This window comes from Tubulanus polymorphus, chromosome 7 (genome assembly GCF_964204645.1).
Source record: "Tubulanus polymorphus chromosome 7, tnTubPoly1.2, whole genome shotgun sequence".
Taxonomy (NCBI): domain Eukaryota; kingdom Metazoa; phylum Nemertea; class Palaeonemertea; order Tubulaniformes; family Tubulanidae; genus Tubulanus; species Tubulanus polymorphus.
This window is the reverse complement of record NC_134031.1, coordinates 6,520,614-6,592,702: the sequence shown is the minus strand read 5'-3', so window position 1 is coordinate 6,592,702 and position 72,089 is coordinate 6,520,614. Positions and strand designations below refer to the sequence as shown.

Here is a 72,089-nt window from a genome sequence, read left to right as displayed (position 1 = left end):
CCGCCTAAATAATACTGATGAATTTGTTATGATTGGAGAGTGAGAGGTTGTCCTTTAAGAGGGCCACCACACCGCCCGAGCCTCGAGGGGTAGTCTACAATGCCTTCAAATATACGCTTTATTGTCCATTCGCACGAAGTTAGTTCGTTCGAACGCAACGTCATTCGCAAATCTCTCAAAAGCATACTAAAACACATGTAGATGTCTATTGCGAAGCAGAGGCGTCGGGTTTGCTTTGGATGTTGATAGATAATGAGACTACATGTACTCTATAGGTTAACTATTTATTTGACGAACGAGCTTTTCGCTACTAATGTATAGAAGCGAAAGCTCGTGCGTACAATAAATATAGTTAACCTTTAGTACTATTTGTCTCGTTATTCATTCTATACCCGGCTAACACGGCTACTCTACGAATCTTTGGATTTTAAGAGGTTTTTGTGGATCGCCCGATTGTTGTGTAAGCATTCGATTTGTATAGAAGACAAATGCATCTCTATCTATTTTTTTTGGAAATATGTTCATTGATTAGACGATTAGATAAAAGACAACATGCGTGTTCGGTGGAAAATCAGAGAACTAGTACGCCGAAGAAGGTCAATATCTAGATTCGATAAAATGAATAATTAATCAAGAAATCAAGTAGACTTTCTCGGGAACTGGTGGAATTTGATTATGTAAATACGTACGTGTATATAACACGAAAGTCAATTTGTAACGCGTACACAGTGCAATGCACTTGTCGCGTTACTCAATGATAAATTACACCACCCCGAGCTATCCTTACATCGACGTGATATTTTACGACGATATTCGCACTGGTTCACCTACTATTTCTATACGGGCATTAACCGATAAAACAGTATATTATATGTCTCATTGATTCGGACTCGAACTGTTCGTCTCCTGTCTCCACTTCGTACTCTATTACGTCCTGTATTACGCTCGCAATTATCGTAATGGAATGCGGTTCGCTACTCATACACGTGACGTACGACAAAGTCTCGTATCAATGAACTCGCGAGCACAGATTTACGCATACGATTTGACAGAATGTTGTTATTTCGTTATAATTATGTTGATTCGAATCAATCGTTTACGATGATCTAGATTAGATCTGTTCAACTGGATCGACTTACATTCATAACTTCAGATGCTCATCTGACTGCAAGTTTTCATATTTTACGCCCTTAAAAAACCGTCATAGTGATGTTCATATGCATTGATATCCATCCTCCCCCGGCAGGGATTCGAACCCCGGATTCGAATCTGATGGCATGGTACGAAAGAAACCCTGCCACACTAGATCGCGTGCGCAGTTAGATGATGTCATTATGAGCCAATCAGATATCCCGTTTTATTTCAGCCCGGGTTTTCCCATTCGCAGTTCTTCTGTGAAATTTGCCTCAGCGATTATACAACAAGCAATCTGATTGTTGCCGCAAGTTTTCGCGCGGCAAAGCTGCGCATTTTCGTGCGCAACCGGTCTACTGTGGCAGGGGTTCGTGCCGTGACTGAGTGTAGCGATGAAATCAGGTTCGAATCCCTGCCGAGTGAGGATGATTGATACCTAGCGTGCGTAATATATCTAAGGTGTTCTTTATGAGTCGATGTGCACTACGTCATCAATATCGGCGTTTCAAAATGTCGGTTGTGAATTTTGGCGTTCATTTTGTAATATTTCATATTGTAGGCATATTTTCTATTCAATAAGTTTTTATATGTCATTTCAATAATGTGTTTTGAGTGGATGTGCCATACGTCATCAATTTTGGGGTTAGACTGGTTGCCGGTCAATCCAATTCAACTGTCGATGTATCCAAATTCCAACGAATTTTATTGCTCCTTAATATTGAGTTATACCATTCAGTGTCGATAATGCCAGGCAATGCATGTGTTACTTTTCTATAAACTTCCAAGTTTAGTTTCCTTGTCAGTCTAAAACATTACCCATTCTTTATTTCTAATGTGCATTTCGATATGCATTTCGATTACTGGCAAGTAATGCGAAGATTTTTGCTACATCAAAGAGTTCCCAACATGTTACATATTGCAATATGGTAAAAAGCGGTAAAAAGCGAACAATGCGTGCCTACTGACGATATTCGCGGATACATAAATAGGATGCATAAATACGAATAAGCTTATTAATCTTGATTGTGTCAAAGATATTTGCGGATGACTCTATCTGGCAGGTCATTCATAACCCCGTGTGTTTCAGAAGAGTGTAGTTTTATAGCAGAAGAAATGAGCGTTATAGAAATGCATACGACGGACAGTATTAGGCTGCTTTTCTACACGGACGCACGGCTTCGTATCGATCGAAAATGAAATAAATTCGGTTCGAATCAAGATCAGCGTTATATATAGTTCTACAAATAGTCAAGAATCACTCCCTATTGATAATGATTCCCGTAGCATTTATCTTTGAATTTGAAAACCAACTTGGGGGTTTACTGATGCCTTGAAAATAACACTGCATATATTGCTTCATTTTGTCGACAATAAATGATATGATACAAATTATATGATATCTAGGATCGATTAAGTTTTTTTTTGGATTTGAATATATCGATTTAATAGAATTGACCGGCAACCAGTCTAGCTCCGATATATTGATGACGCAGTGCACATCCTCAAAAATCGTCTCTCACATCGACTCTCACACGGAACCCTTTAGACAACCCATACTAAGTATCAACGTATATAGAAATTAGCGTAACGGTTTTTATGGCGTCAAAATGAATCCTTGCACGATACAATGGTCTATTAAAGCAACGCTCCAATGTAAACTGTTCGATGGTCTGGTAAAATGAATAATCAAAATTCACACTTACTTTTTAATTATAGAGGAGTATCCCCTACTAAAGTTGAGTTGGTTGCCGCTCGTAATTGCGGTGGCCGATACAACAGTGGGAGTATGTTTCAACTCACGGATATTTCACCCCCGCGCTCTCGCTCGATCCGTACATATATCGCGCGATAAGCTCATAAATAAAATGTTTATCACGCAGTAAATCTGCGAGTGAATGCGGCAGCAAACATTCATCGATGTATGTTCTGAAACCGAACACGAGTAACTTGCGTTACGGAGCAAAACGGGCATTTTTCACGCGGCGTTTTACACCTGTAACGGGAGAGCACCTGAAGCGTTTGAATATCGATATGATATGTACTCTAAGAGCCGTTCTGTCAATCTGTAATTCCAGGTTGTTTAATAGACTCAATTCCAACTTCAAGCAGAAACTAAAGCGGCGATTTACATCAAACAGTTGGCTCGGATCAGGCCCGAGTCAAATTTGGCCCGTGCTTGAGAGCGCGTTCGCTCGTTAACGACCTACGCGATACTAAACAATGCTTAAACGAAGCGAAGAGTCCCTTTCGGAACCATTACCATCAGGAAATATTAATCTATTCGCCTCTGTATATATGCCCTCAGTTTTTCGTCATAATCTCACACCTGACGATGATCTCTAGGTTGAGATCGAAACGTCGTGTATTCTACATTTTAGAATGTTGCTTGTTCTCGATTTTAATAAATAAATTCTCGATTTCAAAATTCGATTTTTAATTTGTACATAGTGGGTTTTTTTAAATCTTATCTTACTTCCGGAACCAGTTGCATTTTCGTACGCAAAAATTTGACCCGTGCTAAAATCTGGCTAGGACCGGTCTGACGTTTTGGTCGGGCCAAGGGCTCGTTTGGAGTCGGAGTCATCATATATTTGACGAATGCCCATTAAATCCTGAACAAGAATTTATCTTACTCCATACTTTTTCTACGCGAATAGAGATCGAAATTAATTTCAAATCAATTGCAGTTTTTATTTTGTATTTCCAGTATAGGCATGCAAAAAACGCTGCTGCCGGGAAGGATCTAACAGCGACCAAATAACTGCTTCGAATGTCTGTTAATTTCCTCTGATTTCCGTCCGTGTAACATCGAATTCTTCTTCCACCGTAATTAACACTGCGTCTCGAAAACTAATCAAAAATCCGACAAAGCGAAGGAAAAATTCCAGCTGTTAGAAAAAAACGCTAACACTTGCTATCTAACTATGTGAGAACGTCAACAGAAAAAGCAAATGGGAATGATATATTTACTTAAGTGCGTAGTCTCGAAGACGCATGGAAAAAATAGTTTGGACAATAAAATCGATTAATTTAAGCTATTTTACTGTGTCTTTGCTCCTGCTGTTTTATCATATGCTTTTTAAGTTCTTGATTTTATGTAAATGTATTAACCCTTTGTACAGCGGCTTTGATTATTATCTTAGTTACGCGCTATATAAGAAATAAATTATTATAATAATTATTATTATTATAATAATTATTATTATTATTATTATTATCAATAATTAATTACTTTAATTACTTTAAACGGAAAATTGAATTGTCCGTGGAAACCCCTTTCGATTATGCAAGATCACGTTCACTCATTATTTAAAGCCTATAGTGCACAAAAGCCCAGAAACATAGATTTGCGTTTATGCGTTTCGATGTTAAGTTAGCACGCTATAGTTCACAGCGAAACATAGAAACCAAAAAGCCCACAATACCGCTAGCAATGAGAAAAGACGTATATCACATGTCATTGAAATGGCGGTGATTTTCATCAGTTACTTACGCGCAGCTGGTGTTTCTTGCTTAACTTCTTTGACCACGGACAGCGAAACTAGTGTTTAGTGTTTTACGAAACCAACAACGCTTCGATAAACCGTGTTTCTTGTTTCGGCAAAACGCACACAGCCATAGAAAAGCCAGACAAAGCTCTTCTGTTCCGTGTTTCGGATCATGTCTTGCTGCGTGCTCTATAGGTGTGTTAAGTAACTTAATCGGAACATAATAATGATGTTCATTGCTGTCGTATTATGTATACTTGAGCATGCCATTTTCTTGTATTGTTTTTTTTTCCTTATCGTATTTATCCGCTCTTAGCAAATGTCGATTGTTGAGCAATAAACTTTCAGTTTGAATTGAATTGTAAGAGATGCGCCTGAAAAAAAAATACTTATAGAAAATCACTTTTTAGTTTTACTCGAAAAAGAATTCAATCTTTCAGATAAATCTGCAAGAAAGAGCTCGCCGAATATCTAATACTCGGATAATCTCGGATATGAAAGTCGTTTTCTTTATGTCAGATTCTCTAATAACGACTGGCACAAAAAAAAACTTTAATCGAGAAGTGTGACCTTTACCCAACATCCACAAAAATAGAGACATGCTGTAACCTTCTGTGCGGTCCTTCACATATACAGATATTGAGGTAAATTATTTTTTGCTTTTTGGTTGGCTCTTCGAACGTACATATGGTTTTGATCTCGACTTTTTTGCGTGAGGTTTCATTTTCACCACCCCATTGTCATCAATATTAATGTCACTTTATATGCGCTGCGACGGAAAACCGTTGATGTTTTCAAACACTTGAAAAAGCGTTGTCGTTTTTGAATCTGATTTCAAGTTACCGCGAATCGAAGGCGTTTTATATTACGCAGCGTGTCAATAACACAGCGCGCCAGTGTGATGCCGCACCTCAGTATTCGATATGAAAGAAATATGTTAGTTCGCGTTGTTGGCAAATATGATATGTCTGAGTTTAATATTACCTACACAACCTGTACCGTCGAGATCGTACTGCGCGACACGCAACATATGTACTAAAAAGCATGAACATAAATTTAACACAGACTATTCAAATTCAAGTTCCTTTCATCGGGACAGCTAAATACTTCTCATGATATTCAGGATAAGGTCAACCGTTTGTTAAATCTTAGGAAAGTTTTGTCACTGATCAATTGATAAATTAGTAATTTGATTAGGTTCACTAAATCGTTCTGTCATTCCCGCAACTATTCTGAAAGCTTTGAATACTCAAATGATGATGATCCACGGCTTTTCATTGGTCACTGTTTATCGATGCATATATCGTAGTCAAGTGATCGTATGTTGTTTATTTGGTGGCGCGTTATTTGGGAACCCGGGTCCTCCCTCGTATTTCAAGGCAAAGAGTCCTCTTTGTTGCACTCGAAAAATCTATCAAAATACCGAGCTTGATTAACATGCTTATATGCTTATATAGGTGTTGTTGTGGGAACATAGCGAAAGAGCACTCAACGTTCTATCGAGCTTTTTCCGTACGAGATCATGCAGTTGGCAATGATCAAAGATCAATGCGCGATCATTTGTATGAATGATTACCGCTGTAGGATAAAAATTGATATCAATCCGTTGTTCAGCCGTAAAATGAAAAACATCCCCCCGGTCGTCGAGAATGTATCGAAGTCAAATAGTTTCGATCGATATATACATTCGTTTAGATTAACGAGAGACCGCTTTCAGACTAATTAATTAATATCCGTTGAATAAAACCGGCGGTATAAAATGAATCAATTTTGACAGACATCAAAACTCGTCGATGGTTCTGGTAGTTTTTCACGCCCTTGCATGCGAGAAAAACATGTTCATGAATTCGGACGCGCCCAAGGCACTGTGAGGTTCAATTCGTAGGACGCACGCATGGATGGTCAAATTTTTCACACCCAGTTTTGATGCACCCCTTTATGTATAGGCCCTATTGTTATTTTCGGATGATTAGATAATAATTTGCGCGCGAATTCTTCGGAAATTCCGGGTAAGAGTACGGTATAATTTGAGAACGGCTCGGTGTAATTAGATATACGCGAATGCAGCTTGCGGTGATGCCGGGCGACTGGTTTACCGAATCTTTTGAAGACAAACTCAAATACCTCCACTCCCATACACTCGACGACTTACACTAACGTAAGCGACATCCTTTTGAATTGCAAATTGCTCATTTGATTTTTGCGCATACAGAAACGGCGACCGATCGAAGATCTTGTCGAATCAATGCTTTTAAGACAAATTGAGAGGATTTCATGATGTAAAGTTTTAACGTTGATTTCCAAGTGGATTGTGTAATGCAATTTGACTGAATCCGTCGTCGTCCCGTGCGTGCGTAAGGTCTATACCACTGACTTCTTAAATCATAAAAAATTATTGTTCATACGAAATGCGTATCAATATATCTCTTGCGACGAACACAGCTTTTTGACGCCGTACAATAATGTTTATATACATTGATACCTAGTATGCGTTATTTGAGGAGCTCTGTGTGAGCTGATGTGCACTACGTCATCAATATAGGCGTTTCGAAATAACAATTACAATTGTAACTTTAGGCGTTTACTTATGGTGGCTGAATCGGCCATGTAAGAGAAAATCACAGACGTTACAAATTCTTTTCGCAAACGCTTTAAAAGTCGTTTTATTGCGCAATAAGAACGAACTTTCATTTTGGCGCCCCCGTCAAAACGAACTTTCAACCACGTAAAATAATTCTATATATGCAAATTTATGCAAATTACACACAGGATCAACGCGCCAAATTGAAAAATAATTTTACTGTGGTTGAATGCGGAAATAACTGCGCCAAAATAATCTAAAATATTCTTTATTTTGGCGCGCCAAAACGAACTTTCAGAGAAAATTGGACGTTTTTCGTTGTTTTGGCGGGGGCACCAAAACGAAATATTCTTTGTTTTGGCGCGCCAAAACGAACGTTCAGAAAAATTGGACGTTTTTTTTCGTTTTGGCGTTCTGGCGTTCTGGCCCCCTCATTTACATACCAGGAATTTTACGCTATGGCCCTTATCAGCCACCATAGCCACCATATTTACTGAATCAAATACATCTTATATCTCTTGTCTTACGTGAATTTTGATAATAATTTTTGAGGGGATTACTGACATTTTATATCTCTCATTTTACTTTTAATAACTTTTGATAATTATTTTTGAGGGAATGTGACCTACGTCATCAATAAATTGGTTCTAGACTGGTTGCCGGTCGATTTAATTATTGATATATTCGTGACCAGTCTGGTTACCGGTCAATTCAATTCGATTATCGATATATTCAAACCGAAAATAACTTTTTTGATCCTTCATATTAAATGATATTTATATCATATCATTTATAGTCGACAGTATCAAGTAATATGGGTTATTTTCCAAGGCGTCGGTTAACTTTCAAGTTAGTTTTCTTATTTCAACAAGTCCATATACGTACACTAACATATGAATTATATGTAAATACTTTGTTTGTTGAAATAGAATGTATTCCATGCACAGGATGTATACAATTTTATCTACACTATTCATTTCAATCATTTGGGAATAAGGTATCAGTCAATTTTACCGTACACCCCGCGAATGATATGGCGAATGACATTTTACATTCCCACTTTCGACTAAAATCTGGTCGAATTCGAAGATATTCGAAGAGGGTTTCTTTTCAAGCGAATCGCCCGTGGGAATAGCGGTGAAATGTTTTTGACCGAATCGATGGCCCGGGTGCGTTTGATCAGTGTTATCTCCAAACGAACACTCGCACAAAAATATATTTTAAAAATGAAATCACCGCCGGTATCTATAACAGTACAGAGCGCGTTCGTATCTATAAACATCGAATCATTATTCATCTCAACCAACAGCGCAACCGACTACAAACCACGTTCGACTCGCCCCTAACGTGCAATCAATTTCCCGACTGCGTCTGATGTTGAAAAATCTTTGCAAAAGCCGTGGCGCATATGTGAGGTACATTCAACAGTTCATTTACGGAAACCGTCACTCGGGAATCCCAATAGAAAAAGAACAGAACTCGAAATAAGTTTAATTTCAACATTGTGCCGTGAACAGGTCGTAATTAATTTTCTAACGCTATTCGTGCAAATAGAAACATGATATACGCGGTGATAGTTTCAAGCCAAATGCTATAGGCCTACGTATATCATATGTACGTACATATTGTACATATATTGAACTATTTTACAATGATATGGAACTCTCATATGAACTTCCAATGACCCACCCAGGGGCGGATTTAGGGGATGGTCGCGGGGTTCGGGACCCCTGCCTTTCTTCTGAGGTTACCCCTTTTCACCAAGACCGAGGTCTAGCCAGAACCTGCAAATTTAAAACTCATCTTTTTGGAAATTGTATATTTTCGGATCTATTTCTTCAGAAAAATATTCTAACGCCGATGGTGGAACAACCTATAACACGGGTACTCTATTCGAAAATCTTTTTTTCTTGGCCTTGCCCTTCAAATATTCCTGGATCGGCCCCTGCCACCACTGTGCCATCAATGTTAAAATCGGACTTGCGTGATTACCGGACTTGGGTTTACAGCGAATTTCGAAAATAACAATATTCATATTGTATTTTTTTGCATTTTACACTCGAATATATATATGTCCAAAAGTTGGTTTATGTGCGAATACACGAAATACAATCTATCACAATCTTTGTCTTGGCGGTAGAAATGTCCTACACGAAAAGTTCAGAAGTTGGGGCTGTCGGATAACAGATACGATCGCAAAATAAAGATAGATGGGAGGTATTGCTAACGTTATGTGTAAGTAATTCTGGACAAATGCGAGCTGACAATGAGACTCCATTAAGGGATAGTTACTATAATTTCATTACTCGAATTACATGAGTGTAGCGTCGATCGACGAAGAGCCGAACTACAGATCAGCGCCGTCGCTGCTGGGCACAAACAGTACTGCCTACACTGTAGCTGGAAGATTCGCACCGTTCAAATCTTTAGAATCTTAAGAATAGTAGAATAGACGTACCTAAACGTGGGGAATAGATATACGATAAGATTGATATTCGGGACCCAGTTCCGCAGTTGTGAGTTAGAGTTAACTCTGAGTTGATATTTAGTTCATATTCAATGATGAGTTAACGCAGAGTCGAATATCAACTCACAACACTGTGGAACAGGGTCCGGAAGATTGAACGTTTCGGACTCTTTCTAGAGACTATCATCTGAACTTATGATTTTCAATTTGATAAATGAATATCGTTTCTAATTTTTTTAAATTTGAATACAATGAGTTTTTAACTTTGTTCCTAGGTATCATTAGTCAAACGAATAGACTCAAGAAATATCAAAATGCCGTTACATTAAGATATACGGTTTTAGAATCTAAGTAGCTCTCTTCTTCTAGAATTCGAATTTCGTTGACACATCGTCGATGTGGGAAGACCTTGGCAAGAAAAGCGATATTCGTCAAACGACGAATTCTGAACTGAATTGAAGAAAGATGCAGCGATCCATCTGTAATATGATGCATTTTGAAACTTAGTTAAAAATCGAACAAAACCAGTCGTCAAAACATATATTAGGCTATAGAAATGAGGCATTTTATAATGTTTCTCCTAATCGGCCGGATCATTTTTGTAAACCACAATGATATTTGTAATCAGTTCATCTCTGTATCTGCCTGGTCTGTTGTTGTTAACTTGATCATGATATAAAGAAAATTAATGTACAGGGTAGGTAGGCGGCCGGCCGGTCAACTTTTGAGCTCAGCAGAAATAAGAAACAAGGTATCGGTTCTTGAAATAGAATTTAACAACCGAAAATTAAGATTAACCCAAAGGACCAATATTTCCATAAACCAAAATGGACCAGAATAGATTACTCGCTACCTTATAAGTAACGAGACGGGTAGTACTGTATAGGTTAACTATTTATTTGACGCACGAGCTTTCACTTCTAATGAATAGAAGCTTCATCAGGTGAATCAGAAGCTTCATAGATTCATCTGATGAAGCTTCTGTTCATTAGAAACGAAAGCGCTTGCGTCAAATAAATAGTTAACCTATACAGTACTACTCGTCTCGTTACTTATTTTAAACCTGGTTAACACGGCTACTCTACGAATATTCGCTACCTTAAGATATCTGTTATTAGGAGATATTCGATTTGCGATTTTAAGGGCTGGAATCGAAAGATTGATTCGACAGCCATACCACGCGAGAGAGATATTCTGACGCGATTTCCCCTCTGGAATTCGTTCTGACAGAATACATACGATTGAAATGCAAATTCAATTAATCCAGGTTTTACACGACGACTTTCGATACCATAAACACCGTCTCGTAACAGACATATTCATAGCGTATATAGCTGTATATTTTTTTCTGCGAAATAAGAACTTGCAGAAATACAAGAAATTATCATCAGGAAATTTTAAAATCGGAATGAGCTTCAGAGCGCGCTGAGGCCATTTTTGAAATTACTTAAAGTACAGATTTTTTTCAAGAAAAAAGTGGAAGGACGAAGGGAAAGAATGAATATAAGTTATATATTATTATTTGACTACTATCCACATAAAACCTCGGAAGAACAGTAGGATATGGGGTGAGAAAATTGTGATGAATTTTATTCAAATGAAGGGAAAAAATGAAAAATAAAACTATTTTTTCTGCATATCATAAGATTGATAACTTTTACAAGATACTAGATTGAAAATCAAGACGGACAACTTTTTCCCGTTTTGCAGTTTGACTGGGCCGTAGACCCACGACGTACTGGGTATTCAACATATAACGTATAACGTATTTGCAATCTTCCATACTTCAGTCAGGTGACTATGCTGGGTATCGAGGTTATGCAGCCGATAACGCAACTTTATGGAATTATCGAATCTAAATTTGAGCTAGAACCATATATTTATTTTCTTTTTAAAGGCCACTCGTCGAAATCTGGAATACCGAAAATGTGAACGTCTTGTCATAACCAGATAGTTGAATAGGAAGGAGACTTGGCATCGCTCAACGGTGTCTGTCCTCGCCGCAAAGTTATTGGCGACGAAATTGATTTTATTCTAAACAGTTGTAAGAACGCAACTATCAAAATCTTTATCATGATTATATGATGTTATTTACACGTTTCACGTTTCAACCGATCACGACTCTATTCTTCGGGTCATTTTCAAGAAATGAATCGATACAGACTTATACATAGTATAAATACGTTCGTATCTATTCATTCCTTGAAAGGAGTCGAAATAGATCGAAACGTGAAACGTGTAAATAATCATCTAATCACAATGAAGATTTCGATATAGGTTCTTATTGTTATCACTTAACTTTCTGGGTACACTGCCGAAACTATATCATTTTCATTGTAAACTCCACGATAGCCCACGAATTAGAAATGACATTGTAGATTTAAACTTGAAATACTTTTCACTAGGCATTCACTATAAATCCTAATCGACCGACTTTTCTGAAGATCGTGAAATTTAGGACTTGTCTCACTTGAGAGTACACGTATTTCTAACTTTATAAAGAATACTATATTGTTTCTTTTTCCTCTTTTTGTGTCATTTTTTTTTTGTTGACCATCTATTTTCATTTACAATTATGTACATATGATTTATTATGAGTGACGCCCAATGGCGTGTTGTGATGTCGTGGGCATGTATCCCTGGACAGGTTTTCAAATAGAGTTTATTAAGTTAAGTTAAGTTTATTTACTCCACAATTATACAATTGCACAGAGCACAAAATTAATTTACAATAGACATTGCAACATTTAACATTAGAAATGTATTAAACATTTGCGTATATACAACGCCAATTTTTTAAGAGTTTGGCAATTTGAGTTAAACAAATCATACAACTTTACGTTATTGGGGAATCTCCAATAACGCTCCGGGATATATCTAGCTCTGGATTCCTGGAAGTACGGGCAGACGAGTAAAAAGTGATATTCATCCCCCACCGCCACTAAATCACACTTTTGGCACAGCCTATTGGCACGGGCAATTCCACGCCACCGCCCAACTTCCACCGGTAGCCTGTGAGCTGAGCATCTAAATCTACATAAAGTTAACCGGTCCCTAGGGGTTAATTCAGTTAGATACTTTTCCATTTCGAAACGGCATTTGATTGTTAAATACGTAACAGCCATAGTGGAATCAGTAAGTTTTGCATGCCAGACTTGCATAAACTGATCCTGCAATCTCTGTTTAAGAATCAGACTCAAGTAATTCACGTTTGGAATATTTTGATTTTCCCAAATATATCCGAGCCCATTTCGGAGCAAAATGTTCTTCACAGAATCCATCCAAGAGTTAGCTTGACCATCAATATAGCTATTATAAACACAACTGTAAACCTTTGACGATAATTTATCATCAGTTATTAATTTTGCCCAAAAATTTACAATTCTAAGCTGTACGTAAACTTCGAGAGGAAAATGACCCAGTTCTCCATAGACAAATGAGCTATTAGTAGATTTCTTTAACTTGAGTAAATATTTAAAAAATTTCAGCTGCACGCACTCAAGAACTCGGAGATTTTCGTAACCCCAAATTTCACAACCAAATAATAGAATTGGTAATACCATGCTATCATATAACTTTAAACTAACATCAACGTCGAGTGAATATTCGCTAACCTTTTTTAAAACAGAGAACATAGCCCGCTGTGCTTGGTTTGCTAACGCTTTTCGGCACTGAGCAAAAGACCCGGTATGGGAGAATAGTATACCCAAATACTTATAGTTATATACTAACTCCAACACTCGACCGTTTATATTAAACTCCGGAGGGTTTCGGAGTCTTCGTTTCGAGAATATCATTACTTTTGTTTTTTCGCAATTTATTTGTAACTTCCAATCTTTGCAATAAACATGCAGGTTGTCAATCAATTTCTGAAGACCCTGTGGACTCTCGCTCATAAGTACTGTATCGTCTGCGTACATAAGGATCATCAATTTGACCCATGCATCATTACGCATGCGCAGATTTAGGGAGGGACAATTTTGAGCATCTAAATAGCCTTCCAGATCATTTAAAAATATTGAAAAGAGCACAGGGGACAAATTTTCTCCCTGTCTGACACCCATAAAACTTTCAAAGGCATCTGTTTTACTATCATTAGAAAATACACATGACTTGATGCCCTGGTACATGCTACATATTACATTTAGAACTTTGCCCGTAACACCACTATTGATCATCTTATGCCACAGAGCCTTTCTCCATATGCTATCAAAGGCACGTTTGTAATCTACAAAAATGCAGTAAAGCTTGCGATTACTATTCAAAAACATATCCACAAGTGACTTAAGGGAGTATATATGGTCCAGAATGCCGTGTTTTTGTCTGAAACCTGCTTGATTTTCCAGTAGTATATTGTTCGTCTCTAGGTAATTAGTTAGCCGGTTGTTGATGACACTAGTAAAAAGTTTGCCTACATTGCTCAACAAAGTCACGCCCCTATAGTTACTTGGGTCATCAGCACTACCCTTTTGTTTGAAAATAGGTATAATCATTCCGTTTAACCATGATTCGGGGATATTACCTGTATCAAGGACATTGTTAAAAAGACACATAAGTGTTGGTAGTAAACTCTCCTCGGCCGATTTTAAGAACTCGTTAGGGATTTTGTCCGTACCACATGCCTTAAAGTTTTTTAATTTATTTATACTCTTTAATATTTCATCCCCGTTAATAGGTTGATTTAAAGGGGTTTGGTCATAGTTATTGCCGTTAAAGTCTTCGACGTTATGAAGCCGTGGTTCACTTCCATCAAGCACAGGACGCTCGTTCATAGATTTAAAGTGATTTAGAAAATCAGCGCTTGAGACATTACACGTGTTATTGTGGTTCTTCTTGAAATAGTTCCAGAAGTTGTGAGGGTCAGATTTTGACAGTGAACGTATTTTCTCGTTGAAAACCGTCTTCCTATCACTATTCCATTTGTGAATGGCGTTTTTGTATTTACGGAACGCACGGTTCATTATGTAGTGATTATTACGTGAGGGTAAAGATGAGTATGTTCTTTTTGCACGACGATAATCCAACCTGGTGTTTCTAACGACTTCGTTTTGGGTAGCCTTGGCCGGTGGCCGAGGTTTCGATTTACGTTTGACAATTCATTGTCATGCTTACGTTCTATTGTATCGAAAACCGAGGACTTAAGAACCTTAGGACGAGCGCGCACAGCAAGACATGAACCCTAAACACGAAACAGAAGAGCTTTTTGGCTTGTTTCGACGTGGCTGAATGTGCGTCTAACTACGAAACGCGGAACACGGTTCATCGAAAAACCAAAGAAATATCAGTCCTGGAAATTCACTTAAAAGCCCATCTACTCGGAGTAAACTCGCTGTTTGGAAAATAATCAAATCCACAGCCTTGACCGACTACCCGTTTCACAGGGAGTAAACGAATACACATATAGACTCTAACAAAAACCCATATGAATTTTACGTAGTACATTCTATACAGGATTTTATCCTCAATTAAACATCCAAGTCTAATGACTGAACGTTAATTCTGGCGTTATAACGTTATAGGCCGTAATTGCTCGGGACGCGCGAAACTGAATTCAAGCGTGAACTTAACGGCAATAATTCTGGAATTACTGATAATGCGCATGTGAGGCCATTAGGTTGTAATGATACGGATGGCTAGCGGAGACCGGTGGCCATCGCAAAATCATGCGCCGCATAAAATCAGCCAAATTACGAAAAATGTCTCCGGCTCCTGACCGACATTACCGAATCAATACTGATACAGGAAATGGTATTAGATATGGTTAGGTCTCATCGGACTGAAACTAATGGTCGCCAGGACTATCTTTCATAATTACAGCAGATAAGCTTTTTCTCGCGGCACAGAAATCGACGAGTTGTTTTCGAAACGTTTGAAGGCTCGATAGAAACTAGAAGATCGGTTCCAGCTAATTTCGTGAATTCGGGATCCGTCGTTCAAATAGATTAAATCTGATTTGCTGTGGTCCCGAACAGGTTGAACTTTACTTTGGACCGAGTTCCGAAATAATGCGCGGTCGTTTGTGATCAACTGTATTAAAGTTGAAAGCATGCAATATCTACACTAGCTGAAAACCTAATCTTATGTGTATATAATACAAATGAGTCTTGAATGCATTTAAAAAGTGTAACGCTTTTTTCATCCATATGTACGTGTATCTTATATATGATAAATAGGCTAATTGCCGGAGATCTTACAATCATCAAGAGAGGCGAATTAATAGGCTTTTATATACTGCTATATGTACCACTAGGGATTTGTCCGGTACATGTAGGCGTTGTTGTACAAAGCATAGGTCCATACTCGGTACTCTAGACTCGCCATGCTGTTTATCAATTTGGCCCACTAACGAATATCATGAATTCTAGATATTCAAGTCGTTTTCGACTTAGTTATCGGCTCTGGAACTGGATAACACTGACTTTTTATCTCGAAATAGTGACTGCCTTCAAATATGTGCAAATGGCACATGTAATGATTTTCCCCCAAGTACCTAGTGCGTTGATGAATAAACAAATTTCATAATTAATTGTTGATTATTGACGACCATTTTAGTTCTTGGTATGACATCAGGGTTGAAACATTGTAAAAAACTCATTTTAACTCGGAACAGTTCCGAGTTCCACATTTTCTGTGGAACTAGCTCCAGATAACCTTTCCTGCCACATTCATGCACAGTCATGTCTTAGATTTAAGACCAATCTAAGACCATCTTAGTTCTACAGTTGGTGATTAATGACTATCCTTTATACCTTGGCTACATTTCGCCAGGGTTGAAACATTGGAAATAAACACATTTTAAATCGGAACTGTTGAACTTGCTCTAGAGTTCCTTTCCTGCCACCAGTTGCACAGTCATGTCTTAGATTTAAGATCAATCTAAGACCATCTTAGTTCCATAGCATATCTAACAACTTAAGACCAGTCTTATGATTAAAAACCACTTTTGGGTTTACCATGACTGTGCAACTCAGGACCACATTTTGAACAATATAATCATGTTGGGACCTTTGGATTAGTATGACGTCATTGTACCAATCTTACTGTGCTTCTGTACTTACTTGTAAAATCAATTCATATCATCGTTTCAATACATTCGGTAGTTTATTAGCAAAAATAGATTACATCTCGACCAGTAGGCTATGTACGAATGAAATGGAAATGGTTGTCGATATCAATTTAAATAATTTTGGATTTTGTGTGAGCATCACGGGCAGTAAATAATCATTACTCAGTATCAACAACGATAGACACACGTAGGTCAATTTAATCAGACATGGTCGACAGATATGAAATATCAGTAATCGATATTCGGTACGATTCTGATGCACAATACTGGCGGGTCATCGCGCGAGCTGAATCCATTTAAACAGTATCGAATCCAGCCTTCGACTACCGGTACACGCGGGCTGGTTTTATAGAGGGTATCTTTAAAACTTAACCATCGGGTATTCATGATGGCAATGGCAGAATACCGTCGGATTCGAGATTTCCCCCGGGGTTGGCTATGTAGCACCGTATGTAAAATAGAATCCTGGATTTCTGCACAACGAGTGGCCAGATGACAATTCGAGTGGATATGTTCGTTGACTATCACGTCGGTCCGGTATCGGTCAACCTCCTCTACCATAGTTTGAAGGTCGTTAATTCTTACCAGAGTTGAAATCAAGAGTATAGTTCGTGATCAAAGTCATAAGAATCATACTCTTGCGGTGCGGTGATCCAGAAATCGAGATTGTCAATCCGGTATCACTAAGCAAAAATGATCCAGCTCTATACAGTAAGTCATATATGACAAAATCAGTTTATCTTGATTAAACCGACAGTCAAATCATCAAACCCACATTATTGGAACCGATTCCTGAATCTTCATGATCTAGTTCAATACCGCAGACGATGAAATTGATTTACGTTTTGTAAATAAATTTCTTAAGATACGTGTCGATTTGCGTGCGGGCAATATATCGAATAATCGAAGACGTGTATATACGTATGAAAATTTAATCAAATTAAAGCCTTATGAACGATGCATTACAATCGATACTTGCGAAACTTCAAAGAAATTAATAACGCCTCGATTTATCAATACAGTTTCTCGAATTCATCGCTGCTTATAGAACTCACGTGACGCAAGAAATGGATTTCGCTTGTCTACCGAACTTCGTTTGCTTTCGAATCCTCAGATTGCAATCAATCGTCGGCAAACATGATTTCAAAGCGTCACCATTCCGCAGATAAAAACCAGCCATCTTTTGGAATGGATGAGCTTAGAATATACAATAACCATGCGAAATTACCAAAGTTTTGTATCTATATCTGTGTGTTATCCATTTGCAGTCACTTTTACATACCTGATAAGGGGAAATCTTCCCGAAAACGTTCGTTTTGAATACATTTATTTTTTCATTTGAAAATGATGTTTATTGTGTTAACGCTTTTACGTTTGTTCGTAACCCCGATAAGTCCAAGTTAGAACTGATTCGTGGTCACTAGAAGCTAGAATTATGTGCTGGTGCGACTATAGTTCAAAACAGAATCTTGCCCATTCTAATAAACCAAAATAAATTTAACATAACTGAAAACTAGAGATTCACACCTGCTTTAAATGATACTGAAATTGTCAAAATCTATCTATGGATCGATGGAATACGATAAAACATGCGTCGCAAATAGTTTTTAAAAAGGAGAAAAAATGACCCAACAATATAGGACAAAAGTATCCTAACGAAATGGCGACTATACAACTGTAAAATGGTTTAATAAACTATTTTCCGCCGACTGTGTTTGTAGAAACCTATGCGCAGTCAACGAAAGTGATGCTTAGTCTCCGATAAGATGGTTGATACGTACTCGATACTAACCGACCTCCCGCGTCGACCATCTTCAGATAGATGACACACATCGACGTTTTAACATTTAACGCTGTTGCGTCCTGTAAATTATTACGTCTTAAGTTTTCCCATCAAAATGCCATTATTAGTCAGTATAAAACAAAAGGAATATTTTTTTGACATGTTGGTTCATTTCATTTGGCAAAATATTTCAAACTACTACTCGTCGGGTATATCGGTCAATTCAAAAACATATTACCTACCATATATGTAATCTGATTAATCCGCGTTCGCGGTAAAACTGACTTAATTCTATAATCCACGAGTTTGGTGATTGTAGCGCGGAGATGTCACTTGTACTACGTGTAGAAGAGAGAGTGTAGGAGTAAGTAGCTTGTGTGTGTGTTCAGAGTGTGTTCCTAACCGTAGCGCGACGCGAGCTCTGTGCCTTGAAGGCGAAACTGCAAATCACCAAATCGTGATTTCATCTATTCTTCATCCTGACATCTCACAATATCATATTGATATATACACAGCGGAATTCACGTGCTATACCGAAATTGATCGGATTTTGCTCAGGCTAAGTGACCAGCGACCGCCGTCAGAAAACGTTTTCGGCAATTCCTACGTATATTTGATCGCCTTCTCGAAAACTCGCCAACAAAAAACCATGCCATTACCACCGACAGAAAAAAGTAAATGTCTTCGATTTACTTTCTCGGTTAACCAAGTTAGCCTCTCACGCTTTCGTGGTCTTGGAAAATTAGACCGCCCTATCAATCATTGTCGAAGATAGTATGATTTCACCTAGACGGTACGATATCGGACAGGGGGGATAATGTCTACTCGCTGAGTTGTGAGGGAATACTGCGCGGAATTAAGGCTGACGCGTTGATGAACTATTTGATGTTCTCAGCGGGCATAAAACTCTCGTTTACACCAAGCTGCGTTTAGATGGGTAAATCACCTTTCTAGGTAATTAACTAACAGCTCTTGATTCCGGTTTATCCAACGGATCAGGCGTACATATACATTTCGTCTGCTTGGACGGACGAAGCCCGGTGCGCGGAAGTTGATATATTCGTGCACGCGTTCGTCGCACGAATCAGTAATTTCGGGGTCGAATTTGAGTCCAAAAGTTGATTTCAAGTTTTTAGACATTATTCTGACTTCATAACTGCGAGAACATGCCCCCATTCTTGACACCAGTGTATCATCTCCAGACTACTGATTTATTCGTTTTGCGGGATTACGATAAGAGTGATTAGAATATCTGGTTAATTAACGATATTCCCGTTAATGTCATTCGGCAGTTTCCCTCTTTATCACAAATCGATTTGATTAGAAAAATTAAATAGCTCTCTTTATTAATATTTCGGTCGATGTAGTGACTGACTACACTGAAAACCGAGCAAGATTAAGAACATAAATCATATACGTAACACAGCCTACATAAACATTGCATGATTCAGCTGCAAAAAAGCTTTTTCGTCTGCTGAGAGATTACTCAACGCTTATCGTTTGGTACGAGAAACAGAATATTGTGTACGTAAGTTCTCAGTTCTAATGGGTTCTTCTACGAAGCGGTTCACCCGAAAGCAATATATCTGTCCTGGCCATTCGTCCGTGCCACGGCTTTGAGGGATCAGAAGCGGTTGACCGATAACCTGCAGTCACTCACTAGTCACTCACTTCAACCACAGATGCGAGGGAAAATCCGCTGTGCATGTTCTCGTCACCCGCTCCAAATCGGATGGGAGGGGTCACCAAAACCCGTGGCAACTAGCCAGAAAGCTTTCAAGACCCAGTTCCACCGGGTTATGAGTTAAAATTCAACTCAGAGTTAACTCACAAATGGAACTGGACCAAGGGGACATGATACAACAGATACAACAATGCCTCGAGTAACCTTAGTAACAGTGTTGCTCTAGTCTCTGGCCAAGAAAAGTTTCCCTAGTAATAAAACAATGGTAAACGTTAACTAACTACCGAAGGATTGCGATATCAACACTTTCCTGAATGAACTAATATCATCGCAATAATCTTACGTAAAGAGAAAGGTAATCTTTATCAGTGTTTGTATGAAACCACATGTAAGCAAATTAATGTTGTCGTTGTTATAAGTGGATATTTTACGGGATCTGGATCTATTAGATAAATACCGTCTTCTTTTCTGTATTAGATCACCCTGAGCCCAACATGAATGGGCCTGTGCCGGCGCAGCAAGACGTCCCTGGACCTCCAGAATACATTCCTCCGCTACCTGTTATTCCGCCGCAAAGTGGTGGATCTCCTCATTACGCTGGAGGAATGGTGCAACAGCAAGTTTACCCCCAGCTACAGACCTCTCCTCAACCGCAACAACAAGTACGACCAGGCTTCGCGGTGACACCTCACCTTCAGGGAAACATTGCGCAAGGAAATGTTATCATGCAACCAGGAACTCCGGGGAATATGCAGCAAGGCTACACGACGACGGATCAGATGCAAGGTCCTCCTGCTATAATGACAGGTCAGATGCAAGGTCCCATGGTTGTTCAGGTGCATCATCAAGATCCGCAAGCCGTCATTGCCACTAACCAGCAGCCAATAAGACATCGTCTTCGAGCCAATGCTCTCCGTTCAGTGTCTATTTTCCTACTCATTGCGGGTATCATTGCTATAGTACTAGGAATCGTAGCATTGGTTTTGAGCCACGGTTGGGTTAGTCTAGATTATACTGGGTTCTGGGTCGGTATACCACAGATCGCATTTGCGTTGATAGCCAACAACGCAGCTAAAACTAAAACCGAACAGCACGTGAAAGGAACGCTCCTGATCAGTATTGGAGTGTGTATCAGTAGTTTCACCGGGTTCTCTTTGGCCGCTCGTACGGCCGGTTGGCTATCACTATTTCTGAAATGGATGCATTACATACCGTTAGGGTGGATGTCTTATATAATATCAACTATTCAATGTCTTCTATATCTGTCTATAGCTATCGGGGATATCGTCGCTTCGTGTTACTGCTGTGAATGTTGCCAGCAGAAAACACCGGTCGTTCAAAATAACCCGATTCCTCTACAACCAACCAATAGTCCCTTGGCTTATCCGTAACACTAGACGTGTTTTTAGTCTCAGTAATTCCAACTTCTTGTTCCTAATGATTTTATTTTCGGAAGGATACGGGATCGAAATATAATTTTCGTTACGTAATATTTTTTGAATAAATTGTTGAATTGTTGTTACGAAATAATTTGATTGGAAACTTCTATACTGAAATGGTTTACTTCCTTGCATCTGTCGTTGCAAAGGCTTCTTAGGATTACGATCGAATCTTGCTTATAGCCACGATCACGCGAGCATTTCTGGCTCAGGCCAAGTTTTACCTGTGACAAATTTGTCCAGGAAAAACTGTTCACACGGGTGTCTGTTTGCCAAAAACCGCCAAATTTTAGCAAAGGGGGAAATCATTGCATACTGGTTCCGGAAATGACTCACTTCGCTTTGTCTGAGTATTTCTAGTAGGCCCTATCGAGTGAGTGGTTGCGTGCGAGCGCGCTCTCTCATTTGGCATTGCCCTAATTTGACTCAGGCCTGATAGGGAAAAATTTGCCCCGGGACAAATCGTCCTCGTGTGATCGTGGGTTATAGCTTCACCCGCTCCTGGAAGTGATGGTTGTATCCACAGTGATCTCCGTCGCTCTATACGATCCTAGCGTACCCATTCCGTGGTAACATCAGACACTGAGGTTCTTGGCAAAGCCTATAGCGTAATCGGACTCACCGAACACGTATAGCCTCGCTTATCGTGTGGATAGCGTCCACTCCCGGTAACTGAGCGCGCAGCGTGTTGACCTGGAGTTATGAATGATTTATCGTGAAAAAACTGTTGCGCACATATGTAAAAGCAATAAACTCCGACCAGGGGACGATTATCGAACATTAGTTTTTTTGTGACTATGAATAATTTCTATGGTCAGTGTATGTATCATTTCCGATACATATTTAAGCGAAGGGTAATAATGATCGCATGTTTTGACTGAATGTTTTTATCCGGGCTTCTCGTATAAAGCTTTTTTCTTTATTAGTCTCAATTTTGCGTCACGAATCTGATCTATATAGCGATTTTCATAGCTCGAACGAAATGTGACACTACATTAAATCATATGCGACATGACTTATAGATTCACCGATGATAGCAATCCATTGCCGCATTGTCGGTCAAAACGGTCGGTTGTAGCACTCTTTTTCGTTGTGAAGTCCGAAAAATCATTTATTTTTGTTCCATTCAGGGTCTGATATGAGCACCGAAACTGTCTGATTGCCCAGGACAAGTATATTTTCATTAGGGCTAATAGGTTACGTAATATTATCCACCGGTCTAGTGCAATTTTCTTAGAGCTTTTTCCCACTCGATACAACGGATGATTGTGCCACTATGTCGGGCAAGCTGATTTTCTTTTTTTTTGGGGGGGGGGAAGCAAAATTTCAGATATGCTTGCCCCACGGACAAATGGCTTTTATTCCTAAGATCGAACCCTGCAAGTATGAGTAAAAAAAACCGAGTCAGAAGTCCGAGTAAAAGGAGGGTCTACGGTATGTATTTTTCTTTCTTGGACGATTTGCATCATGACCAATAACTTTGCGGGACTCGGAAAACATTGAATACCGACGCGTGTAATAATCAAATCGTAAACTATACCGCGGAATTACGCAGGAAAATAGATCTCACGAAAAAATTAGTTCATAGCGATAATTCCAGAACGTGAAGGGATCCTATAAGCGAGCGATGTCATTCCGAACGATTTATTCGGGTTAATTTATGGAACTCATTAGTGTAGATATGTCTCGTTGTCTATATGTTAGACGTCTGGCTGGTGAACGACTATCATCATGTGATAACAAACGTTCACAATGCAACGGTCAATAAAATCCACGAAAACGAGAGCAGTGCAACATTCATATTTGATAACCAGGGATAGAAACACTCACACCAACAAGACTTTAGTATCATTTCTTATTATGTTGTTAACAATCAAGATTTGAGGAGTTTGCGATATTGTGTTTTTATCGAAGATTGCGAAATGGCAGGCCTACCATTAGGGTAATCATACATACATGATATTGGGGCTTTCTATCGACTAGGCCCGTACCGAGCTTTTTGTGGGGCAGTGCTATTTCAAGAAAAAGGGCACGTTATCACCTTGAAAACGGGCACTTTCTATTTGAGCGCAGATCTTGAATATGGTTTTTTCGATAACCTTAACTTAAACAACGTCTCATCTATGATTTTTATGACGTTGAATTTATAATATTCATGTCCAATATTGATATCTACAAGTAACTGAACACTTTTATGAATGATTCAAAACAAAGATACAGTTTGACCCTTTACCATTTTCCTAAAATCTACCCTTTTCCTATACGGGATATCGACAAATTCAAGTTCTTGAATTACTCGTTTGATGGCGCTAGTCAGAACCGGAAATTGGAACCTAAATCCACCATGTTTGACATATCCAAATTTTTACAATGACTTTTTGAAGGGCGTTCAGGGGGCTCGTTCTATTCCTTCTCCCCGCGGCACGGGCCTGTCGATCGGGGCGTGCTTCGTAGAGGAGGGTTATTCAAATATTATAGCAACAGTTGTAGTGAAATACAATTGCTTCATAGACATTCCATAGTGTTGATTGAAACAATTAAAATCAGAGTTGGACTCGGTGGAAGCAAATTATGTGGATTGCTCCTTAACCAAGGATCGAAAAAAATCTGATATGAAAAAAAAGAAAAACAGTTACATGAATTTAAGGTCAAGGCACTGGGCGCCATCAAAGAGCATAACTTGTTTTTATACACATAAATATGGTTATTGCATTTACGTATCTATGTTTATTACTGTCTTGCGCTTGGACTCACAGGAATAATCTTTCATATGCCTATATGGCCATGCGAACCTTCTTAGTAAGAAAGTTCATTGGTTTGGAAACAATTCACTTGCGGTCCCAAAACGGAATATATATCACCAGTCAATCGACGGAGTCTCGTCTGCTCCGAACAGACTGTGGTAAGCGAGGTATCATCACGTCTCGTCACGTCTAATAGCTTGTAATATTCGTAATTACTTACGCTAGAAGAAGTCGATAATTTGTAACAGTGACTTTATGTGGGGGGGGGGGGCAAATACCCCTTGCATGTATTTCTGTGGCCCCCTTTTCAACCCTTACTGTGAGTTGAAGTTTCAGTAGTCCAGGGTCAAAAATTAAATCCAGTTTTGGCTTAAGTCCAAAAGTGGTCTTAAATCTTAAGACCGGTCTTAATTTGTTAGAATAGCTATAGAACAAAGTTGGTCTTAGACTGGTCTTAAGTCTAAGCCATGACTATGCAACCGGTCCCTGGGGCCGGTTCCATAGTCGAGATTTAAGACCAGAAAGTTGTCTTAATTAAGACTGGTCTTAAATTGTTAGAGAGTTAATAGAACTAGTCTGATGGTTACTGACTGGTCTTAAGTCTGAGCCCTGACTATGGAACTGTCCCCCTAGAGTGGAACTGGACCCAGGGGCGAATCGAACCTACGCCAATCATCTCAATAATGACATGGTTGCTCAAAGATTGAACCCATGACGAACATAGCTTCTTCTAGTATTAATCAATTCAATGAAATTACATTCGAATCTAAATATGTCGTACGATAAAAATCGCAAAAAGCATTCGTCAGCTATCTGTTTGATTTGTATTCATTATGCGTACGCGTGTATGTAGTCGGCTTGTCATTCTGTAATAAACGAATCGTCAAATTATCTCGTGACGACACTCGCGAGGGCCGTAAAAATAATTCCGATCTCAATTCGTGTTTATAAGCTCGTCTCTCTTGAGTTCGATAGAATATAAATATTGATGCCTTTCCATGAATAGTTGTTACGCTATTTAGTCGATTTACTATCTATTTGAAATGGAACAATTTCTCCGAGTTGACCCCCCAAACATCACACTCGGGAATTCCAACTCTGACAAATGACGTTTTGTGATGATTTAGCGTTTGGGACATTAGATGGATTAATTAATTGATTAATTATACGTTTCGACATTGGCTACCCGTGGTCCGTTTAACCAGAGGAGATGGGCGAGGTTTCAAGTTGCGACGTGTGATTTTTGAATACTGAAGACCAGTAGACCTGGGCCCGGTTTCACGAAAAAGTTAAACTCAAAAAAATTAGTGTAAACTCTTAATTCTGAGTTTTGAATATCCAGTATAAAATCTTCAGTCAAATTCATGAAAAAGTGTTAAATAAAATTGGTGTATTTTGGTGTAAATTCTAAACTACATCACAAATGAGGTTAAAATCCTTAGATCAGTTTAAGGTTGCTAATGAAGATATTAAGATGGCGGAATCCGTAGATCTAGGGCTAGTTGCTCAAAAGTTGGTTAGAGTTAACCAGCAGAGAGCTGACATAGTGACAATTGAAACTTCACTGTGACTTGGTATCAATCCGCCGGTTATTTTCAACCAACCTTTGGGCAACACTGGTCCCAGCACTGGTCCCCCTCTGCAAGAGTAGAGACAAACTTCGACTTTCCTAGAGTTAGTCTAGAGGTCTCGAGGCCATGCTTTTCGACATGACTCCGCCAGATAAGCTGGCAAACACAGTAAGTGATTCTTGTCGGATCCGCGAAGTTTGCAAATCTCCTGGGCCCGGTTTTATAGACTGGTATTATATCTAACCCGGGGGTTAACTCATTTGAACATGAATTGAGTTAGCCCCCGGGTTAAGTTAATACCTGTCTATAAAACCGGGCCCTGGTTATCTCAGGTTGGTATATATGGCAAGACTCCAGGGGCCAGTTGCACAGTCGTGACTTAAGTCCAAAAGTGGTCTTAACTCTTAAGGCTGATCTTAAGTTGTAAGATTGTCTATAGAACTAATTTGGTCTTAGATTGGTCTTAAGTCTAAGCCATGACTATGCAACCGGCCCCAGGACCAGTTTCTCAAAAGTTGGTACAGTCGCCAGTGGATAGTTGAAAAAGTAACAATCAAAAGTTCATTGTTACTATGGTATTTATCCGTCGCATATTTCAGCTAACTTTTTAGCAACTGGGCCCTGGTTGGTTAACTGTGCTCAATCACGTGGTTCACTATTTTCGGATGATATCAAATACATGTAGTTCGGTCTCAATTAATTCGTAAATTGTCGATTCATAACCGAGGTTCGCCGGTGATGAAGAAGGGTTGAACGAACTGCGCTAAAAGATACTCACTATTCATGCCATGTTCTTGTCGTGCGCGCAATGTATCTATTGTGTGTTTAGTTGTGTTTTCATTGATATTCTATATAAGACTCGATATCTTGTATAAGAAAGAATCGACCTTCAGTAAGAGAACCGGTTGACCAGTAATTTACCCAATTGATCTAAAAATCTGGTAACGGTACCGGATTTGAGGATAACTGAAAATGAATGAGTTGTATTTCCACTTCATTAGCGACATAGATTAAACCTTTTTTAGAACCGGGCTAGGAGTCTGCGCAGAGGGCCGGGGATCAACGAAGTAACAACATACTTTCAGATTTATGAGTGACGCAGATGTGATAAGTATTGAGAAAGTCATATATGAATGCCATATATTCTTGGACAACTATTATACCTAAAAAATGACAATACGACAAGGCCATCACTGTAGCCATAGGTTGACTACGAAATACATGTAGAGAAAAATAGACACCGTAATTGTGGCAACGCCAAATCGAAAGTCTCTGTTTTGAACAATCAACGAAATTTGAAAACGACTGATCTTCGTCTGGCCTCTACCCCTAGACCTGTCTGGTATGGGTGAACCTACCTGGAGATATTATACCCCCACCAGCATAGCTCACAGGGGCCATAGAGGCACACAAGCCACTACACCGCGTCAAAGTGTCAGTCACGTAGCATCATGAGATGGACCGTTACCAATAATATGGGATTCGCAGCACGGAATTTAACTCTCAAAGTTTTATTTACCGTGGAGAGAAAATCGAAAATTGTTACGCTATCAACCTCATCATACTTAACTGAGAAATTTCTGAGAAAGATTTCGATCGGTAACAAGAATATCAGAGCAGTTGCAGCAGCTTTAGGTCTCTACGGGTTTCGGAGACTCTACACTTAATTTCTGTTCATTATCGTCTGCCACGGCATATACGCGCCCGTTGCGACTGCGAGAGTATCATCTCGGCGCCGTGTAGTTAAATTTGGCGGATTCCATATCTACCTGATTTAATAAATTTACGGCACCATAGGTCAGAGTGTAACGCACATTAGGGATAAGAATTGACAATTTGCCGGTGGTGATAGTCACCGAGCGGCGGATACGAGTCGGCAGCAGTTCACGCGAAACGTGTTGCAAGTTTAATGACTTGTAAACGCGCGCGCGAAGACGACGAGCGTCATTTATTGAAATACGACGTGTAAAATGTCGCGTTAAAATCGTCGTTAAGTGTGTCTGAAATAATGACGTGCGAAGAAGTCAATGAAATTTTCGCTCCATAAAATCAGACGGTTTACGTCGGCCAAACTTGCAGACTTTCCAGAGCGCATCTATTTTTAGTTTAACGTAATCGAATCAAAATGAACTGGCTTTAGAACTTCGATGAAAGGCGAATAACAAGAAAACTAACTTGAAAGTTAATTGACGCCTTGAAAATAAACACATATACATTGTCTAATATTATCGACAATGAATAACATTATATGACATTAAGCATCAATAAAGTTATTTTGAATTTGAATATATCGACAATTGAATTGGATTGACCGACAACCAGTGCTAGCCCCAATATTGATGACGTAGAGCACACCGCTAAGATTCATTATCAAAAACACCTAGAAATTTTTCGAACAGAAAATAAGAGTCACGAAGTATAGTTAATTATAAAACTTAAGCCACATTCAGTTGTATATAATTGTTATTTTGAAACATCGATATTGATGACGTTGTGCACATCGACCCCTTTAAATAACGCATAGCAGTTATCAATGTATAAAAACATCATTGTAAAGCCGTAAAAACTCAACTATACATATGCATCTTGCACGTGACGTCATATAGCTATGTGATCATTCAGTTCACTCGTCGTAAAAGGAAGGAGCATCGGAAAGATTTCAAGAGTTCTTTAAAAGAGATTAAGACAGATTATAGAGGCCAAGAAAATGTTAAGATGAAATTTGAAGCCAGTGCATTAGAAATGCAGATTTCAGTGAGCTAATTCTAATCATATATAATGGATGAGTAGCCAGTAATTTGAGAACGCTCGCTGCAGGTCTTAGACGGCATCTCAGCAGGCACGTGATGTTATTCCCCAGATCTATTGATTAAACAGCGAGCTCGCATTACTTTTAACCGTTTTACGTCAAGCGAAATTAAATTGATAGCGCTCCAGTGCCCGATTTTATCGTTAATTGACTTAATTAATTGACTTTCCTGCAACGAGACTAGTTTGCTAGAATTTATTGTGTACTACACACAACGCTCTACGATTAGAGCGGAAGGGAATCCAAACGCTAAATTGCGGCGCAGTCGTTTTTGTCCAAACATTTGGATCCGTCGGTTTTCATTCACAGAAACGCTAAAATAAGCCTATCTTACGTTTCTATTTGTTTCAAGTTTCAAGAAACGTCCATTTTCATTTCTAGAAAAACCCACAAGCAAACTAAGAGAGCAATGACATTTCGACGACTGAATTCTAAGAAACATAATCAAAACTGATTTAATATGCAAGACTTAGTTGTAACGATATCTTTAACATTGCGCATATGAAAGTTTTATGAAAATAACTCATACAATTGAATCGAAACGTCAATATTATTTTTCGTGTTTCTTCATAATTTTAGGGGTTTTTCAATTGAGAACCCTCACCAGCTATCCTACCAGATGGCGGGACAAGTAGTTGGTCGTACGTTGTCAAAATGAGTCCATTTTCAAATGAACTGAATTTCTAGATACCCGAATCCTATCACAACACCTACCAAATATACAATGCTTTCATTCTTCTATTCGGATATTGGTAAAGTTATCATCAATGATTGATTCATTCAAGAAAGAAGTTCACTCTGTTTTAATCGAACGCGGAAGAACATCTATCTGCTAGCGAACCTGATGGATCCTCGCCCGCCTCACGTGGAATTGTCACAGTAGCGGTGCGGGTGCGGGTACCCCATTGAATTACACGTCCGAGGGAACCAATCATTTGGGTGTTATCAACCCGGAATTATGATAAATCGACAGCTTAAATCTGGCTTGTCGTAATCAAAGTTACCGAAAATGAAATCATATCTCGAGTCAAAAATCAGACCCAAACTGCGACTGGGACGATACCTCACGCGTTATCTAGAATACGGCCGTTTAAGCGCGTTCGTGTCCATTAAATCGCGACCCTCCATTTCATAAACAGAGGCAAACGTCCAATTTCATGCATCGTACATCATGACCAGAGAAATCTCCCCGATGGAAATCCATTATTGACAAGTTGGATGTGATGTCGAACTGAACATTGATTGAGACTATGCCTTATATCAAGTCGCCGAGCAGTAGTGGTGTGTGTGTGTGTGTGTGCGGTGTGTAAGAACTTACTGACTGGTAAATCGAAGGCTCGGATAATTGATGGGAGATCGAAGAAAATTAAACGACAATGCTGACATGTCGGGTCTTGTTAGCACAAATATATCGCAAATAAGAAAAAATAGGTACTTTAAAAACCAAACTCGCGGTCTACGTGCTTACCTTTCGGTGATGATCAGAAAATCTACATCACCTCAAAACACAGAGAAATTTTTAGATCACGAAAGCTACGAAATCCCTGTGATTTTCTAAGGATTGTTCATTCTTAATCGTAGGATTAGCAAAGAAAAACCAACAAGATTTCATGGTTTTCGTGATAGGCTTCTAAAATTCTCATTCTTTTCAGGGCAATCCCCCTAATTATATACTATGCAATTATATACAAGGAAATTATGTTTATAATCTTGTACATATTATAAAGTAAATAAATCATTCGTTCATTCAAATCGTAAATTCTGAATCATTCCGAAGTTTTATAAGGATAGCTTAGTAAATTTCATTTATATAAGATTATTCATGTGGAGCATTAATTTCTGAGTTTAAATTCGTTTCTATCCTTCGGCTGAATATGGTACGCAAGGTGAAAACTGATGCGCGAGCCTAAGCGTATAGGTTTAATTGGGAGAAGGGTTGTCAAACTTATATTAGCCGATTTTCTCTGACTGGCTCGGTCGCGGCATATCAGTTTCAACTCCAAGAGCAACGCATCACGTGATACCTTGAATAATGGCAGACACCCGATCAGTGCAAATATCTTCAAATAACTCAGCAGCAAATCATTCTGAAATATTCACGAGCACTAGTATTGTTTTGTTATACGTAACTGGTGGAGTGCGTAGATTTCACAGTCAAACGACTCGTATTTTAATAGACTTACCCGGCATGTGCTTAATGGTTCATAATGATCGCCAAATGTTGTCATAGCTTCACGCTGAGCGATAAACTGTTTCTTAAATCAGGACCCAGGTCCACAGTTGTGAGTTAGAGTTAACTCTGAGTTAAAGTTAGTTCATTTTCAGTGATTTAACTCAGAGTTAAATCTTAACTCGGAACTGTGGAACTGGACCCAGGTGTTCTACCTTTTTAATCTAGATTCGATTAGTTTTGCTAACTGTTACATTTTCTGCTGCGTTATATCAGTGAAGGTTTCGTCTTTTTCGTAATGAATTCTTAGAATTTCAGCGAGCAGATTATTGTTCATTATATTTGCAGGATACGGGTTGGTTGATGTGGAGACATAAACATATCAGTGTCACAGCAAACAGAAAAAGCTGAAATTCCTCACTGAATGGTAGGCTCTAGTTCACTAATTTCCTCACAGAGGGAGATATCTCCCAAAATGGCTGATGATGTTTTTCTATTTCATTTTGTAACGATATTTCTTTTACTAAATTTAATGCCTCCTTGCAATTTTTCTCGTTTTAAACTATGTTTAAACCTTCCCGGGGTTATTTAGGACCAAAAACATAATGTCACATCAACATGTAACACCTCACCCATTAACCGTGACGTGTCCTCCAAAAAACCTCCAGCCTATCGTATATAGCTAATTAGATATAGTCAAAGCTCTCGTTATACCGCCATTCGTTACGCCGCAAAATTTACCTATCGCCAAGAACTTCCTTGTGGACATTTTGTATCTATATATATGTAAATAGGTCTCGTTATACCACCTCTCACCCTCCGCCATAACGCCAACGAAATCCTAGAACAGTCCTATTCAAACTCATAGAGAAAACATTCGGTATACCACCAACGATATTTCGTCAACGACGTTTCCAGTCTGATCTTTTGACTACGAATCGATACATGTGGTCGACAGTATCACACATCTACTGTATCATTTTTTTCTATTATCTTAATAAAATGACCTTTATTACGCTTCCTAAATAAAGATCAACTGATTAGTGGCCAGAGGACGGCCATCTTGTATTGCCCAATATGGCGGTCCCAAGCCACGTTCGCCTTGGCGCTCGTCAGAAATCAAAAATATACAGCATGATTGACATCTGGTATGAATTTCGTGCTTTTGGAAGAATTTAAACCAAAATATCCCTAAGACCCCCCACTAGATGTCTAATTCCGGATCTGGTCAATAGTCATGCTGTGCATACTATGTCAACTCTCACGATAGTCATTTCGTTATACCGCCGGAAAATCTCGATGGGCTGGCGTTACAACGAGCTTTCACTCTATTCAATATTCATGTGCACCGCGTTGCTGCCTCTTCGAACATCACAATAGATTTGGCGTATCCGGGAAAATAGATAAGTAGAAATTATTACTTTGAAATTTGATGCGGATTGTATTCATAAGGCGATGACCTATAATCTGTTAGGACAAGATGAAAAACTACATCCGATGATGGAAATTCTCTTTAGAGAACACGATCGCAGACACGCTCGCGAATAAACCACCGCTGTATATGTACACTTCGAGCCTTTACGTCTATCAGAAGAGAGAGAGAGAGAGAGGGAGAGGGAGAGGGAGAGGGAGAGGGAGAGGGAGAGGGAGAGGGAGAGGGAGAGGGAGAGGGAGAGGGAGAGGGAGAGGGAGAGGGAGAGGGAGAGGGAGAGGGAGCGGGAGCGGGAGCGGGAGCGGGAGCGGGAGCGGGAGCGGGAGCGGGAGCGGGAGCGGGAGCGGGAGCGGGAGCGGGAGCGGGAGAGGGAGAGGGAGAGGGAGAGGGAGAGGGAGAGGGAGAGGGAGAGGGAGAGGGAGAGGGAGAGGGAGAGGGAGAGGGAGAGGGAGAGGGAGAGGGAGAGGGAGAGGGAGAGGGAGAGGGAGAGGGAGAGGGAGAGGGAGAGGGAGAGGGAGAGGGAGAGGGAGAGGGAGAGGGAGAGGGAGAGGGAGAGGGAGAGGGAGAGGGAGAGGGAGAGGGAGAGGGAGAGGGAGAGGGAGAGGGAGAGGGAGAGGGAGAGGGAGAGGGAGAGGGAGAGGGAGAGGGAGAGGGAGAGGGAGAGGGAGAGGGAGAGGGAGAGGGAGAGGGAGAGGGAGAGGGAGAGGGAGAGGGAGAGGGGAGAGGGAGAGGGAGAGGGAGAGGGAGAGGGAGAGGGAGAGGGAGAGGGAGAGGGAGAGGGAGAGGGAGAGGGAGAGGGAGAGGGAGAGGGAGAGGGAGAGGGAGAGGGAGAGGGAGAGGGAGAGGGAGAGGGAGAGGGAGAGGGAGAGGGAGAGGGAGAGGGAGAGGGAGAGGAGGGAGAGCATCTGACGGCAGGCCCGAATTAATTGCCTCAGTTGCAATTATTCCGGAGTTAGACTGAAAGGAAATTACGTTTAGTTGAGTAATTACGAAGTGGAAACATTTCATAAATTGATTATTTTCGATATAGAAATTTGGTCGTGGATTTTCAAACACGGTACGTAGGATTTATGAATCGGGCTTATTCCGATTTTAGGCTACTACAACCGATGATATTCGAGTGACATATTCATAGATGAATACTTTAATTGCATACTGAGGTAAATCGATATATGGCAGACGTAGATCGGAAACCTGCAATCCATTACAATCTGTTCAACGAATTAATATCAATCCATTCTGAATCAGTGAAATGTAATCTACCATTTCGATACTTTAGGGAATGACGTTTTCGCGGAACACATTGAATACAATTTGAAACAGTAAATTATGTTAACCCTTGTGCTCTGAAAATGGTTCTTTTAAAAAATTATATGAAGCGAAAGCCATAAAGAGAATGAAACACAGTCCTGCGAGCATTTTCCTAGCAGTGGAGTAATGGCAAGCAGCTCTGCTGGCGATGCATGAGATTTTTTAAGGTTTAAAGCGAAATACCATCAAAGAGGATATCAATGTATGGAACCGGCGATGTCCGTGGTCAGTTCCCGTGAAATCCGATTAATACAAAAAAACCTTTCAGCCAATTCATCCCGCACCTGAACCTCGTAAATGTGTTTGATCCGCGGTTGGATGTAGACAGCATTAAATAAATTGATCGTCGATCCCTAGAAAACCAGAAATCCTACTTGATACAGTCAGTGTCGACGGGAACTATCAGGTATATCTCAGCGAATGGTGATATAAATGACTTTCTCGTCACAAAAAAATGAACTAGCAAGAAATTCTCAATCATGGGTTTGCTGACATCCTGGTTTAATGGTAAATGTATCATCTTTCTTTCGTCTATTTAACTGACACCGGACTGACCTCGATTCGAGTCAAACAAACTGCACGGGACGAGGAAAAGTGTTGCAAAGCGTCCTCGCTATGATCAGGCGAGTAACGTTGCAACAAACGGGGACACATTCTTCACCTATATACTCCTGCGGCGTTGTCGTCGACAAAGCATCGGTCGTTTATACAGAGCGGAATCGATCGTTCGCTAAATCTCGCAGTGCAATGTCAGCTATCGGTCAAACGACTCGGTGCAAGTATTAACTGGTCCCTAAGATAATATTTTCTACTGAGAGATGATATTGTTTTTACAAGAGTGATGAATTCTCTACCGCACTCACAGTCATCTGTGACAGTGTGACTATTTATTCTAGATCGTGATGAGAACACCAACCAACTATCCGCCTTGGTTACTTTAGGGATTTGTCATGTGTCTGTAATTCTGTGGTTTGTCTATCGATTTTGCGGTGGAATCTCCAGTCTACGCTGCTATGCGGCGGAAACTCATTTGAAAAAGGATCGAGTTTTTGTTCGATTCTCGTTCGTGTTATTCTAACATTTCGATATCATTCAAACCGCACCGAAAGAGACCCGAAATCCTTACTCCGTATTCAAACGTTTGGGTCGGCAGTGACAACATTAGCAAACATGGATTACGAATGCGTTACTACTGTAACGTGCTGATGTTACTAACCCATTCAAGTTTTTCTTCGGATTATTAAGATATTTCACCATGTCGTATGACGCAAACTTCAGGAGAATCCTATTCAGATAAATCCACTCATCATCTACCCAGCACCTTTGTGAGTTAAGCCTATGCGCACATCGTTTTAAATCGTTGAAAATCAGGGCCCAGGGCCCACATATGCACAGTTATGACTTGAGGCCAAAAGTGGTCCTAAAGTTGGATTAGCCGTAGTACTAAGATGGTCTTAGACTGGTCTTAAATCTAAGACATAACTGCTTTTCAATTTCAAACATTGCTTAATACAGATTTTCACTTTCAAAAATGACTGGCAATTTTTGAAAGTGAAAACCTGTATTTTCTCTATCAAGAAAAAAATTACATAACGATCAAAATGATAATCAAGAAGCTTGACACGTATCGGAGCGTGCCAGTTGACAGTTCCAAGTACGGGTATATCATGTACCTAACAGCTTGGACAAAATGCTCGATTATGCCAAGTACCGCATCACCTACGTAGTGTCCAGTTAAAGTCTGTCCGGCATCATTTAGCAAAGTTTCAGGTGGAATGTTTATGGAATGTTGTCAAAATCAGATTTCTACCTTGCACATAGAGTGGGATAACCACCGAATTCATTTTTTCCTATTCGGATCGATTCATTTTTATGCAACTCTTTGCCTATATTCGAGCATTCGTGTACATATTCACACTGAATTCGAAGCCGCGGGTATTATCATATTCCATATATTCCCGATAAAATTTGTACACAAATACATGCAACCCCGCAGCTTCAGAAATGGCAGAAAACACTGATTACTGATTGTCTAGAATCCAGTGTTCCCAGGTTTAAAGGAAAATTCGAAGAATGTGATGTGCAGATAAAAAGACCATCGCTTCTGGCCATACGATCCGAGAGAATAGCTGTCATCCACATATCTTAAATTTTTACCGATATAGCCTCTTTACTTTCCCTCAGTCACGTTATTGTCTACACATATATATATATATATATATATATATATATATATATATATATATATATATATATATATATATATATATAAATGAAATATATATATATAAATGAAACCATTGATTTCTCACTAGACTATATCCAACATTATATATATATATATATATATATATATATATATATATATATATATATATATATATATATATATATACATATATATACATATATATACATATATATATATATATATATATATATATATATATATATATATATATATATATATATATATATATATATATATATATATATATATATATATATATATATATATATATATATATATATATATAATGTTGGATATAGTCTAGTGAGAAATCAATGGTTTCATATATATATATATATATATTATATATATATATATATATATATATATATATATATATATATATATATATATATATATATATGTATATATATGTATATATATATATATATATATATATATATATATATATATATATATATATATATATATATATATATATATATATATATAATGTTGGATATAGTCTAGTGAGAAATCAATGGTTTCATTTATCATTCGGTTATCGGCAGCTCTAGGGAAGGACCCAATACGCGATACATTAATCTAATGAAAGTTTATTCTACGCGAACGTGAAAACGGTCACTATTTGCAACAGTTATTAGCAATAGATTAAGCGTTAATAGCGTATTCGCCTGGTCAGCTAAAACCTCAGGAGGATACTCGATACTCATTGCTTTAAGCGCACAGAAAGACACACGCATAGTATCGACGAAGAACGCACACTGATCTGGGAAACAGGAGTGCTAACTTTTAATCTACGGGTTGATTCCACGGCGATGGTTTAAAAAAGTAACCTTCTGAAATAGTTATAGTAATTTGATTTCTACCGCGGCCATTTCACTGCGCTTTCCATTGAATTGGTAATATTACAACAACCATTTATCAGTCTCGGAGAACAGTAACATCCGAGCAGCTGCTTTATGCTCAGGAGTCATCTATCAGATGGAAAAAGAGGAAATGTCGCTAGATGATGCCAGGTAGCTATCCCGTCTCAGGAGTCATCTATCAGACCGGATACCCATTTACTCACGGGTGACGAGAGGCAATGAGGATATTAAGTGTTTTGCCGGGGGACACAACGGTAATGTATGGGGTTCGGACCCACTACCTGGCCTCCCAGATTCGAACGGTCTAACCACTTGCAAAAAGTTCAATAACGAAATCAACAGTTTTAGTGTTGAATTGCGCATTCTCCTTAAGAGGAAGGTATAAACCCTCGAACGCTTATGTAAGGTGTTTATTCCCCGTGTAACGAAGAGATCAGAGTTCTGCGCCTTGTGTTTCTGTGGAGAAAATATGAATCGCCCCGGGTTGATTGGAAATATTAAATTATTCCGCATCATTTGGCAATGGATTTACGACCTGATCTGAAATGGAAAGCTGAACATACACAACCGAACGCACGAGACAAGAGACGCGGTTCATTAAGGGGAAAAGAAGATGATTTGCAAGAACTGACTACGCGGTTTCGGCCTCCGGCGGCGAACCAGATGAAGAAAACAAAACCAGCATTAAGACATAACCCTTTGGTGTCAACATGTATACATACGCCTGTTCTGATATTCCGACACGAATATTTCTCATTCTAGTCGATCAATTGGTTATTCAATTGGTTAGCAATGTTTTCAACCTAGACATAGATTTCAACTTAAGCCCAGGGCCCAGTTCCATAGTGATGGCTTTGACTTAAGACCAATTTAAGACCATCTTAGTTCTATAACCAATCTGACAACTTAAGACCAGTCTTAAAGTTTTAGAACACTTCTGGACTTAAGTCTCATCTAAGGAGCCAGCCCCTGGGGTCGGTGCCATGGTTGAGACTTAAGTCCAAAATGGTATTTAATCATAAGACTGGTGTTAAGCTGTTAGATTAGCTACAAAACTATGATGGCCTTAGATTGGTCTTAAGTCTAAGCCATGACTATGGAACCGACCCCGGCAATTACGTATTAAGACGGAAAGCAACCAAAATTTACTTGATTAATTAATTAATGTGCGTAACTTACATCTTTTATCTTACGTCTTTTATTGAGTTAAAAATCTCAAACTTGCGGCGCGATGTGATCCCACTTCGTTTAACAGTTACAATTAATGGAGACTCTCGCGGATATCTGAATTCGTGTCACAAATCACGAGTCACACGTATGAAAATCGAATGTTAAACACGCGCTTCGAACTTGTCATTCCAACGCCGTATGTTACTAGTCACGTTAAATCTCGATGAAGCGATGTAGGGAACTGACGAGGTTTGCGACGACGGGAGAGTCTCGTCTCTGCGACTTATATCGGAAATGTAATATTCGTATAGCGCGCAGCTGCTCGGAGAAAGAGGGGGAATGTCGCTGGATGATGCCAGGTAGCTGTCTCTCATCCCAACACGTTATCAGTCGGTGACGAATAGCCCGCTTAATCAGACTCTTGAGAATATTCTCTGGCTTCTATCTATCACAAATGGTTTCCTTTACTGCCGACGGAAAAATCCGCACCGAAACGTTCGGTGGATGAAGGTTGAAACGTCAGAAATAAACGCGCGAGAAGAGTTGCATTTTTCTTCTACTCTAGAAAAATGAAACAATCTGTTGCACAAAGATTGGTTGAAGATAACCCGGTCCGGCGGATGAACATCATAGTAATAATGCAATTTTGATTGTCACTATTTCAACTATCCACTTGTTAAATCTAACCAACTTTTCAGCAACTGGCCCTTGGAATTTTACAAACGATTCTAATCTGTTATCATTGCCATTGGCTTTCTTGATCTTGATGTTTCACTGCATGTCCTGTGCTTGCATATAGTGCAATCGAGCGAAAGCTGACGTTAACTTTTTCGACCGATATGACTTACTTTTCCGATGACATATTTCATTCGGTTTTTGACCTGTAGCGATGAAAAAATATTACCATACTGTGATCATACGAGCGGGACTTGGACGGCACATTTGCCTAAGCTCGTTTTTGATTGCTCTGCATCACGCGAAGATGTATAGGTGAACGTTGTCGTTGAAAGTTGTCGACACAGTTACCTTGCTGTTCAGGTAATAAGCACCGATTTATAGTCAGACTATGTTTAACTACGTGCCAAATGGATGTTTTCCTTGTCGTGTTATGTCGTTAGTTCCATATCCATTACGTACTCCTCTACCGTCGACGTGAATCTGTTTGTTTGTGTCACTTGTTTACACAATTTCTGCTTCTGTTTCTTTATGGAAAAAACAACATGTTCGATACCAGCGAACGGACGAACGACGAATGGGCTCTTTGGTGTGGTGAATCTAGCCATGGACGTATTAATCAGTTTACACAAGTCCATGGTTAAGCTAACGGAATCTAGGATCTAGTTCCAGATTGTCCAAATAAATTGAATGGATTAAGAATCAAAAAATCGTCCTGAGTTAGCTAAAACTAGGATCTCACTTATGTTGGAAAATGTTAACCTGCTGGAAGATTTCGACCCATGTTTCACAATCGTGCCATAAGTCCTCCAAAAATTGTGTTCAATTCTACAACTGGTTCCAGCTTGTTTGAATAGCTTTGTATAGCTATCGGTGATCCTAGATGATCTTAGGCTGGCCCTATATCTAACCATATGGCAGTGCATAAGGAATTCAAGAGTCAGTGCAGTGATATTTTGACTGTTCTACCCTATAGCCGTTCGAGTCGTTCTTTATTCAGACCACAATAGCAAACAGCACCAGATTTCTGTACTGGACCGACTGCGATAATGACGATCTGGACATAACCATCAAGAGTTATACACACGATATTTATCCACAAAATTCACGGAAAGATTCGCAGAATGTTAACACTACTCGTGTATTTGATACTGACACTTGTCCTTGTATGTGCGCATGCTAGGTAATGATTCCGTTGTCATAAAAATTCGATAATCCCGGCTCTCGGCGCCTTCATAAACGCTCTAATGATGTTGTGATGATAGATTGGTTAGAATTAGGATTCACGACGCCAACTCAGATGAAATACTCATATATTCTCTCTCCGTGTTCGTCGATGAATTCGAACTACGATATAATATGTCACGTTAGTACGTATACGTATATATCTTAGCTATTTCGTCAAACCCGATTTATTCGGGTAACAAGCTAAATTGAATTATGCGGCGTGAAAATGGCAATTTTTGTGAATTTATATGAAGTGATGGCCGATGATTACGGTGGCTGGAAAAAATGAGTTTTCAGTTTTCAGATCCGTCTGCAAAATCGGTCATCCTTAGAGCAGCTTCAAGGATACGTGACTATTTCATACAAATGTAGTATCCCATAGTTAGATGATTGCCAGACGGAACAATTGAATTTTTCTACCCTGAGAATCTGATCACTGGCTGGTTGATTTTCTCAAAAAGAGTATTTGCCACACATTGGGCCCGATTCCACATTCAAGACAAGTTAGTGTATAGTCTTAGATCATTGAATTATTACGTTCACAGGTAGCATGTCTCGGTATCGGCCCCAGGGTCTATAGTCAAAGATGAAGCCAAAGTGGTCCAGAATCTTGTCTTAAGTTATTTTTATCTTTAGATAGGGATTGACCCTATTATCTATTTAATTAGTAGATATCGTTTTATTTGATTTGACATGATTGCTGTTCCTTACAAACCCACCACACCTATCGGAAGAGAAACATGGGGTTTGATATTGAAATCGGATATAGAAGTACAGATATAGTTGTGTGATCGGCGGTAGAAATTACAGCAGTTTTTGATTGAGTCGAAGTACATAATCTTACGGTTCCGGTTCACTCAAACATTCTTCCAACCAGCCTGAACCGGCAAGCGACTGTGTATTAAGTTGTTAGATTGGCGAACTGAGATGGCCTTAAATTGGTCTTAAATCTAAGCCTTGGCCATGCAATCGGCCCCCGGTGCTGACTCGGCTACTTACGTCTGGTTGCTAGTTCCTTTTCTACGAACTTGTATGTTTGTTCGGGAAAATGCAATTACTGAGGTATTTGTTTAGTGAAAGATAAAGTTTGCTCGTTGAAGCGTTGCAAATAATTGCCGCGGTGCGCACTCGGTCGTGAACCGGACTCTATTGACCATCGCGAACGATTAACTCGGAAATGACCAATTACATGTCCATAAAAAGAATTAGGTATGGATGCCGTTTACCCGAGGGACGATGCGTTGCCATCCGTAAAAACAGTTGGCTCTGTATGGGATGAAGTCGTCTGTGTCAAATAATCCGAGTGTATTGATAATGAATAGCGTATCATGTACACTATTGTGCATACATTATTCAAACAGTGGCGTGTCGAGAAGGTGAAGTCCTTGTTCATCAGGCGTATTAACTAACAATAGCGAGCAACTACAAATGAATGCGTGGGCGGTGGATTTCAATGTAAACGCATAATTTCAAAAATAATGATACCTAGAGTTTTAAGATCTAACAATCGATCCCCGCTAGTCATTCCCCGCGTTAATCTAGTCTTAGTCGGACATATAGCCTTCTCGTATACTCTGCCCCAGTACACACTGGAATACTTTACCTAGTCCGATTAAATCTAGTCCTTCAATCGATGCTTTTGAATCTAAGCTCAAAACCCTTTGTTCATCGAAGCTTTTGATTATACTCGTAAACCCAATGAGCATATTTTGTATGGATTTCAGGCTGAACAAATTATTATCATTATCGTTATTACCAAACGAAATCGAAAATTGATACAGCCGTCCAGATCCAGTCTCATGCTACATACTAATATCATCTATATCTGTATATGTCATTTCAACGGCAGTAGACTTCATATTGGTTATTGATAAAAAGAGTCAGGGATTTTAATCATTTTCAAATGTCCACGGTTATACATGTATTGGTGTTGTTCCTTATTGGTTTGTATGATTATTACACCAATCCTTGCTAATCCGGAGGAGATGTATGTATCCGTTATTCGGGATACATGTTTCAGACACTCTTTCCTCGTATTCAGTTTATACGTAGATCATGTATATATCATTAGCTTGTTATACAGTAGCGGACTGCACTGGCATTGATGGTCAATTTGTCCGAGATCCGGTAGAAATTAGTCAGATGAAAGTTTATGGTTCGCGGAGATGTATATGTACAAAGCTAGATGACAGCAAGAAATTAGTCTGCATCGGTGAATCGAACATGTTCCTTTCATGGACAGTGGATAGAATACCGGTTATGCTGCTGATGAGCACATTTTTGGTCACAGAATTACGAAAATCCCTTGATGGAAGTGGTTGATACATAGAAAAAAATTCGAATGATGGAAGCAATAGAATTAAATGAAAAAGATAAATTAGATATAGCAGTAAAGCAGCGATAACGGGTTTTTCTGAAGCCTTCACAATCGAATTATGAAAGGACGAGAATTATGAGAATTGGAAAAAAAATATTCGTCTCGGGATTCCAACCTGATATCATATTGCACCAGGGCCATCCTCTTTCTTAGGTAATCAAATGACGTCACAAATAAACGATCTGCGCGCAAAATATTGTACAGTAATGATATACGTACCCACCACAACAGTACTTCATTTCTGGACGGTGTTTTAGTAAAAAATAACTTTAGAATAGGGTGGACAGTACATACATAGAATCTACTGGTCCAAGTCTGTTTTATTTCCACCCGAATTTAAAATTGCGCTTAGAAGCTATTAGTTATCGAAATGTGATAAGATATATGAACGCTCGCTGGCAGGACAGGGGTAGGGAAATAATAATCACGATAATAACAATAGGGTTTTCTGCTAAGTTGCAGAAATCCCATATTGGATTGAATTGGAAAATGTTGAATGGCGACATGAAATGTTAAATTGAATTGAATTGATTATACAGATTTAGCAACTAAACAATTCCAAAAAAGATAATCAACTAACACTCATTTATGCAATATGGGTTGACCTGTACATTGCGTAATAACTGGACATCACTTCACACCCCGCGACGTGTATCGCAAAAAATGGATACCTCAGAAACGGGAATCGATTCCACGGCGACGAATTATTAACTTTCGTTTTACGAGCGACGAAAGGAAATGAAAAATCGTGGTTTGCTTGTTTGGCGGTATATGAGACGGTTACGCGAGGAACTAGAATAGTCTCCCGGTAGTCAATCACACAGCAGGAAAATTCTGAATGGATTGTCGAATAGGCTTTGATTAGCTATAACCGTATTAACCTCAACAAAACGTAATAACAATCTATAGTGCATCTTTATTAGCGGTTTCTCAGTGAATTACGCGCTATCGACCTACGTACGCGCAGACGGAGTAGATTTTCTTCTGTCATCTCAGATTTTGGGTTCTTATTGAATTAGATATATTTCGTTGTTAGTCTTATCGTTCAGAACGCGCTCGAAACCTTATACCCAGCGGTGCCTTAACACGGATTTCGAAACTGTTGAGACTGGATTGAATACTGAAAAAACAAGAAAACTAACTTGAAAGTCTATTGGCACCTAGAAAAACAACACATTGTCGACGATGATATAATGTAAAATCATATAATATCAATGTTCAATAAAGTTATTTTGAATTTGAATGTATAGATAATGGAATTGAATAGACCGGCAACCAGTCTAGCCCTTATATATCGATGACGTAGTACACATCGTCAAATATATCAAGTATCAAACACATCGAATGTAAAATGGGAGTTATGATATATACCTATTACAAAATAAAGGCAAAAATTCACTATCAAATTGTAATTGTTATTTTGAAACCCCAATATTGGTGACGTAGTCCACATCAACACACACAGAATCCCTTTGATAACGCATAGTAGTGTTTATGAATGCAATGTTTATAAACATTATTCTAATGGTTTTTACTGCGTCAAAAAAGTTACAAACGAGAATGATTTCAGGCTGAAGTTCAAGGACTGTACTCACAGTCTTAAGTTCTAGTCCAGAGTTTGTAGCCCGGTTGCAAAGTAACTACTTCACGAAGAGGTCGACTTTAAGGCTCGTGTCCAACGGAAATGCAGTACCCTCGACCGGGGCCTGCAGTAGACCTCGCTATATTCGTGCATTTGTCAGCTTAGAATTATTTCGTCTCAAAAAGGACACTTTTGATATTTTCACACTGGATATGACAAACTATCGGTTATTAAGAACATATCTTCTAGTGCACTGAAGTCCGATGTAACGAGGTCCCACTGATTTACAGTTTTAATAACATGCATCAAATAACGCGGACTCTGCTGGGGGATTAACTACTTCAATTACAAATTTATCCGAATTATTTACTCCAAAGGATATATTGTCTTTATCTTCCAATAAAATGTTTAATATACCCATACGATATTGCTCTTACTTCCATTAAAACTGGGATTACATAGAGAAAATATTGCAAGTTTGATATATGACCAAATTGGTAATGATTATCAAGTAACTGTATAAATATGGCTGTCTGTTAGAAAGACGCCACATACAACAGCTTCACACGTGAAACTTAAAGAAACAGCATAACAGGTAAAATAATCTTTCGTAGTTGTTTACACAAGTGAAAGTCGCACACTGGAATCAACGTGATAAAATCTCCAAGAGTTTGTACCTGAAACCACAACGTTTCGATTACGCGATCTACGTGATCACAGTTTCGTAAAATTCCAGTGCGGGGCTTTTCTCTTCTACACACTGTCACGGATTTAAGAGGGTTTTTTTATTCGACTAATAGTTAGAAAAGATTTCATGAGTTCATAGTGAAAAACTATTCATTAAAAATTTATCAAAATCGGTTTCGCCGTTGTAATATCGTCGTTGTTAATACACGCCGGTCCGAGAGCCAAAACTACGAGTAACAACACTATACGCCTAATCGTTATGGGAGCTGTATACAATATTTTCTACGATATTCCCAAATAGGTGGTGCGATGAAGCTTTTCTGGTGTGTAGTTTTTGTTGCCGTGTTGTTTGTAGTTTGCGCTAAAGAGACTGATGATGAAGTAACTGATTACTGCTGGCCAAAGTCATGGCCTCGACCACCGTGGATCAACCGTTCCTGGCCATGCACGACCTTCTACAAGCCACTGTCCTCCTAACTGCTAAACCCATGATAAATAAATCTACATGGAACATTCACAATTTTTGATCTCAATTTTTTTTTTCACTGGAACCACAACGCTTCGATAACGCGTAAACTTCCAACGCGGAACCTTTTTTTCTGCTACAACTGACACGGATTGAAGAGGGTTTTCTATTCGACTAAATTCGATTATCTCTATTTCATAGTAAAAATTTCTCCGTTTGAATTAATCTGAATAAATCGGTTTCACCGTTGTGATATCTTCATTGTTAACACATGCCGAGGCGGCCCGGCACAAGCCCCGGTCCGAGAGCCAAAACTACGAGCAAGACTATACGCCTATATTCGTTATTGGAATTGTATGATTTATTTCTACGATATTCTCAAATAGGTGGCGCGATGAAGATTTTCTGGTGTTTGGTTCTTGTTGCCGTGTTGCTAATTGGAGTTCGGGCTGAAGAGACTGACGATGATTCTGTCCATGATGAAGAAACTGATCTTGTTAGGAGGAAAGTGCGTACTCGCCAAGGTCATCGCATTGTCCACGGTGGACTGAAAATCTGTCCTCCTGTATGTCCCTGGTGGCCATAATATATCTACAATAAATAAGATTTTAATCTTAATTTCTGACTATTTTAATCACAGTTATTCAATTTATGATGGCTGGTTCGGACGCTCTGACAGTGCTATGTCGTGTAATCTTCCGTTACATTATAATACGAAGATCCATATTTCTAAAAAATCATTTAGCACATCGCTGAACTGCCACTTCAATTTGTTTTTAATCTATCCCGAAGCAGCAAAGATAGACAAAATCTTGATTTTTTATATCATTCGAAAATTCATCGTCCAAAGCATCTTCAACGTGCATGCTGTGGAATGGGAGATGATCATTTTTTGATACGCCAAGCAGTTCCAGTCGCAAATTCACGAATCAGAATAACGAAAATCGATATCGCATGTCTATAACACATATACATTTGTAGAAGAGATCGTTGTTTTTTACAGTTTTTTTTTACAAATTTGGTAAGTGCTCTAGTGTTGTTATCTCATTGCGACATTGCGTGTAATAGTAAATTATCAAGAAAGCACCACTCGCGTATCGCAGCTATCACAAATGGCTCGGAATTCTGAATGAAATAGATAGAGGCCGCGCACGTGATTTCTTTCTTACCCACACATAACGAAAAGTAAATACCGGGGATGTACAAGGATTTAGAAACATCAGCGATGCGTTATTGGGTTTGATCGCCGCTTAGAATGACGTAAATCTGTGCCGATAACCTTCGCTCCGTGAATTTCTCACAGTTGATCAATGTTGGGAACACTAAAGTCTCGATTGAAATCACTAGCGCCACCAGAATTCGAATCCATAAACCATTCAAAATAACGAGAGGCCAGTACAAGAGTAAGGCGGCTCCCAGTCAAAAACTCAATGCTTTCGAAAACCTGTTTCAACTCGACAAAAACGAGCGAGTTCTTATAACCCGCAAGACAACGAGAGCGCTTCAATGTTCCCACGTTCCATAACGATGGTTCTCACGACTAAGAATGAATTGAAATCGTCATTAGCTACGAACTGGGGACTGCTGTTTAGGTTTTGGGCATTTCACGTGAGTATCCGTGTAAGCCTAAGGTAAGTCATTTTCTGTTTGCTATCTTAGTTGCTTTCGTGTTGGTTATTCCGTGATTTGATGACCTGAGTTAATAGTCAATTCGTTCATGCATTTTGAAAGTTAATTTGCCCATACCAGGACGATATGATTCAAAACAAAGTTGAAATGCTAGATTCGATCGAGAACTGAATAAAAATGCAAACTCTTTATTTCGGTGGTGTCACCCTATGTATACATCGGCAATGATGACAGAAAAGCGAAAAACTTCCTTTCCCGGACCCCGAAAGAGAAAAATAATTCAACTTAATTCGAAATTACACAATTGTACACTTCCAAATTCACTTTATGCTAACTTGTCCTGCGTATGGACTCCGAAGGAGAAACTTTATCCCAAAGCATTACGCCGAGTATCCATCAATGCACAAATTTATCAATTTACTTTCTATGAACTCGGGTGCTATAACAAAACTAACTAAAGCATTTTCACATCGGAAGGTGCTCCTTGAGGGTCCATAGAATATCAGTGAAATATTAGTAATATAATTTAATTCAGATTATTATACGAAATATGCAAATTATTATGTAACCGCCATATCAGTGTCTAATGTATACGTAAGTTTTCTTTGTCATACAAGTTACATAAAAGTTTGACTCAATAAACAATATCATATCAAACAGAATATCATTCAGATACTCGTTAAGAAAAGCATTTTTTTTATTCGATATTCAGCCACAAATCAAGATGAAGAAATGCATGAGTTGCGGAAAAGATATGTTAAACGATCATCCGTACGCAAAATGCGCCAACGAGCACATACTATGCCCGCAGTGCGCACGGATGGGAGGAGTGAAATCCCCGAACGAAGAAACATACCGAAAAGGTAATACAATAAACCATTTTACAGTCGCTAGCCGCCATTTTGTTAGGGTACTTTTCTCGTGATAGTCGGCCTGGCGGAGGTTTGAAAATGGGATACTACGACATTTTTTGTTAATGGATGGCAACATACATCAATCGATAGATCAGATCCCATATTGCATGAAAAAACCTGTTGCCACGCTGGGGTACCCATGCTTTCACCTATACTGAAGTTGCTTCGGTTAATTACCAGATTGCAGTTTTTTATGTCTTACTTGAAATCATAAAATGCAATATGCAGATGAATGAGTATGAGATTTTGCTCATGATTTGTTGGGTAATTTTTTCTCTTTTTTTAAAAGCTATTTGTGATGCGTGTTTTAGCATATTTTCTTTTTGGTCCAAAGAAAGATTTGACACTTTCACCATTTCAGATTTGAACGTGAATTTTTTTCCACTAGGAATATTCGGGTACAGGGGTTCATATACCGCGAGGCCAGTAACGTTTGAATCCTGCCGAGGGTTGGAGAGTATATGTATATTAGTTCGTTTACTGCTTCATTTAATGCGCGATTAATACCGATTATTCCCGTGTATAGGTAAGAGAAGGTCGGTCAACTCGATAATCGCTTCGAGGTGCAAAATATGTCAAGAGACGCGATTACTAGGGCCACCTCAACATCAGTTAGACGACACTTCGGCGGATGAGTACTCCCCTTACGAAAGCGGTGCCGAGGCTGAACAGATCAATGAGCCGGAACCACCTTCACCGGAACCAGAATTTTTCGACTATGCACTGGTGCAGGTATGTCCCTTTGGACGCCGTAAAAAGCGTTAAGATAATGTTTATACACATTGATACCTAGTACGCGTTATTTAATGGGAATCTGAGTGAGTCGTCATCAATATTGGCTTTTTAAAATAGCAATTACAATTGAGAATTTTGGCGTTTATTTCGCAATCAAATATATTTCATTACTCTTATTTTATCTTTTTGATAATTATTGCACGTGCACTTCCCACGTCAAAAGTTGATTATCAGCCGAGTTTATTGATCTTTTTACTTTTTTTCTATCTTAATCCCATTCAGAGATATGAACGAAATAAGAAAATTAAACGGGGAATAATAGGGACAAAGATTCACCAATGCGTACCCCAAAATATGGCACCTGGAAACTGTAAAAAGGCTTATTAAGAATGTTGGCGTTTATTTCGTAATCAAATATATTTCATAACTCTTATTTTATCTTTTTGATAAATATCTTTGGGAGCATGTGCACCACGTCGTCAATGTATCGGAGCTGGACTGGTTGCCGGTCATTTCAATTAACGATATTATTCAAATCCAAAATAACTTTATTGATCCTTGATAATATGCGATTTGTATTGTGCTATTCATAACCGACAATATCAAGCAATATATGCGTTATTTTTCAAGGCGTCAACAAACTTCCAAGTTAGTTTTGTCGATTCTTTGTACGAAAAATCGATAAGCAGGCTAACTAATGTACTATTCCTTCCTATATTGACAGAAACATTTAGAATCTGACGCGCCGCTCTGTCAAGTCAAGCAAGGTCCCGTAAATCAAGGAGGAAGTCACTTTGGAAGTCAGCTTTGTCATCGCGATGCCGAGTATTGGTGTAGCGACTGTAAGATCAACATTTGCCAAAACTGCGTCGAAACCCACGTACCCCGAGGCCGAGACGCTGTCAATCATCGAATCTACCCGATATCCGAGTCCGAAAAGTACAAGATGCCGTCCTGTTCGTACCACGCAGACGAAAACGTCAAGTACTTTTGCAACGACGACGGTTGCAAGGTGCCTATTTGCGACCTGTGTGTCGGCTATCACAAAGACCACGATATGATGGACGTCTACGGAGGTATGAGGGAAATGAATCAATACATCGACGACACGCTTTCCCAGGCGAAAATGGCGCTGGCTAAAGATAAAGATATCGAAGCTTCGAACGACGTCGTCCGAGGTAAGAAGATGTTACACGTTGACAATCTACGGCGATGCGTTAACTTACGGGCGACGACGCTGATTTCTATCATCGAAAGATCGCGCCTGGCTCTGATGGACAAGATCAACGCTTTGGAAAGAGATTTCGCCACCAAGGGCGGCATCATCGCCCACTCGACGAAATGGGAAGAAAATAAGCTGCGACATATGTTAGAGCTGCACAAGAAATTATTGGAAAAAGGAAGCACGCCGGCTAGGACGATCGATCTGTACACGTTCATTCGTAACAACGAATTGAAAGGTTTCGGACACGCTAAACCGTTTCGTACGCCAAGAGACGACGACGGAACGCGGTGTATGAGGTACGTGTTCCGCGAGAGAAAACTCGACGATTCGTGGACCGATCAAACGTATAACGTGCTCGGGGAATTGAAGGTTGCGGATTCGGATAGGCCGAGTATCGTCGCCACGATATCGACGAAATCCCGAAACGACCGCCAAACACCCAGTCTACTCGGATGCGCCGTACTGCCCGATAACCGTATCGTCGTACCCGATTTCAGAAATAAGAACATCAAAATCATCGAAAAGCGAGTTCCGATCGATAACAAAGAGGCGGAATTCTGGTTGGTCGACGAATTCAACGGCGATTTCGAAAATCGACTCGAAGGTCCGTGCGACGTGGCTGTTCTACCGAATGGTAACATACTCGTCGCCGATAGCAAGAAAAATTGCATAATAGAATTTTCGGTGAACGGTGAGATGATTCGTAAACTTGAGTTAGATACGCCGAAATGCTTGGTCGTTTATGGAGACGAGATTATGGTCGTTTGCGGCGACGATAAGGTGTTCATACCGTGTATTAAAGCCAGTTCGTTCAAGGTAGTGGCTCGATACCAGCTGGAGAACTGCTGGCCGCACTTCATCGCCGTCATGCGCAGCGGGGAGATCGTCGTGTCCGATATCGTACAGAACGAGGTCTATTTCCTGACGAAAAACTTCGAGAAGAGACGCGTTTACGTGCAGAAATCGCAAGCGATGAAGTTGGAGTTTCCCTGCGGCATAACGATCGACCACACCGGGCATATACTGATAGCCGATTGGAGCAATTCGAGAATACACGAATTGAGCACCGAGGGCGAATTCATACGGGTCCTGCTGAAGCCTAAAGATGGAATACGTCACCCCAGAGCGATCACCATCGACAACGAAGGCAATCTAGTTGTTTGCGAGTCCGGAGGAGTCATGAAAACGTTCACGTACACATAACAATAACACACTCGCCATCTATCGGAACTACAGTCAGAAATTCTACCCGTCTCGTGATTGGATTGAAGGTATAAACAAATAAAGAATAGATTTGAAAAAAAAAACAAGAAATCGAATGTATAGATATGTTTACAGTTCATCGCACGATGAACCAGTTCAAGGACTATGCGTTTTAAGCGTACCAAACATTGACCACACTTAAGAAGTTTCCCGTACCTACTAGAGCACCTTGGGGAAATTCATTGAACGGCTCCGTTCAATTCATGTCACGATGAAAAGCTGAATACCACTAGAAATTTTTCACAGTCAGAACTATGGGATCTTGCAACAGTTCTTGCAACTGTATAATCACTTCAGTAATGTTATCTTCATCATACAAGCCATTTATACCATATTCCGAGTTTTTTTTTTAAATCCAAAAAATCTGACATGAGTGAATATCTTAGTAACAAATAATCTTCCTTTGTATTCAATAATGATATAATGATATTGATTCAATTCTTTTTCTTTCGTATGCTTAAGATAATATCTTAGTCATACAAAGAAAAAGAAGTATTAGATTTTATATATGTATGATTAATTAGTTATATCTAACTAATAATATTATGTACAAATACGATTATCGAAATATGTTCTATGATATTACTTAAAAAAGATGTATAACTATTTGAATTAACTTCTCATTGATTGTCTCTTTTCTCCAGACGATTTTAGTCTTCAACAATGACCCCGGTGAGTTCACAATGACGTCATATTATAAGCCGCAATTTTTCTCCTTCCGGATTTTGATATTGTAGGAAATTACGAAATAAACACCTTGCACTTTTTAACAGCACCGGTAATGAGGACTCTAAGTTCGACGGTGGCAATCGAGGATCCACCAGGTTCGCTAGTGTGCATTCAGACAACAACTCCCGGATTTCTTCTCAGATTCAATTAGAATCAATCCATAATTTCCCAAATTCTTTTAATGGTGATTAGTAAAATTTGCCCTTTAAATGAACCTAAAGATCATCTAAGTTTATCAAGACGAACGGTTTGCCTAATTTCATGATGAGGGAGGCTAGAAATCTAGATGAAAGTTCATTGAAAATGAACAATATATATATATTTTGAAAGGGTTGTCGCACAGATTCGCATGCCATCTAGTGGGATAGCTGGTGGCACGGAGTCCTCATTGCGAGAATGTTGCCACCATTTATAGGTAGTGCTAATGCTCGGTGCAATTCTAGCAAGTTATATATATATATATATATATATATATATATCTAAATTAAGCTATTATCTAAATGATCCAAAATTATCTACAGTGTTGAAAGTTTCGACGTTCTCTCTAGATGTCTTCCTCTGAACTTAATTACCGCCAGAGGGCAGTAGGTGACGTCCGGAGAACGAAACCTCATTTCATGCCGTGTCACATCGGGGTGGAATATCAAACCCTACTCTATAAGTTCGTTCCACACAGGTTTACATTTTGAAAATTCGGCGACGTTGAACTCGCGTTCAAACTCCATTGGTCAGGGCATGTCAGTGATCTCGACCGATCTAATATCGCGAAATGCGATGGAGACAAGGCAATTGTGTGGTGACTTCAAGATAACTTTTTGAAATCCTTATTAGAGGTGCAATCAAAAGATGGCGTCTTCACACCATAGGACACCCATTCGGTAAGTCCTGACCAACTTAGTATCGAAAAAGTCGTGGGATAGGTTTCCACAGGATTGCGATAGATGCTGGACACTTGGCATGGCCACTTTGAGGTGACATTTATAAGCTACCAATTTGTTGTATTCTTTAGTACTAAATAATTTAGGATACCCATACTTTAGCATCGTAACAATCCGGGAGCCATGAGAATGTCACCACTTTAGCGTAACCCCCTGCCCTTGCATGCCGGATGAAATTGGCTAGTGTATCGATCTAGGCTTGCTAGAAATAATATCTTAAAGTATTTTGCATCTCAATTTCACCCGAACTTGTCGCCTCATTTTCTTACTTGAAACGCAATACAAAATGAAATTGATACACGAATTCGAAGAAGTAAACAGACGACCAAACGCGGCAAGTCGGGTTCTTTTATTTTTTGGCGTCAACCATTTTAGACCCTTTACAAATCCCGCAGGGAATTCGAATATTAGATATGACATGACCGCCATTAATGCTAAAATTGATGCTTGATGTTGTATGGCAGCTGACGACGAACCTCTAGTTGAAATTGTATTCCTCTTTCCTGTTGCTATTATTAGTGATCTAACAATGATAACATTCGCAATTACCATTATGGAAAAAGGTGAGAAGGTGATCAGTCCTATATGCATTAAATTGTGAAAGTTATATCTAACGTTCGGAAGACGTCGCATAACAGGAACCCACGCAATTTCAACCTCGAATGGACAAAACACTGTTTTATACGTTAGTTTCTTGAAGTAAAGACGCCAAGTACATTGCGTTAATGCGCAGACAATGATAACCAAAGTACAAATAATTTTATAAACTCGGGTCGTCATGTAAACTCTAGATTTAAATGGGAAAACAATGGCTACAGCCCGTTCGACACTTATCATTGCTGTTATCCAGTTTCTCGTCATTTTTACGGTAGGATTTACCATGAAGTATCTCACATACGATCCGATCTCGCGGTCTCTTCTCATAAATATTCCCGCGCCCAATCGCGACCACTCGTACAAATATCGAATCGGTCGGTCTATGACGGAAATGATCAGGTAGTTATTTTCCACGAAGGCTAGAATCCGTAAAATTGTGAATGTGGGAACGTTTGAATTGTAGGATGACAAAATGTAAATCGTTAGTGAATTAAGAACAATTCCAACGATTGAGATTGGGAGAGCAAGATAAACATTAAACAGCCATTCCTCGTATGTTTCGAGCTTAAACTTGCATATTACACTAGTAGTGTTCCCCGTGTTACGGCCTCCTTCAGCCATGGTCGAAATCCACCAATTTCAACGAAAAACGACACAAAACCACGAATGTAGACTTAACTTCAATATAACTTTAATGTGGCAACGGTGTGAACTAACTGGTACTGGTCAGGGAATGCACACATTTATACCACACCTGACAGATAAGAATTTTGGAGGCGTAAACCCTGACCAACACCAGATCGTTCAATAGACTACATAATACACATACAAAATCTATACAAAAATATTCATACTTATATACTTATATTCATACTTATAAACCCAACAGAGGTAACACCCCGTCGTTACCATGTTGAATAATTCTCAAATATAACCCGTGCACCGACTATTAGAATCGATGATAAACTGTGAAGAAGATAATGATTGTTTTCCCGCGGTGTAATGAATGAATCGTTTAGGGATGAATCATTTGTGACAAATTGATATTTGCATTCAATTTAATGAAATGCATGCAATTATTATCAATGCAGTAGTTTCGGGCACATTTTCAAGTGAAAAACAGATAATCAGATATCTAATGCAAATTTGGAAGCTTAGAAGTGTTACTGATAGACGTCAACTACAGTAGAAATCGCTAACATAGAAGAAGGCATTCATGTTTGGTTGTAACCTGAAAGATTTGCCGGTTGCAGATGTCCGAAACGTTTTTATCCTTAATTTTGAATGAAAAGGGAGTCTCATTCATGAAAATCTTACGAATTTACGAAATATAACTTAAATTGCACTTAAACAAACTGCTGTTTCAAGACTGAGATAAGTGGGTTCTTTTCTCATTCAAAGTTTTAATATAGCACGTTAGATACGATATATCGAGATGTGGAATTCGGTTAGAATGTCAACTGTTCCTGACTGTATAGAAAAGATAGGACTGATACATACCGAACTATCGAGATGGGTTTATAATTAACCACACGAGTTTGATAGAGAGAAAGGGTGTGAGGCAATACGAAGACAGACGAGAGCAGGCGCGGGTTGCAGCAGCTACACGATGTTGGTTAGGATGAACGTCATATTTGGGACGGTGATATTGTGTAATTTGATGATATCATTGACAGGTTTGTAACGAATTGATATTCTGTTCAAAATTAATCCGGGTGTAACTGGTATAACTACTGCATGAAATATTTCGAATTTTACTAGACAGCTACTACGAATATGCTGTTCAGAGGTCAGCAACTATTCACGAATACTACCTGTGATTCTTTAACGACAAAACTCTTCGGTGTAGTTGTCGCTAGGGGAACTAGCTCCTATAAAACGATGATGAAAATCCGATAAAATATAATCATAAATATCCATATAATATATAATGTTTTTCTTTTAATGTTTGTCTCAGAGAGATCCAAAATCCAGAATGTAATCATTGTATTACAGTACAATAATAAAGTGATAAAGTATTGATATGAAAAAGAACATAACTAATAAGGCCTATGTATATTTATATATATATATAGTAGGTGATCATAGATACTGGCTATACTTACCCACTAGTCTATACTTTTGCATTTGTTAAAGTATTTTCTCAGAGATATTCATTAAAACAAAACACAACTTAATTCCTTATCACTTGCTACATAATACAAGTACTTAAAATAATAGCATCATTAAATGCAGGCCTTTTCTACAACATTATTACTTGCTAATAATTAAAGCTAAATGTAAATACACTCACCTATAAAACGTATTTGAGCTATTAAAAATGATGCCCAATATATGGTGTTAAATAACTCATTAAATTGATAGTAAATAGACATAATAAAAATAGTATTGTTAAAATTCTAAAGACGTCTTTAAGAATAATTTCATTCGTCGACTTACTTTCTCGAATTTCGCCTAACTTGTATTCTTCTGCGATTTGATTGTTGGTTTTTCATCAGTTGGACTGAATATATATTGTTTTAATCGCAGAATCCATTGAAACGAATAAGTGCTAGGTCACGACATTTTTAAAAAATTAGTGAAATTCAATCTTCAGTTCAAGTTTGTTCGTGCTGCATAGATATTGTAATTGATCTATATCAAATGGAATGGCTGCATATTCTATATCTTAGTTTATGTACGGAGACTAATTGAAACCAGATAAGCCTCGCTTAAAGCTAATCATTTCAAATCAGTACAACCCGTGTATGACCTCCAAACTTACTTATTCTAAATACAATTAATATGTGCATCTTTTTTAGACGGACAAACTGCACCCAACACAAGAGTCGTAACGATTGTAGTAAGTACATATCGAAGGTTGGTTAAGCACGAAGATTGCTCACGAAATATATTTAATGCGCAACTGGCCCTTGGTAAAATCATAGTAATGAAGGCAATATTTTTTACAACTTGATATTACCGTCATGAATTTCATCTCTTACGTATGGCTATTCGCTTTCAGGATAAATTGTATTTGATCCCACGAGACGACAAATCTCTGTCGGGAAATGACAAATACGAAGGCTTCATGAAAGACATATTGGACGAATTAGCAAACGAAATCAGCGATTTGAAGTATAACATCTATTTGGTTCCCGACGGGAAATACGGCACCAAATCGATGGTCGGTGGCAAAGAACAATGGAATGGAATGATTGAAGAAATACTTGCCAAGGTAGGTTAACTGAATCCAAACGAGTTCGTTTTCTTTACTACGCTGTACAATGTAGAAGTACATTCTTTAACTTTTTATGTAATAGTTATGACTGTATTTTTGTATTGTATTTTTGTAAAGAAATAAACTTATATAATAATAATGACTTTAAAACAAAAAATCAGGAATTAGAACTATGAAAATTTTTCAGAAAGCGGATATTGCAGCAGCTGCTATGACGATATCTCCTGATCGCCTGAAAGTGGTCGATTTCACCGAAAGCATTATGTCGTACGGAGTGACTATAATGATGAACAAAAACGACGCTTTCGTCGTTAAAGAGACGCCTAACATGACGTATTTCTTCAAACCGTTCCCGCTGATCACTTGGTTATTACTAATCGTCGCTTGGATCCTGGTAAGTAAAACATAGCACACATTCCTGTTATGGGCGCGATTTAAGGAGCAGCTCAAAATTTTAATAGTTGTGTCGATAAGAATAACTGTTTAATTCTTGTTACCCCCATCCCGCCATTTAGTTTGACACATGCCTAAGTTATAACTATTGGTTTTCTAATGAAAGACCAGTGACAAAGATAAGTTCTCACGCGTTTATTTTGATTACACATTCAATTTGAAATAAACTGGAAAAATTATATAAACAACACCGATTGGAAACTCTAATAGACTTCATAAAGAATAAAATAAGATTAATCTGAAAACCAACATCATCTAAAAAGAGAAAAGTAGATCTACTGCGAACAGTATTATATCTAAATTGAAATTCTTTCGAGCTCCGGTCAAATGCCTAATATCTAAAGTGTGCGAGAGTTTAGAGCTTGAGAGTTTAAAGCTGATTCGGATCCTATAGCAATGATCGATAGTTCGGCAGTCGTGATCAATCAATGGGAGGCCTTCAACCCCCCCCCCCCCCCCCACCCACTTCCGCGAGTTATTCTTATTCAATTTTGAGATGTTCCCTTATTCAGAACCCAGTTCCAGAGCTGCGAGTTCGAATTTGACTAAGCCGATTCCGTATTTTGTAGACTAGTATTCTCTTGGCGATATTTAATCGGTTTGATCCGTATGGCTGGCACAAAAGAACCCTACGTCGAGAGGTGACCCCCGTAACCAGGCAAGGTCAAGGCTTCAACATTTATCAGACGTTATGGTACACTGTAACTGGGTTTGCGATGCAAGGTTAGTGGAGAATAAGCAAATATTACGAAAAACAGTTTGTATGATATGAATGGAGTTACAATAATGTGACTTCTTCCAACTCGCGAACCACTTCATTCCGGCTTAGTTTTACTGTTATCTTTTTACATACAAAACACTACTGACTTGTGTTCCCCTAGAATAGGATGAGCACTGCAGGGGCAGATCTAGGAAAATGGGAAGGCCGGAAGAAAATAAATCATTTCTCAGATATAGCAGCCATGTCAAAGGAAGGCCACTGAGTCCCACCCTCGGTGTTAGATATTTCTGAAAGTAGATTTGATTTCCGAGAGGAAGAGTATACAATGTTAAACAATTTAACGATCTCTGTCTTCATAAAAAAGGCAACTTCTATTCGGAAGGCAGGGGTCTGGACCCCGAGACCCCCCCCCCCCCTAAATCCGTCTTTACAAATTTAAAAATCAAAACTGTTGAAATCCAAATCAAACATGTATCGAACCGATTGCGTACGGTTTCTCATTTTTTTCAGGTGGGAGTAGATGGCGACCGATCAGCCTCGCATCTCGGGTTTTGTCAGTGTGGTGGTGGGCATTCTGTCTTATCACTTTTATCTCATACATCCTTATCCTGATACTAGTTAAACCGTTCCTGTCAACGCAATCGTCGTCGGCGAAAGTCAGCTCCGATTCCGCCTTGTTCAAATCTAATCTGGAATACGGCGTGATCGAAAGCAGCCGAACCTACAATTTCTTGAAGAATTCTAACAATCCTGTCCATCAAAAAATGCTGCCGAAATTAAAATTTCTCAATTCGACGGAAGAAGGACACGAACTGGTGAAGCAAGGCGGATTCGCATTCATAGGGATGAGCCCTTATCTAGAGCGCATATCGAGGAAGGACAAGGACCTGGTACTAATCGGAGGGCTCTTGAATAAAGGACAGTACGGCTTGGCATTGCCAAAAAACTCGCCGATGAAATCGAAGCTGAATTCAGCTATAACAAAAATGAAAGCGAGCGGTAAACTCGAAGAGCTGTACAACAAATGGTGGAAAAAAGAGGACGTCAAGGAGGCAGATGAGGAGATTGATGAAAGTAAATTGCCCGATACAAGGGGTATTTTCATTATGCTGGCTATCGGTATGGCTGTTGCATTATTGGTCTTGTTAGCTGAAATTCTCTTTTTCAAATTTCATGGCAAGGTAATTGTAACTTAATTTTGATTATATCATCTTAGAATGCGATTCGATTTAATTTGTATTTTTTCATTTACAAAATACAGGGTGTCTCAAAAAATGTGTTACCATAGCTTAAAGATTAATTATACATTAACTATAATTGAAATAAGAATTCTTGGGGGTAGGTTGGTAGACTTGGATGTTTACTCGAGGATGGAACGTTTAAATGAAAGAAATAAGTCATGCATGGCTGAGCATACAATGTTTTTGAATGGTCCTTAAAATGGAGTCAAACCAATACAAAAAATAAGGATTATTGCATTATAAATGTTTATTGATAAATGTTCCGCTTTCACTTCACATAATTTGAGACCGGGCAATTAAATCAACTGAAGCAGATTTCTACTTGATAAAATTGTTAGTACTCATGACAAATTAAGCTTCTCTGGCACTTGTTCAATGTCATCACTATTTTACCAATGCACAGTTAAGCTCAACGTTGAATTTTGATACATCAGATTCAGTATTTCTCAAAATCTTTTACTTTCCGGACACTAACTCCTTGATTCCTGCTGATGGTCTTTTGAATTACTTAGTTTTTACATTTCCCAACATGAAAAAACATCACAAGGAGTGAAATTCAATGATTTTTTTATTTCAAATCAATATTCCAACAGGCAGGTGGTCATTTAACAATAGACATACACAATGGAGCAATCCGCAAATTTGTTTCGACAGAATTTTAATGGCGATTCATAAACCTGCTTGTGCTCAGCCATGCATGACTTATTTTTTTACATTTCAACATTTCATTCTCGAGTAAACATCCAGGTCTACCAACTTTCCCCCAAAAAATAATAATTTAAATCATAGTTAATGAATTAGTAACCTTAAGGCAGTGTAACATATTTTCTGAGACACCCTGTATATTAACGAACATTAAAGCGCTCGTCGCGATATATTGAATTGCCTCACGTAACGTCACGTCAGGTCATTCCGTTCGTCAACTGACGTCAGAGTTGACTGCTATTTGACGTCCAAAAATCTGTTTGATAAATTTGAACAATTAGTATATAACCGGTGAAGAACCTACATCTGACCGTTGAACGCACCTTTGGGCAGGCGCTCCGGTTATAATTGGCGCGTCCCTGCATATTCAAATAATTTATAATTTAAATTGCAGAAATCACGTGGAAATCTGAACACCAACTCGCACCCGGATGATAGCATGATGGTGCCCTTAGAAACAGCGTCGAAATAAACTCGGTTTTCACTTCACGCGCAGAGGAAATACTTTCGACGTCATATCAATTGTATCCTAGAAATATATTCTCCAATATGAAATATATATTCATGCGCGTGTTTTGCTTTATGCCTTATAAAATTGAATTAGGAAGCACTCAATTAATTAACGTTGAACATATTTCAAATTGATTTTTTTAACAGTTCTGTTTACGATATGAAGTCGGTATAATATGCGTAATCACCAATAGACAATTAAATCATATTTTACGATTTATATCTTACGTTTTCTTATTCAACAAAATTTAATTCTGATCGTTAACAACATCCTATCGTGGCGTATTCAGGCCACGCAATCCCAAATTGGTTTAGAAACATTTTCCAGCAGCTGCTCCTATTCAGCACTCACCGAAGACAACTTAAAAGTTGTTTCTAGGACTTGGAAGATATTTTCGCGATAAACTGAATCGTCTTTTAGGGCCTGATGGCAAGTAGAAGTTGTTTCCAGGACCTAAAAATGGTTTTGAGCAGGTGCTAATAATCAACTAGTATATTCCCTATTGTGCAGAAAGAAGTGAAGACTATGACAAAGACATACTGACAAAAGGAAACATACAGGTATTGTTTATGCATTACACTGCTTGTGTTAGTTTAGTTGTTTGTATTTTTGATTCCTTGTATTTTACTATCTCACCGATGTCGTTCTTTCGTATGAATTAGAGATAATAGGTACAACTCTTTCTTTCAATGGGTCCAGCCTCTTTATGATTCTGCCTTTCTTTTCCTACCCTCCTCGTTCAAAACCCTCATTTCAGCCACATCATTCCATCGTCCCATGTATGCTTAGGTACCTACACACGTCACAATGATCTGAATATAAGTTTGCACCAGCTAGAGCTCAAGTGTCACATTTAGGTTTCCTTACGTAGATACGTAAGTCACTGTCTGACAAGTTTGTTGGCTTAACTTCAATTTTTATTTCTTATGTGAAGCAGCATCCACGTTGGTAGTCCGACAGCAACCACGGCCATGAACTCGAGCTTTTGTTTATATTTTCCTAATACTGATGAAATGATGCCCATTACATGCATTTGGGAACTCTGTGATTAAGAGCATATAATCAGACAAGTCTCACACTGAGAGATTTACGAGAGATGATTTTGTAGATCGATATTTCAACATAGCTCTGAGGGTTCATTGGTCCGAAACTGATAAGAGAAATAACGCAGCTGCACAATCCTATGATGCACCATCAAAAACATATCTTTTATGTACTTTAAGAATAACTCTTGAATGCAGCAAGAAAAACCACAGAACATATCAGTTGTTAAGAAACAGCCATCATCAGGCTAAAATAATTGTTAATTGAAGTTTCCAATTATTAATCATTAAGATTCTGGTTATGACGTTTCAACATATTTGACACGTTGCAAACAGTCAATAAAGTAACTTTACGTGATCTCGGTGGTCAATGAATAAGTGTATTTTCAAGGATTTTCTGCTATTTTACAGAATTCACTTCTTTGCATTATAATATCACATCATATTGCGGGGTACTGAATATTAAAGTCTTTAAGTATGAGAGGTTTGGTGGGTTTTCAAGTGATCATCGATCTGTAGTCTGTATAGCGCCATCGTGCTGTTTATAGCCCGCGTGTTGGAAACGAAACTATGTTAATTATGGCTTCAGAAATTAAGAAGTTTCAGAAGTTTAATCTACCGAATTGTCAAACAATCTTGTTTAGATGAATGTTTTATAATACCGGTAGTGTGAGTATGGCCATGTTCCGTTGCGTTGGAGAACTTGGAACTCGTATTATCTCGTTGACTTTTACATTTGCAACACGGATTCTATTTCACCTGCGAAAATATTTCATTTATTTGTTGGTTTGGAATCGGATACACGTCAATTCAAGTTAACTTTCATTGATAAGTCTTATAGTGTATCTTTATATTGAAAGTACTTTATATGGTATTACTGTCATATGATACATTGGCGTAAATGTACTTGTAATACCAGGCTTGAAACCCCAACAACAAACAATTTTCATTCATAACTTCCAAAGGTTGGCATATTAGCTGGTAGACAGAAAACCCGTAACCGCTGCTTTGCAGCTACATTCATTATATTGATAAAGTAAATGATATGCACAATACAGAATACATTTAAAATTTGACACAATACACAGGACCCCCAACAAATAAATGGCTGTGCACGCAGTTGTCGTACGAATCATTGACTGATTGACTGTTCAATTGAGCCAAATCATTCAATTGGAAAGAATTTGCACTGGGAAACGTCACGTTTCTTTAACTTGGGCCTAATGTTCAAAAAGTCCCTATCTTTTGAACGTGGGTTTTGAAATCAATCGTATCACTTTGCTTATTTCCACACAGGTGGGAGATTTTGCGAATCCAATCTCTTCAATGCCCGCCTCATGCCACTTGCACGATATTCAATGGTAATTTCACTGACAAAATTCTAATACACAATCGCATACATTTTACCTTGACTGGTTATGAGGGGATTGGACTTTTAGGGAATAGGGTTCCGTTTATTCACTGTGACCGGTCGACGCGCGATGACGTCACGGGCAGAACGTCTAGCGCATCATCTTTGTTTCGCACGCTGTGTACATTGAGTAGTCCATATTTGTGTGTATTTTGATCGACATTTGAGCAGAGTATTTTTCAACAATTTTCGAAAGGAAGGACTAGCTAGAACAAAAATAACGAAATTACTAATGGAATCGATTCTATTGAGTAAACCTACCACGGAATCGGTCGTTCCTTCGATTCCTCTATATGGATATGTTATTATTCTATGACGTTTCAAACCGATTATAATGTGGTTAATACCACCAGGCAGTTCAAACAATGCATGTAGACCTATGATACATAACGTCATCTTCATCGCTTGCGTCGAGTTTTTGTCGCTAGTACTAACAGCTACTTCCTTTTGACGTCTGCGTATCTGTTTTGTTAAGATCAGCGTTGTAACCGCGAACGCCGCGAGAAACGTTAACGGCGCCAACGAACCTATTGCAGGACCATAAAATCGGCCAACAGTTACATTAACACTTCCAAAAACTACTCTATACCCGGGTTTCCTGTGCGGACAGGTTCGATTGACCCATTTAAGTCTGAGATAGAAGTATTTATACATTTGACTATAGATTGAAAGCAACGTCAGTGCTATTACTACGACAAGACTTCGTATACGTGTGAACCATTTAATAGCTTTAAAAGGGAACGCAACGTGAACGAGTCTGTCTAAACTCAATAGAACTATAGTCCAATTACGATTTTGTAGTGCTATGTCATATGCGGTGATCGAACCGATTAGCATGAAAGGTTGCATCGCAGCCGTCATCCTGAATACATCAACCCCGAGTTGAATCATCGAAACAAGATATCTTAAACCCCTGTAGTTCAGATCGGTGACCAAAAATACACACTCGGCGTAGCTGAGATACTTGAGCAGAAACAACGCTGAACTAAAACTTTTTGTTGACATTTGGTTTAAAACGATGACTGATAAAACATTTAGTACGATTCCAGTCACTGATACAGGAATTCCTATGAAGACATGCAGTGGAAATAAAGCGTATTGAACTTCCAGCTTTATGGAACACATGGACGTTCTAGAGGGGGACTGTGGTGTCGTCACATTTACGCTCATGTTGAAGTGTCGAGTGAGATGTTGCTCAGGATAATACGCTCCGCGAACTAATAAAACTATTCATAAAGCTTCAATTTAGATTTACAAAACGAGCTTGCGTTATGTGCAAATTTGATGCGCGAATATTCTCGGCTTGTGTCTACAAATTCTATATCCTCATTAATTCTCAATTCAATCTAGCGCTACAAAATGTGCTTTGAAAGTTGAGATGAAAGACGAAAAAGTGTATCTATTCGGGAACAATGAAAGAACCAATATAATGGGATACTATTGTATGTATAACACATATGAACTACGTATATTCAATATTGTGTAAAGAAGAACACTAGCAAACATTATGGCATAGATACACCGTCAAAATGAAACATCCGGAGTACATTTGTTTGTTAATGTATTGCACTGCATGTATTTGGGAACAATGTGCCTATAAGTGTATCGTGAGACAAGTCCCACCCAAGGAATTTTGGATTAACTCTTGTACACAGTGAGAAACTGAGTTGAAAACAACTAAAATTGTTTTCAGCGAGAATAAGCTATTATAGGCCTAAGAATTCAGATCGTGCTAGAATGACAAAAAGGTCACAAGACGGCTTCTTGTTTTCGATCCAATCTTTCTCATGATATGCCCTAGGGAGAGGCGTTACATGTATACGCCAAACCTCAAGGCCTGAGACCTGATCAAAGAGGGGATATATGTATATACCAAACCTCGAGGCACCTGATTTAAGCGTCTTCATATGGGAAATTTTTAGGGTAGATGCATTCATCAACCAACCACACGGAGAGGCGATTTTGCCAGGGATAAATTGGCACGGATCGGGCCCGAGTCAAATGTGGCCCGCTCCTAATTAGGGAAAGCGCGTTCATATGCTAACCACTCACTCGATACTAACAATGCTTAAACAAAGCGCTAAAATTTGGCCCGGGTCGCTTCGTTTTTGTACCGGCAAAAAAGCGCACGTGTGATAACACAGCTCTCTACCGTACGTACATCAAAGTATGTTAAAACCTTCTCAATAATACCATCAGATTATGTCGTAGAACCAAATGTCTACAGACGAACGAACATACATGTGATTTTCAGCTAAGTTTAGACTCCATTATCTAAGTACAAAAACAAACAGTCTGTCCAATACGAATCGCTTCGAATTATAAAAAAGGCTTTAGAGCTTATCAGAATATTACTATCGCTATTTGTAAAGTTGATACATATGTTTTAGACACATGAGTTCCAGATAAACACAGACTTCTGTTTGCTTTAGCTGCACAATTTCATTTCGTACCATATGGAAATTTACTGTTACATCGCTTTCATTTTCCTGGTCGCTAGGCCTTCTAGCATTACAGGTAATTTTGGAAAATTAATACACCGGGTTTAACTCATTCATTATCAATTAAGTAAGCCCCGGGTTAAAGGTAATACCAGTCTATAAAACCGAGACCAGGGTTTGACTCTAGGGTTATTGTATTGATTTAAACCCCGGGTTAAATTTAAATATTTGTCATAAATAGGCCGCTCCCAATTACTGACTATTTTGAGTATAGGAAACACTGCCTTCATTGTTTGAAAGAAATAAATTTATGATGATTCCGATAAAGCGACTGAGGGAGATTGGCGAATTATAAATGGAGAAAATGCCAAGTCATCAGTCGATATGCCGTTTGTTGTGGCTGTGTTGTACGACGGTGCTCATGTGTGTGGAGGTAGCCTGATAGGTACTGATACAGTTCTAACCGCTGCCCACTGTTTCAAAGACGAGTAAGTAAAATTCATTTCGTCACTTTGTAGTCTAAATTCAAACCACAGCCTTGGTGACTCGTCAATGATAAACCCACATCTTTATTTCTCTCTCACTCTCCCTCTCCTTCATGAGGCATGAGGCCTTTGTTCTCTGAAGAAAATTCCAAAACAGTGTATTTCTATATAACATCATTGTCTTTTGGCAGTCAACAAACGCGCCTGTACAGTGTGTTGATTGGGCAGATGAATTTGAAATCTATACAAACATCACCGGAAAGCATGTATCACGTAAGAGATATCAGAATCCACGCCTCGTGGTCACCGGACGAACCTGCAAGTTAGTCTTTATTTGAATTATCTTTTAAGATAAAAGCAAAACGCAATTTGCCTCAGTAGTTATGTTTTGTAGACCATTTTAATCTCTACGTCAGAAATATTTGCATTTTAATTTTTAGGCTTACATCACTTTGAAACCCACTCCACGGCGATGTCACGAGGGGAGTGGCAATAAAAACCTTGAGGTATGGGCAATGTCACATCACATGTGACTGGCCTACTGACCTAATTGTCCGCTAGATGGCGAACTAGTCGAAGCTGGTTGCTCAGACGATTATTCAGAACTAGTGTAAAAAGTTTGCCTAAACATGATAAAATTGTGATGCCGCGGTAATTACTTGGGTCACCTTGGTCGCCTTTGCCTTTATACAAAGGAATGATATAACCCTGAACCCATGCTGACGGAACTACTCCAGAATCTAGAATGATATTAAATATTCTGACATTTTCATTTCATTTCATTTGCTCTAACCGCACCATTTCATGCTTTAGAGTTGTTTTACAGTCGTTGAAATGCCCATACACTGATAGATGGTGGATTAGTGAAGAAAAAGCCTTTTCAGGCCTCATGATTCTCTCTAATACAACATGGAATGGGTTTTAAGCAATGTAGGCCTAAACAAAATGAGTTATTTGGGTACACTTAATTATTGAAACCATACATTTCTGAATTATTGAAACCATACATAGCTTAAAAGTATTATACGTCGAGTCTTATATCGGATTAAAACTTCAGCTACTTCACTTACACAGTGAAATGTCGTTACAACGAACTGCACGACTCCAGAATAATTCACTGTGCATATACAGCAGAACCTCGTTACAACGAACTTCAGGGCACCAGAAGATGTGTTCGTTATAATCGATAGTTCGATACGTTCAGTATGAAATTATAGTGATAATCTGTCTGATTTAGGACTTAATTCTAGTAATTTGTAATTACCGATAAATCGTTACTATATATACGAGATTGTTACAACGTGGTTCCACTGTACTGATGTATCCATATACACGCATAGAATATTACTACAGATTAGATTTTATTTCAACCCCATTCGTTTCCTTCCTTTACGTTCTAAAAGTTGACGATATCGCTATAATGAAATTAAGTCGGCCGATTGTACGCAGCGACAAGCAGGACATAGTGACATTACCCTGGGATGCATTAGATACCCCTAGTACAGGCGAAATGTGTCAGGTAGCTGGATGGGGAGCACTTAATAACGATATGGGTAAGCATTTTACTGTTGGCAGGCCTTTATCAAATACTCAGAGTGCAAGAAAAGAAATGGGAGTGCGGAGGGGGAAATAGGAAAAAAACATTATTACACGCATTTTAAAATGATAGAGAGCGGGAAAATAAAAACAAGAATCTCCGTATTATTTGAGTACTTTTCACATTAAATGTTGGAAGTATGGTGGCTGACGTGGCCATCGTGAATGTTTTAGTATGCAAATTAAGGCGCTTAGTGCCATAATGGATACATGTACGTACTACTAATTTTGGGCTGATTTTGTTGGCTTATGATAAGCCAACAAAATCAGCCCAAAATTATCAAATGATCCACCTTGGAACGTCAAAACGGCTGTCTTGGCCACAATTATTACGTGTTGGCACAATTTTACCGTGGTTAAGTTTGTTTTGGTGTGGCACCAAAACAACACCAAAATGCTAGAACCGCACTTTTGGCGTACCGGATGCCAAATTAAACTTTCATTTTCACGTGCGCTTCGCGATGATTTCTACGCGGCGTTTAAAAAAACAATCGTTTTTTGAGGATTCAATTTCTTTTTGCCACAAACCGACTAGAAAGAAAAACTAATGCACAATCTCCTTTATCAGCCACCAAAATACCGCGGGAAATTGATTGATTAAATCTATGTTTCAGTTTTATATCCGAATCAACTTCAGTTGGCGTTTATGTACGTAGAAAGCGATGGAATTTGCAAGGCTATGTACCGTAGTGATTTCTTCGTGACGAATAAACAATTCTGCGCCTCTGGAGGACACAATTCTGCTATATGTGCGGTAAGACGATTCTTTTATATAGCATATATAACAATCAACCAAGGTCCTAGTGACAAAATATGTGTTCCCATCAGATTTAAGTCGGCTTGACAGTACAACAAAACGATAAGTCTCTTTCAGTATTTTTGTTAGATATGGCAACCTGATTCTACGAATATTTACGCTGATGTTTTTGCCACACATATCCGTTTCTACATTTCGGTCGCATTATGTATATGCGTGTATTTGTAAATTTTCATGTATATGTGCGTGCGTGCGTGCGTGCGTGCGTGCGTGCGTATACGTATATATGCATATGCATATGCATATGTATATGTATAATTGTATGCAAATGCGTATGCGTATTGCATATACATATGCGACCAAAATGTTGCTGTTATCATTTCAGGGAGATTCGGGAGGACCTTTCATATGTTTACAAGGCAAACGATACGTGCTACACGGAATAACATCGTACGGCCCGGAACCCTGTCTTCAAACTCGCAGACCTGCAGTTTTCACCAGACTATCTATGTACACAGACTGGATTCAAAACAACATATATTAATCATTTATCTCTCTTTAAACTATTCATTATCAATATACATATATATGTATAGATGGTATTTTGTGTATTTAGCTATTCGAAATACATTGTAGTATCATATCTGAAATAAAATATGTGTTGTAGATGTGAATCTTTTATTCACACTCACCGAGAATGCGAGTTCGTAGTTCTCGAACGCTACGGGATCATAAAATATTCAGAAGACACTGACACATATTACACATCATTTGACTTTCTAAAATAAGTTTGTTTTATTTTAAATGCAATTCGAACCCAATGATGACTGGCACTGTCGGACATAAAATCTATTTGAAATATTTTCTGAAATAGAATCTGTGTTGCAAAATGTGGTATGTAAATGTATATGACATACTCGTACTATATACATGTGTTATACAACATTTTTACCCTCAAAATACGTTTGTTTGACGATTCGTACGGCTATAAACAATAAATGGAGCTATACAGACTACAATGCGTATTTGAAAATCTGCCAAACCCGGAACTCATATACGTAAATACCATATTCAGTACCGAGCAATATGAACAGATATCATAATGCAATGAAATGAATTCTGAATATTTTCCCGGAAATAAACATTGTAGGCCTTATAATGACGGATAATCTGTCTAGACAAACAAAACTTTGAGTTATATATACAATATCGATAAAAAGATTTAGATCTTTTGATTGTTTAAGATTAAGACCAATGTTGCAGATTTTCCGTGAAATTTGTTGGAGCAGGAAAAAGAAGCTGTGCGAAATATCAAAATTAACAGGGGAGATGTGTCAGACCTCCCTGCCAGGGGGATGGGGTAGCCGAAAGGGTCTCAGGTCACTCGCCACGGATGCAGAGTGATCACAGGTTTGGACTGATTGACTCGATTTTCTACGATTTATTTAGGATACAGTAGTGAGGCCGGGGCGCAATGCTCCGACTCTACCGACTGGTATGCAACCCGAATGGTAACTGGCAGAAAAACAATTTTGCGAATGGAATTTTCTAACATCTTTCCTTCTTTGAATGATTGGTTATTTCATCCGCAATGTAAATATATCTGCGCGTGTTTGTAGGTTTTTCTCTGTAAGGAGACCAATAGACTGTCCTCACCTGATTGGACTTGGCCTGCATCAGTTTCGAGGATTATGAACAAGATCTAAATCTCAGCTTCATCCACTCCTGGGGTCCCTTCAAGAAAAAATTTGGCTCAGCAAATTATTGATGACGTGATCTAATTTTCTATACAACAACTAATTATTAGATTTAATTCTTCTGTTTAATGTCGGGTAGAGTTGTATGAAGTGAGTCAAATTTGAAATCAATGGTTATCCTTTGACTACTTTTCTACAGCGGATTTTCATACAGAAATATTCACGAATTTCTCGTCCCAATAAAAGATATATGTAGAAATTTACTACAAAGTTGCACATTTGAAACTGTGCAAATATATCATATAGAAAATCTCTTCGTTCCGATGAGATTGGTAAAAATGTAGTCATAGTGGTCGGAAGTGTAAACAATGCAAATGCGAGTGAAACTGTTACAAGCATTTTTGTTGTACGTTTTGATTTTGTAGCTTTTTTATCAGACAAAACAATTTTTGTATCTCTGAATAACTGAACTATTATAACAGAATTTGATGTTAGAATCAAAATCAATGGCAAAAGGTATATGTAAATGACAATTAGGATGAAATAATTTGTTTGGTCGAATAATTCATGGTAACATCCAAAAAACTTGTCGAGAAAATGTATGGACAAAGTAGGAAGAAGATATTGAACCAGTACATTCACTGCAGTAATCATCAGAATTACAAATCTAGCGAATCTCGGTGTACATATCAAACGAGATGTGAACGGGAAGAGCACAACTGCCGCACGTTCTAGAGATATTGCTACAATTAACCACGAACTATTGCTAACAGCAAGTGCCATCAAAAATTCATAGATTTGACAACTGGTCACTGAAATCATGATGAATATAGGACCAGTGTTTAGATGCAAAAGAACAAACTTTAAAACAGGCATCATTGTATAATTTATACAGTACATAGTATCACTGAGAGACAAAACGATGAGATAGTTAGCGTAAGATAAACTTCGGAATCTGCGACTTATCATTATCAGGAAAGTAGCTGAATTTCCAAACGCTCCAAACAAGAACACGGTAGGCAGAATGACTAGTGACACAGTACGGTAGATTCCAGACCTATTCACAACAGACGTAAGAATGATGTTACTTAGATAAGTTCGACCAATCTGAGTCGGAGTTGAATTCATGATTCACGATGTAATGGTTAACCGTTGAAGATGTGGACTGACTCTATCAATAGACTGACACAAATTTAAGCCATGTTTATCTATTGAAGCTCGCAATGTGCATCAAATGAAAAATCAATTCTCAAAAATCTAACACAAACTATTCAAATGTTGTGAACATTTATCATTGTGTTTAGTATAGATCTTACTAAATCAAATATAAATGTACGTTATACAAGAATTCATTGTAAATCATGAAATATCGCTATAGTAAAACATCAATACAGGTTGGAAAATGTCTAGATAAAATGCCATCATTTCACATGTTGGATTCTGAAAATTATACTCACAGAAAGGTGCCAGACCCACGGGTCTTCTTTCTGGAAGTCGGTCGCACGTGTAAGATAAGATAAGACTTCATTTTCCTGACGTAAGTTAAGTATAAGGAGGTCATTACATGTACATATTTTTAAATGGTCCATCATAGTCGAGGGATTATAACATACAATGTGTATCGACGTGATTCCTACATTCAAGCAAACTTTGACGTTACACAATTATTTCATATAAATGAATTAATTTGATGAGTTTTATAGCGTAAGTTTCAAATTTTGTATCGGAGGATACTAATTAATTAAAAACAACTATCATCTGAAAGGTTTGCGAAGTTTTAGAAACCACATGATCAAAAATAGACGATACCGGTAATTACTTTTGAAATGTGAATATTAACTATAGTTTCATTGAATATTACAATATTGCTGTGAAACATTCACTGATAGCTTACTATTGACGCAGCATTCTTCTAGTGATGACAGACCGACTTGGAGGTTTCTTGCGTCGTTGGCCAGTATAACGGTGTCGTCTGCATAGTAGTATACCTGTTTCTAGCATTGGAGTCAAGTAATCAATTTTCTACCCATTTGGAAGCCTTACGGAAACAATTTCATTTCTGCAAAGCCATTTTCTAAAAAATAGTTCTCCAAGTCCTTAACAAAAAGCGAAAACAATAAAGGACTCACATTTTCGCCTTGCCTCACTCCAATGGAGCAGTTAAAGAAGGCTGAACTCCTTCCATTTTAAAAAATACATGATTTTGCAGAATCGTACATGTTTTTAATCAAATTGAAATTTTCCGGTTTATGTTGTTTCGGAGAAGCTTTGTCCATAATTCAAAATGCGGCACAGTGTCGAACGCATTTTATAGTCAACAGAACAACGATTTATATTAGGTGGTAACGATGTCGATTACACATTTCGAAAATATGTGATCGACGGTTGAGTAATTGGCTCTGAATCCAGCTTGATTTTCGTTTATTAAATCCATTTGGCTCGCGTAGTAAATGAGCGTAATATCGCGATAGTTGTCAGGACCTAAATGGTCACTCTTGTTTTTTTTAAGAAGCTTGATTAGTCCAATCGTCTAGGCAACAATACCAGTGTTATTTTTGCAAATCCCTCTCATTTTACTTTTTAATCGGATAATGAAAATATTTCATTTTTCATTAAACATTCACGGAAATACAAGATATAATAGTGACGATGGCGAATATCAGTTAAAGGAAGCAGTGAAAGCCTAGAGGCTATACAGGGGCTATACTGATCTGTCCAAAATTACGTCCGTTCGCTAAACGTCCAAACATGTTCAGCAGCGGCATCAGGCAGTCATTCTGTCAACTCAATCACAC

At 38.7% G+C, this 72,089-nt stretch overlaps 3 protein-coding genes across 3 annotated transcripts; all 3 read left to right on the top strand.

Annotated features, from left to right (window-relative positions):
• The first annotated feature begins 46,557 nt into the window (after positions 1–46,557).
• Positions 46,558–51,161, top strand: LOC141908126 (uncharacterized). The gene is made up of 4 exons (XM_074797987.1): positions 46,558–46,614; positions 47,325–47,475; positions 48,053–48,258; positions 48,986–51,161. Exons 2-4 carry the CDS (start codon positions 47,337–47,339, stop codon positions 50,687–50,689), a joined length of 2,049 nt encoding a protein of 682 aa, XP_074654088.1. The 5' UTR covers positions 46,558–46,614; positions 47,325–47,336; the 3' UTR covers positions 50,690–51,161.
• Positions 51,162–54,561: 3,400 nt separating this feature from the next.
• Positions 54,562–60,039, top strand: LOC141908851 (glutamate receptor ionotropic, kainate 2-like). The gene is made up of 7 exons (XM_074799079.1): positions 54,562–54,689; positions 55,815–55,855; positions 56,018–56,230; positions 56,421–56,627; positions 57,256–57,409; positions 57,918–58,588; positions 59,748–60,039. The coding sequence occupies exons 1-7, from the start codon at positions 54,623–54,625 to the stop codon at positions 59,823–59,825; spliced, it is 1,431 nt and encodes a 476-aa protein (XP_074655180.1). The 5' UTR covers positions 54,562–54,622; the 3' UTR covers positions 59,826–60,039.
• A 4,693-nt stretch (positions 60,040–64,732) lies between these two features.
• Positions 64,733–68,319, top strand: LOC141908833 (kallikrein-2-like). Its single transcript, XM_074799056.1, has 6 exons — positions 64,733–64,835; positions 65,088–65,247; positions 65,436–65,566; positions 66,648–66,797; positions 67,455–67,594; positions 67,983–68,319. The coding sequence occupies exons 1-6, from the start codon at positions 64,775–64,777 to the stop codon at positions 68,139–68,141; spliced, it is 801 nt and encodes a 266-aa protein (XP_074655157.1). The 5' UTR covers positions 64,733–64,774; the 3' UTR covers positions 68,142–68,319.
• Positions 68,320–72,089: the final 3,770 nt, after the last annotated feature.

What these genes read in the sequence shown, in the direction of transcription:
- LOC141908126 (XM_074797987.1), top strand. Translation starts at nt 47,337, where the DNA reads ATGAAGAAATGCATGAGTTGCGGAAAAGATATGTTAAACGATCATCCG. An exon ending in CGAAGAAACATACCGAAAAG is followed by an intron (nt 47,476 to 48,052) that starts GTAATACAATAA and finishes TCCCGTGTATAG; the next exon opens with GTAAGAGAAGGTCGGTCAAC. An exon ending in TCGACTATGCACTGGTGCAG is followed by an intron (nt 48,259 to 48,985) that starts GTATGTCCCTTT and finishes CTATATTGACAG; the next exon opens with AAACATTTAGAATCTGACGC.
- LOC141908851 (XM_074799079.1), top strand. Translation starts at nt 54,623, where the DNA reads ATGTTGGTTAGGATGAACGTCATATTTGGGACGGTGATATTGTGTAAT. An exon ending in TAATCGTCGCTTGGATCCTG is followed by an intron (nt 56,628 to 57,255) that starts GTAAGTAAAACA and finishes CGTATTTTGTAG; the next exon opens with ACTAGTATTCTCTTGGCGAT. An exon ending in TTTTCAAATTTCATGGCAAG is followed by an intron (nt 58,589 to 59,747) that starts GTAATTGTAACT and finishes TTTAAATTGCAG; the next exon opens with AAATCACGTGGAAATCTGAA.
- LOC141908833 (XM_074799056.1), top strand. Translation starts at nt 64,775, where the DNA reads ATGGAAATTTACTGTTACATCGCTTTCATTTTCCTGGTCGCTAGGCCT. An exon ending in AGCACTTAATAACGATATGG is followed by an intron (nt 66,798 to 67,454) that starts GTAAGCATTTTA and finishes TCTATGTTTCAG; the next exon opens with TTTTATATCCGAATCAACTT. An exon ending in ACAATTCTGCTATATGTGCG is followed by an intron (nt 67,595 to 67,982) that starts GTAAGACGATTC and finishes TTATCATTTCAG; the next exon opens with GGAGATTCGGGAGGACCTTT.